Consider the following 68,695-nt stretch of genomic DNA (forward strand, 5'->3'; position numbering starts at 1 on the left):
TCCCTGACACCCAGCGCTTCCCCTCCGCGGCCAGAGCCCCCACCCCCACTGCGGCTCCAGCAGCCCCAGTCACGGAGAGCCGAAGGGACCCCCTGAGGTCAGGGAGCTGCGCTGGGAATAGAAGCCAGCTGTCCTGGCTTCCCCTTCCTGCCCTGCTCCCGCAACCACTAGACGACCCCCCTTCCCTGAGCTGGGGATAGAGCCCAGGAATCCTGGCTCCCTGCCCCCCCCCTCTAACCAGTAGAGCCCCCCCTCCCTTCTCAGCGCTGGAGATAGCATCCAGGAGTCCTGGCTCCCTGCCCCCCCCCCCCACTCTAACCACTAGACCCCACTCCCCCAGGGTCTCAGCTCCTCTGTGCCAGGGGATTGTGCAGGAAACGAGCACCCTCTGCTGGCAGGAGGCAGCTGGGCTCCCAGGGCTACCCTCCAACCACCTCGGGTTTGGGGCTGACCCCGATCCACTGGGGCAGGGAGGGGCAGTGCTGAGTTTACTCTGCTGGGGTTTGGGGTTTGCCCCCCGAGCCGCAGGATGTGGGTTTAGCTGCTCTCCTCCACTGCCCAGGCGCACACGGAGGAAAACAGAGACAGTTCAACCGGCAGAGCCTGTCAGTGGGGCTAGGAAAGGGCTGCGGGTCGGGAGTGAGGGACACTGGCAGAGCTGCGGGACTGAGAGCCCAGGGCTGGGGTAGCAGGAGGCTGCGGGTCGAGACCGAGGGACGTTGCCTCAGTTGATGCCAGGGTCTGCGTGGGTCCAAGCTCCGGCTGCCAAGTCCCACAGAGTGCAGGGGCTGGGGGGGAGGGAGAGTGGGATCGGCCCTCAGCTCCGTTGTGTGTGGGGGGGGAATTCTCCATGGCTCTATGAGGGGCAGCTGGGTCCATGATGCCTGCTCTGCTCCTGATTTCTGGTTTTGGGGTCATATGGGCACCAGGCTGAGCCTCATGCTGGCTCTGCCCCCCCATGCCAGCCCTGCCGCCCCCCCCCCCCCAAGCCAGCCCTGCTGCATCCCTGCTTTGGTTTGCTCGTGAGACCCCAGGAGTGTTTCCCAGAAGGGCCCTGACCCCGTGTCCGGCCTCTCCCAGGACTTTGGGCCCCGGTGCCAGGAAAGTGGGGGGAGGGGTATGAGACCCATGACCCCACCCCAAGTAGGGCACCCGGTGCTCCCAGCTGAACCCCCACAGATCTGGGGGGGAGGCAGAGCTGCCCACTGAGGGGACATGGGGCCCTGCCAGCCCAGTACCCCCCGCCCCACAGGGCCCCTCTGAGGCTGCTGGCTGGGGATGAGGGGCCTGATTAGCTCCAGTTGCAGGGTAGTTTGGGGGCTGTGGGCAGTGTCGCTGTGGATAAGCCAGGCCCCAAACCCCAGCAGCTCCAGCCCCCGAACTCAGGCCAGCCGGTGTCGGGCCACTAGCTCCTTGCTTCCTCCTCTGGGCCCCCCATCACCCTCACCACGGGCCCTCTGCACCCCTCTGGCAGCCCCCCAATTGACATTCAGATGAAGGGGAGAGGGAGGCGATGCTGGGAAAGGGGCTCCCCCAGCCACACTGCCCACAGTGATGCAGCCCCGAACCCTCCCCTCCAGCCCATGGACACACCAGGACCAGGGGCCAGCACCTGTCCTGCGGGGGGAGATCTGGGCTGTGGGGAGTGGGTGGGGGGACTTTGCTGTAGGGGTTAGGCAGGAAGCAACAATACTCCAGCTGCCTGGGCCAGAGGGTGGGGTGGGGAGACAACCCGGCCCCAGACATATCTCCCGGATGCCAGAGGAGCCCAGAGATGCACTCACAGCTGCGCCTGCTTCCTGCCAGGGCCCTGGAAGAAGGCAAGGCTGATGCCTCAGCCTGGGCAGGAGTTGGCTGGAGGGCGAGGGGGCTGGGCCAGCTTCACAGGAGGCACTAGACCGATGCCGGCCCCATGGATTGGACCTCCTCAGCCCAGAAGTGGTGGCAGCACTGGGGGGCAGTGGGGGACTGACGCCTGGAGTCTGTGAAAGATCCTCCCCCACCCCACAACCCGCCATCCCAGACTGTGGGCAGCGCGCTCCCCACACACACACTTGGCCCCACTGCTGGGAGCCCCATGCTGGCCTCAGAGTAAATCCTGATCGTCTTCAGAGGGCGGGCTGGCAAGGACCCCTGTGCCCAGCAGTGCCCACATCTCTGCTGTCAGGCCAGGGCATGGGGTCGGGGAGCATGCAGGGTCCAGGGGTGGGTGCAGGACAGCAGTGACCCTGGACGATAGCTTCTCAGCGACCTTCTCCCCCTCCCTGGTGCAGGGGGGGGAGCAGGCCAAGCCATTCTGGGCAGCAGGATCTGATGGCAGGTCTGTGTCAGGCCTTTGGCACTGGCCACCAGCTGAGCGGGAGAGGACAGGGCGGGTGACCCCGCACGACCCTGATGATCTCCCTGTGGTGCTGGGGCCAGAGATCAGAGCAGAGACCAGGGTGGCAGCCCCAAGCTCTAGTCCAGGCAGTGCCAGGTGTGCCCAGGCTCCTCCACATGCCCACACCTGTGGAAGCAAGATGCCCCCTTGATCTGTGACCCTCTGTGACACTCTGTACCTCAAAGTAGCACCCTGGAACCCCCATATTCCCCACTGTGATATGATGATGGTCTGTTCTGTACGAAGTCTGCCTTGTGAGGTATCACTGAAAAAGTCTTGATCAGATGAATGTTAATATCCTGTTGAATTGTGTGTGCTGTCATGGTGTGTGCTGTCACTGTGCATGCTGCCATGGTGTGTGCTGCCATGGTGTGTGCTATCACTGTGTGCGAAGTTATGAAGTGTTGCTATGTAGCCCTTCTGCCAGGTGGAGTCGGCAGCAACAAGGACTGGATTGAATATCTAGAGGTTCCTTTTTAACAATACAACACAGAACCAGCGTGAGCCCCCGCTCCGTAACCTGGGACACTCACACACCACCCCTTGGGCACCCCTAGAGGCAACACTTCTCCTTGCGCAAGAACCAAATCTGAGTGTAGAAAAGAAGCTTTTAATAAAAGGGGGAAAGTAACCCAGCATTAACTTGGGAAAACACCCCAAGCAGGATTCACAAGCATAAACCCATGAGCAAAAAACCCACCCCAGCATACATTGGGCAGTGTCCTTTTGCCTCAGACTCTTACGTCCAGCAACCAAACGTTCCTTTAATGTGCCCCTCCTTTATCCCTTAACACAGCTCTCAGTAATTCCAGCTGTTAAAGGGGCAGCCTCTTGCACCAGAGACAATCCCAAAGCAGGTCTTAGGCCTGGTTGTCAGAGATTTCACCTTTGTTGGTCCATAACAAGACTCTCAATTGAGTCTTAACCAGCTCTGTTTTTACACAGTGGAACGAGAGCAGATCAAATGGCATTTAGGACCCTTACATCAAGCCTACACCCTCTGATACAAGCACCTATCACACCCTCTCTCAGCTCCCCTGGCCTGTGGAAACCCAACCCCTGCCTAGTGAGTACAGTTTGGGTGAGGCTTCAGTCAAGGTATGCCAAGCACAGTTCTGCTGCCCTTGATTCACACAACAAGGACAACAGCCCTTTAGTACCACTGCCCCCCAGTAACAAAGTGATCTGCGATCCAACCCCAGCCCAAACTGATCATTTGGGCACAGCAGCCCCATCATGCTGTGCACCTAGGCAGGGCGGGTGTGCCCATGCAGACAAGGTCAGCTCCTGATGTCCTTTTCCCCAGCTCATCACTAGATGTCAGGGGAGAGCTCACTCAGACCCTGCTTACATCTCTCTGTTTGGTACTGAACTATGTGGTAAGTGGGGAACGCCCACAGCTGTCACTGGCCAGACAGGTGCTGATGGCCCGTCTAGAAGAATCCACTCTCCCAGAGACTCCTCAGAGAGGGCATCTCCTCAGAGAGGTACGCAGTGGGGCTGCCTGACCCCCACCTCACAGCAAGGATCTTTCTAGCAGTGGGGGCTGCCTGACCCCCACCTCACAGCAAGGATCTTTCTAGCGCCTGGAGAGAAAGGATAAGTGAGGGTCGATGACATCACCGCTGGGCCTCTCTCCTTCCCCCTCTCAACACTGGGAAGATCATTTGGAAGACAAAGACTTTGAACTGGGGAGGCTGGTCCCAGGCTGAGAGGGAAGTTAGCCTGTGGATTCAGAACTATAAACTGCCTGGAACATCTATTAGGGTGAGAAACTGCTTGATTGAAATCTTGCTTTGTCTGTAGAATTTACACTGTGATTTTATTTTCATTTCTTACGTAACCGACTTTGATCTCTATGCCTCCTACTTATAATCACTCAAAATCTGTAGTTACCAAATATGTTCTATATTTTACCTACAACAGTGTGGTTTGGTTGAAGTGCTTAGAGAATCTCAGCTCAGGTTGGCAAGGGCTGTTGCACGTCCACAGCCCTTTGCTGGAGTGGCGAACTAATTAATCAGCTTGCAGTGTCCCAGGGAGACTTGAGCAATGTAAGATGGTGTATTTCTGGGGTGCAAGGCAGGGGACTGGGGTGATTGGCCGGTGCCAATTTGTGGATTCATGAGTGGCTTGAAGAGCCTCCATGCAATGTAGCTGAGCGTGGGTCTCCACATGCTGAGGGCTGAGTGATCACAGCGCCTGGAGGGGTTTGTCACTGGCGTAGCTTTGTGAGAGGCAGCCCAGGCTGGAGAGTTAAGAGGGCATCACGGACCCACAGTTCCACATTATACCCTGGGGATCCTGGCACACCCCCAATGCTCCATCCTTCATAAGTCCATGGTCACAGGCTCTGAGAGCAACTTGTAGCGGATCAGGAAGTAGGGGTAGCATTGGCAGTTGTCAAAGAGAACGAAGATCTTTGGGTTCTTAGCACAGTCCGTGCAGGAGTCATAGAGGCGGCCGTCACGTGCCAGGGGGGGTTGCCGGAACTTGGACTTTCCCTGCACCGAGCGTCCCACCAGCACCTTGACCAGGAACATGTGGCGCAGGCCGGCCTCACCTGGCTTGGCGTAATGGTGGGAGTAGGAGGCGTCGGAGGCGAAGTAGCTGCCCTGCCCATAAGCCATGCCGTTCACCCCTGCCAGCCGGGGGTCAAAGTTCATCTCGCAGATGGGCTGCACGTTGCTGGCCAAGGTGCCATGGAAGAGGTGTTTCTCCAGGCCGTACCGTGCTCTGGGGCGGCGGCACTGAGCCATGAACTTCTTCTGGCTGGCGGGGACAGAGGGGTGTGTGGGTCACTGACAAGCTGGAGCCCCCCACCCACTTCCTTGGTGTGCTGCCCCAGGCTCGGGTATGATGGGTCAGGCACCAAATGCAGCCAGGAGTCACCCCAGCAAGAAGCCAGGATCACCAGCCAGCTAGGGACAGTCAAGCTGCTCCAGGAAGGTTCATGGCTCCAGCCCAAAAGCAGCAGCCATGGCTCAGAGTATGGGGCCAAGACCACAAAACACCAGCCTCTGGGCCACAGGGCCTGAGCCCCACAATTCCCATTCCCAGCCCGGGGGGAACCATGCCCCAGGGTCAGTGCACCAGAGCTACAATTCCAGCTCCCATCCCAGCCCTGTGGCATCAGCCAGATGCAAGGGCACCAGGGGACCCCCTAGCAGCCCCCCATGCCCCCAACGCCCGCCCCATGCCTGTCCTCCTTACCCCCGGTATTTCTGCCATAGGTAGTCATTCCGGACCCGGTAGATGCCCAGCACCAACGCCTTGTCCTCTGCCAGGGTTTTGTGGAACAGCTCACACGTGGTCTGATAGGCCATTTCTGCTGGTGCCACCGCTGCCAGAGTGTACATGGTGCCCTGAGAGGCGTTGGGGACCCAGGATGCAGGGTATGGGCCACAGTAGTTGTTCTGGGGAGCCTCCCCAGGTATGTTACTGGAGGAATTGATGGTGGTGCCCAGGACCCTCCTGCCAAGAGAAGACATGCAAGGGTGTGGCTTGTGGTGGGAGCCTCTTTGGTACCCAGGGGCAGGGATGTCACCAGGCCAAGGCACTCACTGCAGTTTGGGCACCAGGCGCCAGGGTGGGCGCCACTTCGGGCGGCACCGGATGCGCCGGGTGAAGCCTGTACGCACATTGCGCTGGGTCAGTTGCTTCAGGTTCACGTTGTAGAGCTGGTCACCCAGCTTGAAGGCATGGTTCCACATGCCCTTCTCAAAGGCCGCCAGCAGCTCCGACTGCAATGGCTGGGCACAGAGAGACACCATCACGGGCTGCCCCTCACCCACAGTCCACCAGCCATGTGCCCCACCCCCTCAGCCGTGCCACTGCCCTAGACACGCTCCTCCCCAGCCATGAAGCCACACCTGCAGCCACGCCCCTCCCCAGCCGTGCGGACATATCCCAGCCATGCTCTACCCCCAGCCATGCACTCACACCCCAGCCATGCCCCTCCCTAATCATGAAGCCAGACCCCCCAGCTACGCTCCCCTCTCAGCCATGCAGCCAGACCCCCAGCCACGCTTCCCCCCCAGCCATGCAGCCACACCCCCAGCCAAACCACTCCTCCTGGCCACACTGCTCTCCACCCCAGACCACCAACGCCTGGCCTTCCCATTTCTCTCCCCCTTGTGCCCCATGCTCCCAGGGATCCCTCACATTCCCATCTCTCCTGGGATCACCCTCCACTCCCTCACCTCCTTGTACTTGAGCCACTCGCCATACTCCTCCCAGTACATCTGCCACTCCACAAAGAAGTAGAGGTTGCAGCTGGGGTCGCTGCTGTTGGACAGACGCCGGACATGGTCATAGACCTGGAAGGACTTCAGCTGTATGGAACTCAGGTTGAGGGTCCAAGATGAGCCAGCCCTGGAAAAGGGGGCAGGAGAGACGTCACCGAGGGACAGGGGCCACAGGCCTTGGCCCCCCACTATGGCGGTAAGCAGCTGGGCAATGCACCTGGAATCAGGCTTGCATCCATCTCTCCCTCCATCCCCAGTCAATGCTCTCCTGATGAGAGGGACTGGGACGGAAGCAGCTGGGAGCTCCCTATCCAGCCAGCACTCCCGCCCCGCTCCCCACAGTGCCCCCCACTGGGCCATGTCCAGTCAGCCACGTACTTGTCCACGAGCTGCACGTCATCGTGGCTGGTGCTGCAGTACAGTTTCTCCAGGTGCTGTTGGGCTGACATGCCAACGCTCAGCCACACGCCATCCTTCCTGCGCCGCATCTGCCAATGGAAGGGCTTGGGGGTGTGGTGGCGTGGGCAGCGCTCCCCTTCTGGGCACTGCCCCAGCAGGAAGTCATCACAGATCAGGATGCCATCTTTCTGGTGGACATGGACCTCATCTGGGCCAGCCAGCTCCAGGACCTGCCCGCCCAGGCCCAGCCCCTCAGGCTCCAGCGTGAGCAGCAGAGGGTACTGGGCCAATCCCAGATGCGGGTGCTTGGGTTTCTCTGCCATCAGGATCAGGCCCTAAGGGGAAGGGGGGAGTCAGGGCAGACATGGGACCTGATGGGAAGCCAGGCCAGGGCTGGGGCCAGACTGGGCCAGGGTTTCTTGATATTGGGGGGCAACTGGGTGCCATTGGATGGAGGAGTCACTGGAGCTGGAAGAAAGAGCATGGATCTTAAAAGGGATGATGTCCACAGGGTCCAGGAATCGCCCCGGGGGTCGGTGTTGGCAGTAGCCAGCCCCGGCTATGAGCAGCCCAGGTCTGATCATGGGAGACCTCCCGCAGGATCCTAGCATTGGGGGACAGGTCTACATATGGGGAAACTGAGGCTCACGGCCGATGCAAAGACTCACCCCAGCAGGTCAGTGGCAGAGTGGGGAGAGGGACCGAAGTGTCCTGAGTTCCAGGCCTCTGAACTGGCCTCAATACCTTGGCCAGCTGCAGTCCCACCAGTTTGCAGTGGGAACTGTCAAGCTCCCCCCCACCCCCCGCTGCTCCCCTTATTTTATTGGGGGACTACCCCGAGTCTCCAATCAGCAGCCCCTCCCCCCAAGCCGAGTCCCCCTGAGACCTAGGGAGCCCCTGCAGATCCTGATTGGGACCACAGAGGCGAGGTCACGGGCACACAGCCAAAGAGGTGGCATTGCCCAGGCTCCTGAGGGGGACAGAGCATCCCATCCCTCTCAGCAGCCTCATGGCATTGACCCCCAGAGGGGACATGGGTCTGGGTCCCCGAGGCAGATAGAACATCTCCTCCTCCCCCCCTCAGGTGCTCTGATCCCCCAGCCCCACTTCTCACCTCCGCTGGAGCTCTGGCGAATGCAATTTTGCTTTTGCTTTTGCTTTGCTTTGCTGGCCCCGGCTGAGTCATAGGGCTCTCCCCTTCCTCGCCAGAGCCTGGCACCTGCACAGAAAAGAGGGGGCTCGGGATTTCCCAGGCTGGGGATTCCCCCTGCTCCTGTCCCTGCCTGCCTCCTACCCTGGTTCCTGTTCTAAGCTCTCCCTGTCTCTAGTAGCCTAGGATCTGCCCCAAAGCTCCACAACAGGTTGGGGGCAGCACTCGGAATGGAACCATGGCATCCTGGCTCCCCCTCCAGTGCCATAGCCACTAGGCTACGCTGCCCATGCCACTGGGAAGCTGGATTACACCAGTACGACTAAGGCACAGCTGCGGCAGTGACGTGAGGTCCCCCAGTGAATCAGTGGTAAAGCTGGTAACTGAACCCAGGAGTCCTGATTCTCAGCCCCCACTGCCCCACTCTAATCCACTAGGCTCCATGCCCCTCCCAGAGCCAGGGATAGAACTCAGGAGTCCTGATTCCCCTCCCCCCCACGCACTCTCACATTCCCTTACAGAAGTAAACATTTGCATCACCAGAATGTAAATCTGCAGGACAATACAAAAACAGCTTGGCTCACCACCGGCCTTGCCCTGCCTTGCTTTCTCTTTCAGTTCACGCAGGGCTGTGCTGCATTTTGCACAGGGGGCCCAAGGGTGGGCAGCACAAGCTCTTGACTGCTACAAATGATGGCAATCCCCTGTGGGGAACGTTGGGCGGGCTGGGCAGAGGTTTGTTCCTCCCAGTCCTAGGTCTTGTGTCAGCTTGTGGCTTGATCTCTAGCCCGTTGTGATCAGAGCGTGTAGGCACTAGGCAGGCATCCCTAAACCTGGCCTAAGCCAGCTGCGAGTTGGGTTTCCAGCAAGGGGTGTCAGATCTCCCAGTACGGAAGTGCATCTCAATTTCATACCTCCCCTCTGGATGAGGCCTGGGATTTCTTCTTTATGGAGCATGCGCAGGGCAGGCCGGGGATCCCCCCACCAATGGGTCACCAGCCTTATCCCAGGGTTCGTAGCTGGGGGCAGTGCGGTTCTCCCAACTGCATAACTGGACCCGCTACACTTCCCTTGCCATTTTGCAATTGACAGTCCCTGTTGGAAATCAGCCAGGCCCTGCCTCTGCTCCCACGCCCAACACAGCAGCATCCCATTTCAAGGAAGAGAGGGCCACCTGCCTTTCTACGGATCCAAGAGGTGATAGCAGAAGTGTCCATTCTTTCTAGCTGCCGGTGCCTCTGTCAACCAGTCTCTCTGTCCTTGGCAGCTGTTACACAAGTCTGTCCTGTGGTGGGGAGGGTCACCTTGAAAAAGGTGAAGGGTGAAGTGGGTAGTGGGGCAAGACCTGGGTGCTCTTCGGTACATTTGCAGTAAGGCCAACCCCAAAAGTTAAAAAAGCATGAGCCAGACCTCCCAGAATCATGAGATTGGCCCAAAACACATAATTTTCTTTAAAGGTTATTTTCTGTTTTGACCTGCCTTTTGTTTTGGGAATCCTGCCCCCCCATGGGTTTGCTGACAAAGCTCCAAGATCCTACCCTTCTTTTTCGGGTCGGGTGACAGACACTCCATGTGATGGCAACACTACAGAGACTGGGAAATCATATCTGAGAGTAGATCTGAGGAGACTGTGTTTCTAGGTGGGTGTTCGAGTACAGAGGTGTGGCTGTTCTGTTGTAACCTTGCATTTACACACATGTAACTGCATCGAAGGGGGGAGGTTTGTACGAGGACCCGGTAAGAGAGGGAAGCTGGGGCGTGGGAGGAAGAGGTGTGTAACACATCACCCAGCTCCCCTCTCCTTCTCCCACTGCCCTGCTCATCAGGTCACAACAGGGGTTCCCAGGGGCTCAGTCCCATCACCCCCGTTGGGCAGACAGGGAAACTGAGGCACAGGGCTGAGCCATGACAAGATCGCAGCAGGGGGCTGGCCTGGGGCATGTGTCCACCCATGCCTAGGAGCTTGTGGGGCTGGTGGCAGCTCTGGGGGAGAAGATGGGGGGAGTAGGGAGAGGGGTTGCAAGCCCCGCCCATCAGGGTCAATCCCGCCCCACAGGAGCCAGCAGGGCCCCACCCCTTGCCCGCGGGGTCATGACCCCAGAGAGGTCAGGATGCCCAGGGCAGGGGCCATGATCCCAAGGGGGCCGGACCCGCACATAGCCGGTAACGACTCCTTCCGGTCATGTGACATATGATCACGCCAACCACCGCACAGGACCGGAGGGAAGGATTACGTCACCGCTTCACTGGTTGCCATGGGAACTGTCCTGCCCGCCCATGCTGACTCCTCCCCCGGAAGGCGGAGGGGGCTCAGAGAGGGACCGACAGGGGCGCCTTCGAATCACCGACCGCTAACTGCGAAGGCTGAGGGGCGGGCCCTCCGGGCCACGCCCATTCATTGGAGTCGAGTTTCTGGTTGGCTGGACGGGATTAGGCGGGTTAGCCAATGAACGGTCAGGATGGGGCGGGGGCGCGGCCTGGAGCTGCGATTGGCAGTCCGGCAACCAATGTCGTGCGGCCTCCGCCGCTCCTGCTCCACGTCGGCATCGTTGAGGGCAAGATGGAGGCGCTGATCCTGGTAGGAGCGGGCTCCGGGCGGGGGGGAGCGGGCTGAGCCGTGGGGGCGGGGGTCGGACAGTGGGGGATGGGCGCTGCCAGTGGGGGGGATGGGTTCCAGTTTTGGGTGAGAGGGAGGTTGGGTGCTGCCAGAAGGGGGATGGGCAGCGCTGTGGGGGAGGATGGGCGCTGCCGTTGAGGGGGATGGGGAGAGGATGTGCACCACCAGTGGGGGGTTGGGCACTGTGGTTGAGGTACCATCATGGAGGATGGGCTCTGCCATCGGGGGAAGGGGGGAGGATGGGCACCGCCATGGGGGGATGGGCACCACCATGGGGGATGGGGAGAAAGGTAATTGTGCTGATGTATTTAGGGGTCTGTACAGACAGAACACGCCTGTAGACGTTTGACTTGATACCGTGTGACATTTTGATTAAAAAAAAGTAGAACTCTATCAAATGAACATGGCGCACGTTACATTGATTAAAAACTGGCTAACTGATCGATCTCAACCTGTAACTATAAATGGGGAATCGTCATCAAGCGGGTCTGTTTCCGGGGGGCCCGGTGTCGGTTCTTGGCCCTACACTATTTAACATCTGTGTCAGTGTCCTGAAAGAAAACATAAAATTGTCATGTATGAAGTTTGCTGAGGACACACAGACTGGTGGGTGGTAACTGAAGAGGACACATCATTAATACAAAGTGATCTGCATCGCTTGGGGAACTGTGTGCATGCAAGCAGTATGCCTTTTAATATGGCTAAATGTAAACATGTACATCTGGGAACAAAGACTGCAGGCCATACTTACAGGATGTGGGACTCTATCTTGAGAAGCAGTGATTGACAAAGATTTTTGGGTGATGGTGGATAATCAGCTGAATGTGAGCTCCCAGGGTGATGCTGTGGCCACGACGGCTAATGCGATCCTGGGATACATGAATAGGGAAATTTTGAGTATTTTACCTCTGTATTTGGCACTGATGTGACCGCTGCTGGAATCCTGTGTCCAGTTCTGGTGCCCACAATTCAAGAAGGATGTTGATAAATGGGGAGAAAGTTCAGAGAAGAGCCATGAGAATGATTAAAGGATTAGAAAACCTGCCTTGTAGTGCTAGACCTAGAGAGCTCTATCGATTTAGCTTAAGAAAGAGACGGTTCAGTGGGAGTTGATTGCAGTTTACAAGTACTTACATGGGGAACAAATATTTAATAATGGGCTCTTCAGTCTAGCAGAGAAAGGTCTCACACGATCCAAGGGCTGGAAGTTGCAGCTAGACAAATTCAGACTGGAAGTAAGGTGTACATTTTTATCAGTGAGAGTAATTAATCATTGGCAAAACTTAGCAAGGGTCATGGTGGATTCTCCATCACTGATCATTTTTAAATCAAGACTGGATGTTTTCTAGAAGATCTGCCCTAGGAATGATTTGGGGAAGTTCTATGGCCCATCTTGCACAGGAGGTCAGACTAGATGATCACAATGATCCCTTCCAGCCTTGGACTCTATGAATGGGCACTGCTGTTGGAGCGGGGGGAAGAATGGGCACTGCCATTGGGTACTCCCCTGCGATGCACCTGGTGGCGGTGGCAGGTCCCTTTCAGCCTGAGATTGGGCTGTGTAAAGCTCTGGCAGGGGAGAGGTTGCCTCAGACCTGGTGCCCAGGCATGGGGGCTGCCCTGTGTCACCCTTGGTGTGAGGATAGCAGGGCGTGTGCTAGGTAACGCTGAGGGGGGGGGGGGGAGCTGGGGCTGGGGCTGATTACCCCCTGCTATGAGTGGGAGTTCCCCTTCTGTCTGTGGGGGAGATTCCAGCCTTCGGGGGGTAACCCATATGGTCTGGACTGGCCATTAACCCTGGGGGCTGGATCTTGAGATAGCAACTATGACTGTCATGTGGGGCACAGGGGCTACTCTATAACACAAGACAGCCTGGGGGGGGCAGGGTGGGACCTCTCCTCAAAAACCTGCTGCACCATCACAGCCCGCCCTTAGACAAGTATCTCAAAACCTTGCATTTAGGGGAGAAACTGGAAAAAATGTGACCAAAGCTGCATAACTAAGGCCTGAGTCTGCAGAGGCTCTAGGATGCTAGCTCAGAGAGGGGCAAACCAGCCCCTATTTGGTGCACTGTGTTGACTCTGGCACCGAATGATGATGGTTTAAACGGTGCTGCTATTAGTATTTCCACTGCTGATCACTTCAGCAGAAACATCCAACTAATATGTTTATCTCGTACTCCTCCCACACCTCCCTGGGGGCAAAAGTCCTTCCTTCCCATCCAAACTTCAAGTACGGATTACTTCTGTGACACTCCTCGGTCATGGCTGTCCAATATCTTGGCAGATGAAAGGAGATGTGACAAAGTCGGTCCGTCAGTGGTGCTTAACAGTGGTATGGGAAAAGAGCCCGATGTGCGAGCGGCAAACCTTCCCACTGTGGCTACAGGTGCACTCGCCAAATGGAAGTTGAAGCACGATCTGCTTCCTGGCTCGCTTGTGGGCCTCAGCCTGGGCTCTGTGGTGGCTCTCTGTGGTGACTGCAGCAGTCTTAACCCAGCTTCTCCAGACTCAGTGATTGTGGGCAGGAGTTTCCCAGTTGTCAGTGGGAATGCTGAATTTCTTGAGGCCTTGCATGACCTTGTTGCTGTATCGGAGCTTTGGCCTTCCTCTGCGTCGCGGGCGGTTCTTAAATTGCCCATAGAGCCCAGCCTGTGGCATATGATCTTGAGGCATGCGCTGCATGTGTCCCAGCCAGCGAAGCTTGCGAACGTCCAGTGTAGTCTGCATAGACTGTAGTCTGGTTCTCTCCAGGATCTCGTTATTGATCCGTTGATCCCAAGTGACTCCAAGGATTTTTCTAAGACAACAGATGTGCCACCCTTCTGTGCCATTTGTGAAAACCCCCGCAGCACGCTGGAAATGCAGCAGTGTGGGGTCATGTGAAATGACTCCAGAGTAGTAAATAACCCAGGGGTTGCTGTGCTGAATGGGGTGGTTGGCTTTGTTTCTGATTTAATGAAAGCCACCTACACACACTTTCCTGAAAGCACATGGAGCTGCAGTGTAGCTTCCCCTTTGCCTCTTCAGAAATCTGGGCTCTTTGCTACAGGTCTTCGGCTCCCCTCCACACCCCAATACTTAGGGCCTTGACTGTAGGGAAGGATCCTGCATTGGTCCCGGGAGATGGGCTGCTAGGTCTCTTCCGTCTGTGAATGTGGTGTTGGAAGGAGGGGATCAGAGCAAAACACTTTGCAATTCTTGGGGTGGAGGATCTCTTGCACCCACAAACCCCTTTGACCCTGCACAGGGGAGGGACTGCCCGCTTAGCTCCGGTTACAGGCTGAGGATGATTTCAGTGTCTGTCATCTTCCCACCTGCCGGGGCTAGAAACGCTTTGGAGAGCTGAGGCAGTCCGAGCACGGGCAGGAGCAGCCCTTGCAGAGGGTGTTCCAGCGTGCGGATCGCCTGGTCTCGGGGGGAAGGAGGCTGATTGGTTTTAATCAAGTGAACAAGCAGGAAGGGCCTCTGGCATGGCTGGGGGATGCAAGCAGCTGTCCCGAAAGAGCAGAGGGCCCCTTGGGCCAGCGGCCTGCCCCCGGTGTTCTCTCCAAGCCTTGGCTGTGGAGGCTGCTGTGTTGGCTCCTTGACCCCCCTGATTTCCCTGACGCCTGCGTGGTGGTGCCAGCGGCATTCGCCTCAGTGGCTACGCTGGGCAATAGACGTGGTTTAAGACCAGCCAGTCCTTGCTAGCTACGCTGCCTGGCTCTGAGACCTGGGGTGGGTTTGCTTCCCGCACGCTAGCCCTGTTTGGCTGCAGTGCACTCTGGGTACCAGGCACACTGCCCAGAAGCGGTGGATTCTGGGAGGTTTCAGAGGGTCCAGCGGGGCTGGTCAAACTGTTGCATCCAACCTGGTGCCAAACAGGTTTGGACTGGCCTGGCCTGGTTCTTGCCCCTCTGAAAGCCTGGCCAGCTCCAGCTAGTTCTCATGGCACTTGGCAACTAGCCAAGGCATCTATGTGTGGCCACCACGGGCCCGAGTCTTGGCTGCATGTTTCAGGCGTCAGAACCCAGCTGTGGGCAGGGAACGGCAGCCTGAAGTCACCGTTGTCTCCCTCATTCTGGTTGGCTCCCGCCTGGCCCCCTGCACAAAGGAGAGCAGCCCGCAGGCTGTTCTAACTCACCAGAGCCTGGCATGCCTGCCTGGGAGCCACCCTGCTTCTCCCCCTAGAGTTTGGTGGTGGGGCTACCCCTTCACCCCACTGCGCCCGAGCCAGGGGTAGAATCTATGCCAAAGCGTTGTCCATCCATCCTAGGGGGTTGGGAGAAGGCTCTAGAGGAGGCCAGGCTGTTGTTACAGCCGGCTCTGAAGCACAGGATGGGCATGCTAATAGCTAGGGCTCTGGACATGGACTTCAGAGACCAATTGTTTATTCTGCCCCCTGCCTCCGTTTCCCATGTGTGCAATGGCGATACCCCTTCTCAGCCTCCCTGGGCATCAGTCGCGAGCCGGAGCACTCAGATCCTGCCGTGCAGGGGCCGGAGGAGTCCTGGGCTAGGTCAGAGCCTGTTCAGAGGACACTACACCCTTCGGGACCGCTCTGGCCTGGGGTGCCCAGGGTGAAAGGGGCTGGACTCTCTCATCTGCTGTGTGCTGGGGAATGATAGCTGAGTGGGGGGAATCAATCTAGGGGAATAAAATCCTCCGGTGGCTTCGTCTGTCTGGGCCAGCTGCTGTTCTGACAGCCATGGGTAGAAGCCTATCTTTTCTTGGTGATAGAAAAATCCCGGCCGTTAGGCTCTTGTTGTATTCTGCAGCCGAGCCGAGCTGAGCCATACGGCGGCGATTGTTTCTGAAAAGGTTGAAGTCGTTTTGTTTTGTGTGTACGATTTCTTCCAGTCCGAATAGCCAGCGGGGTGAGCCGGGAAGCCCTGCCACTGGTGGCATGTTTCCCTCCATTCCTGTGCGGGGATACAGCACTGAGCTCCTGGGTTCCATTCCTGGCTCTGCCGCTGGCCTGCTGCTGGGTTATCTCGGGCAATTCACATCCCCACCCGGGGCCTCTGTTTCCCCGTCTCTAAAATGGGAATAATGATGCCGTCCTCCTTTGTAAAGTGCTTGGAGATCTACTGATGCCTGACAACAGCTGGTCTAAAAGGCCCTTCTGTACTACTGCCAGCAGCTCCCTGCCCCCTTCTCTGTCTGCAGTCACGTTCTCCAATCGCCTCTGCAAAGAATAATAACAATAAAGCCCCAGCCATATTTCTTGGCTTCTGGCATCTCTTTCCCAGCGCTATCCTCTAGTTAGGGTCCTGGCAGCCATAAAAGGTTTACGGTGCGGCTGCTGATACTGCGCTGGGCTGCTGAGCACCTCCTCGAATTGATTGAGTCTAATTTATTGAAACTTCCGAATTAAATGATCAGAGTAAACTGTGCCGTAACTCTTAACGTCTCCTTTTAATGGTTGATGGCTTGAGGCGGACCTTGGCTCAAACGAAAAACCTCCAGAGAGAAATTGATGCAGCTTCTCACTCTCCAGGCCCTCTGCCCTCCCGGAAGCGCTCGTTATAGATTTAAAATGTGTATTTATTTGCTTTGCTCTGCGGTGCAAGCGTGGCTCCAGAGAAGTGTAAATCCTCCATGGCTCCCACGCAGGGCAGCAGCTATTGCAAGTTACCAGCTGGATGCAAAATAGGCTTGTAGTTTCTCAAGCTGGTTCCTTTGTATCATGTACCACCCACCCCCGCAGTTGGTCAAGGAGCAAACGGAGACTGGTCTCCTTTGTCATCTCCAGAGAGGGTTTGTCCAGGTGAGGGTGAGGCATATGTGGGAGGCAGTTTATTGAGGGGCACATAGATCTCTAGGGCTGTCCCTCCAGCCACCCCCGGAGGAACACGACTGAGCTGCCAACTTGGAGGGGGCTCGCTGGGCAGTCGCACCAATGCGGGATGCAGTTCGAGGCTGGGGTACACGTCAGAGTTAATCCAGACTAAAGCAGGATGTGAATGTAAAGTAGATGATCTAGTCTAGATTAACTCCATGTTTCAGTTAATGGTTTCATATTACTTTAACCTTTAATTCACTTTGGAAGTGGATTAAGATAATTCAGACTAAGGCTCTTATAGCGGAGTGAGAGCATCCACACACGGAGTTAATCTAGATTAATTCCCCATGTTGAAAAGCCCTAAAGAGCTTGTTTGGCCTGATTCCAGACCCTCTGGCCACTTGCGGTGACGCTCAAGGGGCAGCAGCAGGTGCCTAATCGGGCGCTTAGGTTGAGCACCCACCACTCAGACCCCGTCGGGTGTCCCCGTTGCCCTGCTCACTCCTGGCAGCTTCAGCCCCAGTTTCTCGATCTCCTGAGGGCCCAGCCGGCTGCAGCCCTTCTGTCGGTGGGGTTGTGGCTGGGACACGGGAAACTGTTTAGGCTTTTGGGGGTGGGATTGGGAAGAGCGTCCAGGGGCTCTGTTCCTGGCTGTCAGCTGGGACCAGCTCTATGCCGGGGCTGGGCAGCTTGTGGGCTCCCCCCACCCCCCCGGAACTTGGTTACAACGGTGCGGTGGGAGCAGCTCGGCTCTCTGGGAGGCTGCAGGGCAGGTGGGTGCTGGGAGCTATTGGCACCTCGCTCCTGCCAGCGCCAGTTCTTTCCCTTCACTGGCCTCAGGCTGCTCCCTGGCCCCTGCTCCCCCTGTCCACCTGCTGTCGGGGATCCCCGGTTCCCCAGTGATTGTTACAAATCAGGAACGTACCAACGCAGCCCAGTGGTCCTTCCAGCCCACTCTCCTGTCCCTGATAGTGGCCACTGCCAGGTGCTTCAGAGGGAGTGAACAGAATAGGGCAATTATCCGTGATCCAGCCCCTGTCACCCACTCCCAGCTGCTGGCAGTCAGAAGTTTAGGGACGCCCAGAGCAAGGGGTTGCGGCCTTGTCCATTGATGGACATAGTCATTGATGGGCCTGCCCTCCATGGCTTTCTCTCATTCTCTTTTAGACCCAGCTATAGGTTGGCCTTCACAACGTCCCCTGGCAGCGAGTCCCACAGCCCGACTGTGCGGTGGGTGAAGAAGTTCTTATGTTAGTCGTAAACCAGCTGCCTGTGAATTTCACTGGTGAGCCCGGTTTGTGTGTTATGGGAAGGGGTAACTAACACTCCCCTAGTCACTGTCTGCACCCCATTCTTGACTGTACACACCTCTGGCACGTCTTCCCCCCCGCCCCTCCCGGTCGTCTCTTTTCTAGGCTGAACAGTCCCAGTCTTTTGAATCTCTCCTCGCAGGGAAGCTGTTGGGATGAAGGGGTTAACTTAGGGCTCGACAAACCCCGGGCGCCAGGTCGCCATGGTGCCTAGAAATTTAAGTCTGGCGCCTAGTGTTTCTCCTCCCGCACTCCGGCCAGGGCGCCACTGTACCCAGGTGGCAGGGCTGGGAGGGGGGAGCGCTGCGTCTGCCACGCTCCAACCAGGGCGCCCCGCCACTTGAGCCCACATTGTGGGAGAGTGGTGGGGGGAAGGGGCAGGGCCGGGAGGGGAGAGCGGCCGCTGCGCTTCGGCCGGGGCGCCCCGCCACTGAGCCCACGTGGTCTGGCTCCTTAATTTTTGGGCTGGCTCCTAGCTCCAAAACAAATTTGTCGAGCCCTGGGTTAACTGCAGCTGGGTGGCCCCCCCTGTTAGTCGTGGGGGGGAGGGAGTATCAAAGGCCTCCCTGGCAGGGAAAGTCAGGACCCTTCCTGTGATATCCCAGAATGCATCATTTTGCATTCCCATATCTGCATCCCACTGGGAACTAGCCGAGTTTCTCAGAGAGCGGGGTGGGAGCAGAGGGTGACAGGCAGGACATCGGTGGGTGTGTGTGTGGGAGGGTTTGCGCCGACCGCCCCGGCTGGGGATCAGCCCAGCTTTCTGACAGGGCCCCCTCTGGAGTCAAAAGGCTGCAGGCCCCATTCCCCATGCGTGAGGCTGTGCGTGGCTTCTGGGGGAAGTCATGTCCTGTGAAGCCAGGCTCCCCACATCTCAGCCTGGGGATGCCCCCTCCCTGGAGCAGGGGAGTCAGCTGGGGAACTTGGCCACCTGGCAGTTCCTGTCCTTTCCCCCTCCTCCCAGGGGAAGACAAAGACAACCAGCTATGGGAAGGGGTCCCTTGGGCTGGTGCCAGGCTGCCAGCGGGGCCCTTGGGGCTCAGAATTGGGGGAGTCCCATGCTGTGCCCGGTGGAGGCCAGTCCATGCATTGCAACAGCCAAGGGCCCAATCCTGGAATGTGCTGGGCACCAGCAGCCTCCATGGAGGGCAGAGGGCGTCGCAGGCAATTGGCACCACGTGGACTCCAGGGCAGGGTGGGTTCTAGCAGCCTCCCCCCAGGGGCTGGTTCCCCTTGGCAGTGTTGGCCGCAGGAGAGGCACCTGTGCCCGTCAGGGAACCTCTCTGCGCTCCCCAGACCCACAGGCTGGTGGATTTCAGCCCACAGACGGGCACAGGCAGCAGAGGCGGGGTGAGGGCGCTGGATGCCGACCCGGAGCGTTTGAGGTGAAGTTCTGTCATACACTCCGACTGTGGCTACGTGGAGGTCAGTGCATCACAGAACTTTGTCTCGAGAGCTTTTTAGCATCTGTCTCACTTGGGGTCCCCCAGGATCCTGCTGCCACCCGAGGGCCCCTACCCATCTTCCGCCACCTGCAGCCCCGATCGGTGGGTCTGGGCCTATGTGGGGGTGGTCTAACCTGATACAGCAACAGCAGGCTGCCGCCGACTCCCAGCCCTTCACCGCTGGCGACGCGGGAGCCTTCCAGGGGGCCCGGTGGTGCCCTCGTGTCCAGCGGCGGGGTGCAGGGAGCCATCTCCATGTGAGCCGTGCCTCGATCTGTGAAAAGCCCCATTCTTTTCCTCCAGGGGCTAAGGGTCACCCGAACTGTGGGGCTGGAAGCACAGATGCTGCCGGGCCCCTAATGGGGTGACGCCCTTAGATCCCACCCCCGGGGGTTGAGGGACGTCAGGATGGCAGTCTCTGAGGATGGCAGTAGCGGCTCGTGGCCCCTGATCCTTCCCACCGCTGTAAGCCCTGCTGGTGCCCGTCATGAGCCGCTGTGAGCACACGAGCCCCATTCCAGGCGCTGAGCCACTCCCTCTCGCATCCCATCTCGCACGCCCCTCGCACGGTGTGTAAATCCGCCTGGGAATCAGAGTGATCCCCCCAGTCTGTCCATACGCCAGGGCCGCCGTGCTGTACCGGCAGGGACCCGTCCGTGTCCAGGCTCCACAGGCCGGCTGCTGTGGTGATGGTGGCTGGCGCCAGCCTTGCGATGAGCCCAGTCTGCACGGGGCGAAGGCCATGTGGGGTGGAGGGGGACTGGGGAGGAGCCACTGTGGATCGCCAGGGCAGGGTCGTGCCTCGCTAGGGTAGATGGGAGCCCGGTGATGGGGGGCCCTGGCACGTATTGGACTGTGGCCCGGTAACTTGTGGGCTGGGAGGAGGCGAGTTGAAGGGCTGTGCCCCCTCCAAAGCCAGGGGTGGGCACCAGTCGCCCCCTCCTGGCAGCCGTCTGGGGAGTGAGCCGGGGCTGGGCAAGTGTCAGCAGAGAGTCCCTGAAGAGCCGAGCCATGGGGTGGTGTTGGCCAGACAGAAGGGCAGCTCCCCCCATGGCCTGTCACTCTGGGGTCCCAGTGGGGACAAACCTGAGACTGGACGGGACCCGTTGATCCTGAAAGCCGCTAGCCTGGGGCAGGACCTTGTTTCAGCAGGACCAGTGCAGGCTCCCAGGGGTTTTGGGGGAGCCAGGCTGAGCCCTGCTGGGGCCCTCTCCTTGCCTGTGCCTGGCGGTTGCTGCTGCTGCCCTGCCGATGGCTGGGACCGGGGCGGATCCCGCCGGAGACGGGGTCTCTCACCAGTCTGGGTGAGAACCAGCTTGTCCCTGAGGAGCCCAGAGCCCCCATTGCCCCCCCAGCCCTGTACCGCCAACTGCTCCCTCCTTTGTGCCTTCCGCATTCATGGCCTCTTAGTGCAGGGGACCCTCGTTTGCCCCCTTTCCTTGTGCAGAGGGGATGCCGGCCCCCAGTCTTCCCTGCACGGAGTGAATCAACTTACTCTGTTCCCAGTGCAGGCAGCACCTGTAATCTGCATCTCTGACACTGAGCCAGACACCCCACTGCGCAGCAAGGCAGGGGCACAGCCAGGAACAGAACTCAGGAGTCCTGACCCCCCGACCCCCCAATCCCTTGCTCTAACCACTAGACCCTGCTGCCCTCCCAGAGCCAGGAATAGAACCCAGGAGTCCTGGCTCCCAGCCCCCTGCTCTAACCACTAGACCCCACTTCCTTCCTTCTCTTTGAAGCTGTCAGAGCGGCTATTGCCTCTGCTCCATGCTGCAGGGACCCAGGGGGAAGCAGCTGGCTGGGGTGCGGAGCGATAAACGCGGTTGCTAGAGCCGTCCCGTACAGCGTGGAGGGTGGTGGCAGGAAACCGGCACACCCGATAGCAACCAGTTATTTATACCCCCGCCTAAGCGCCCGCCGGGCATCCCTGGTGAGCAGTGTCCACTGCTGCATTGAGCCCGGGGCGCCCCCTGCTGGCCGAGGGCAGGGAGCAAGCAGGGCTGGGGGGCTGCTCAGGCCTGTGTGTTACCAGGCATGGGGCCTGTCTGCAGCTCTGGTGTGGGGGTCTGGGGAGGCCTCACTGGCACCTGGGCAGTGGAAGAGCTGCCCCAGCACATGGAGGGGTCCTGCCCTGGAGGATGCTGGGAAAGGGGCAGCAGAGAGGGGGTCAGGCCTGGAGTGGGGACAGATGGATACCCCGTCCTATTAGCCTAGGCTGTGCCGTGGGCCATTGGGATTTGTATTAACGTGAGACCTAATTACAGCTAGAGCTGCGGGGTGGGGGTCTAGCTGCACCCCGATTCCATACCCATTCTGCTGCCTCTCTGAGGGGCCCTTTGGTGGCCTTGTCCCTGCCTGCCATGGGGCAAGCGGGCACATGTGCTGGGTGCGGAGAAAGCATGGGAGGTAGGGGCAGCCGGGCCAGAGCGACAGTGACGGAGCTGGGCTGGTTAGAGAGGGACCCCGACACCAGCTGGGGCCAACCCCTCTGGTCCGCAAACCCCTGGGTAGGGGTGAGAGGTGCCAGGGTGGCAGCGTCTCTGTCTGCCAGGTGGGGGCTTCTTCCCCCCCCGGCAGGGTCCATGGCTGGCGCCAGCTGTGGAGTTAACCCCAGCTCTGTGTCGAGATCCCACCTGCTAGGCGCCGGCTAGAGAACTGCCCCTTCTTTCCCCTTCTGTTCTGCTGCGGACGCCTGCAGCTGTCACGGTGGGGTTGATTTTCAAGCCCTGCTGACCTGGGGCGGGATTGGAGCTGGCCCTCCAAGATGTGCCAAGGTCCATGCCACGGGGCAGTGCCTCGAGCCAGTTTTCCCCCACCCCACACACATAGGGCGCGGGGCTTCCGGCTTGTGGGTGGCAACCTCTGCCTTGCGCCAGCCTCCCCTGGTGGATGCGGCCAGTGGTAATCTGGGCCTAATCCTGATGCCCTGTCATGTTCTCTGGGCTCCCAGGGCAGACAGTTCTGGGCTGTGGCTGCCCCGGTTGATCCGCCAGGCGCCCTGCAGCCACGTTGCTGCCCCGGCCGGCTGAGCTCCCTGCGGTGGGGAGGGTGGCCTGGAGCAGCACAGGGCCGTGGCAGGCTCCGCGCAGTGACTGAGCCTGTGTCTCTGCAGGAGCCGTCCCTGTACACGGTGAAAGCTGTCCTCATCCTGGATAACGATGGTGACCGTCTCTTTGCCAAGGTGAGTGCCCGCGTGTGACATGATGTGGGGCACCAGGGGAGGACAGGTTTGCAGGCCACTCTGTGTGCCCAAGGGTGCCCCAGAGGGGTGTGTAGTGGGGTGTCAGACACACCAGGCTCTGGGTCCAGGGGCACCATATGCCACACTGTGGGTCCTGGGGGCGCCGTGGGGTGGGTCAGTTGCTGCGCTCTGCGTCCCATGATCTTGGATTCCTGTTTGCGAGTGAGTTATGGGATTGGGAAATGAAGGGATTGAGGAGAGTGGCTCTGGAACCAGACACAGGGCAAAGCAAACTCCCCGTCCCGCCAGTGCCCCTCAGTCCCAACCTGCTGCCCCCAGCCCTGCATTTTCAAAGACGTGTGCATGGAAACAAGCCCTGCTTCTCCCCCTCCGGGTCCTGCGCTGCTTGCTGCTCTCTGGCCGCAGTGGGTGTTGTGGGCTCCCAGGATCCAGCCCCAAGGTGTTGGGAGGGCATGGCGTCCCCTTCCCTGTCCCAGGCTGTGCTCATCTGGACCGGACTGGTCTCCGGGCCCGCCTGGTGTCGCAAAACTGCCAGGTGAGCTGTGCCAGGGCCAGGAGTAACGCCCCTGCCCTCTTCCTGCAGTACTATGACGACACATATCCCACCGTCAAGGAGCAGAAAGCCTTTGAGAAGAACATCTTCAACAAGACCCACCGGACGGACAGTACGTGCCCTGGCCTGGGGGGTGGGGGACACCGTGGGGGGAGAAGGGATGTTGCCCACCTGGGACTCTGCCCACCAACGCTGCCTGGGGCCTGCAGCTCTGCTTGCTGCAGCACCTCCATTCGGGCAGGGCCCTGCTCACGATGCCCGTTGGTCGTTGCTAGGCTGGCACACTGCCAGGCTCCCAGAGGGTGTGGGGGGTAGGGATCGGGAGCTGCGGTTTGGGTACAGTTCAGTCAGCAGCCAGGTTGGGGGGAGTCGACAGGGAGGTGCCCCTGGGCCTTCCCTGCCGATGATGCCCTGGCACAGGGTGGTCGTGGGATGCCCGCCCATCATCCTGAAACCGAGGTTGGGGCCGTCCCATGACGCTGGCTGCCCTTCCCTGCCCTCGCCAGAAGGTGGGTGCTGGCGAGCCCACCCCTCTTTCCATGAGCCGGCTGGCCTGTCCTTCACATGTGGGCCTGTCCCCCCAGGCGAGATCGCCCTCCTGGAGGGGCTGACCGTGGTCTACAAGAGCAGCATTGATCTGTACTTCTACGTCATCGGCAGCTCCCACGAGAACGAGGTGCGTAGCCCTGCCAGGGCCCCTGGGCACGGGTGCTCCCAGCTGCAGCTGGACAGGGCCCGGGGGGGGGGGCAATTGGGGAGGGCCAGGGAGGAGTTAGTGTCTCCTGTGGGGGGACCCCAGCCAGTAGGGGTGCAGCGGCCCTGCCTGGCTGCTGGGAGCAGGATGCTCTGTGTCTGCAGAGGATTGGAGGTACAGAACTGGAGGCGGGCGCCTGCCTAGAGAAACCCAGCTCTTGCTTGGGGGTGGCTCTGGGCATCACCTGCACCCCCATTGCTCTCCAAGCTGGTGCGCCACTGCTGCTGTGTGCCAAGAGCTGGGGAGATGTGGGGGGGGGCAGCCTCCTGCCGCCTCTCAGGGAGCCTGCCTTGGGCACACTGTGTGATGGGCCTGCCCGGGGTGGGGCAGGGCAGCGCGTCCAGGGGTCAGAGCTGCACCGAATGCCAGGCCTACAAAAGGGCTCCATGCCCAGCAGCTTCATGGAGAGTGATGGAGACACCCCCATTGGGTGCTATGGGGAATCCTCCCGCCCCCCAACCCCCCTTTTGTTCCCAGTGGGAGCTGTAGGTGCTGGGCCCCTTTGGCAATCAGGCCCGTAAAGGCTGCCTCCTCCCCTGGCAGGACAGCTTGAGCTCTCTGCCCCCCATCAGAGCAGAGATGGTGCCAGTGCCAGGCCCCCACCTGCCCATTTCTCCTGCCAAGGGCAGCCCTTGCCAGCTGATGGCCCTACCCAGTGCCCACTGTGTGGGGAGCTGCTCGGCAGGGCGCTGTGCTGTGCCAGCTGGGGGTGCCGGGGGCAGGACCTGGTCTCCCTAACCCGCCTCTCCTCTTCCAGCTGATGCTCGTGGCCGTGTTGAACTGCCTCTTCGACTCGCTCACCCAGATGCTGAGGTGAGGCGCGGCAGGGCAGGACGGGGCGTGGGGAGAGCTCTCTTGCTGCTTGAGTTCAGCTGGCGGGGGGCTGGAGGGTCAGTCTGGGCAGCCTCAGACCGTCCGGTCACATGTGCCCCCCTCAGCCGGGGCTGTGGTGCGGGAAGCCAGGCGTTCAGCACGCTCCCAGGAGCCATCCCCGGAGCCATCACCAAGCCCAGCCCACCTGGAGCCATCGCCCAGCTGGTCCTTAGCCCGTATAGCTTGCCAGCTCTCTGGGTCCCAGCACGCACCCTGCACGCAGGAGTGACCAGGTCAGATCCGACCCTCCTCCTCCCTCCCCCCCATTCTGGGTACATCTGAGCCAGGCAACCCCTTGCCAGGAAGCTCTCCAGTTCCCCTGCCAGCTGGTGGGCCTGGCACCCCTGCCGATGGCTGTCTGAGCTCCCCTATGGCATGCAGTTTGGGCTCCCGCTGATGCCCAGGGCCTGGTGGGGCTGGCACAAAGGGCTCGGGCTCCCCCTGACTGGATGTGGGTCTCTCGGCAGGAAGAACGTGGAGAAGCGCGCCTTGCTGGAGAACATGGAGGGGCTCTTCCTGGCCGTGGATGAGATCGTGGATGGCGGGTGAGCATCAGCGACCCCTTCCCAGAAGATGAGGCTCCTGCCACCCCATGGGGCCCAAGGGCTGCACCTCCCTCCCCCCAGCCTGTCTTAGGCCTGAGTGCTGGGGTATCCTGCCCAGATGGGTGGGGGCAGCGGGCATCAGCAGTGGAGGCTAGGGTGGGGGTGGTGAACAGCGCTTCCCCATGCGTGAGTGGCTGGTGTGCTGGGATTTCGGCTGGCTGTCGTCACGTGTGTTTCCAGCTGGTTGGGGGGGTGCATGTGTTGTACACGTACATGCTGGTTGTGGCGTGTTCATTGCTCAGCCCTGGGAAGGAGCTGCCCGGCCAACCCCTCTCCCATTGGCTACCCTGCCCCTCTGCCTGCCCCCCTGCCCCCAGCTCCCCGCACAGCCCCTCGCCACTGCTCTGTCTCCCCCCTGCCCCAATCCCTCCTCTGGCCACCTGGCTCCTGGGCAGCCCCCACTTCATCCCAGGCTCCTCGGAGTGGCCCAGCCTCACAGTCCGGTCGCTGGGGATGAGGGTTTTCACAAGCCCTAAGGGTGGTTGTGGATTGCACTGGGGCCGCGGCTGGCTAAAAGACCCCACCCTGGGCTGGGTCATCAGTGTGGTGCCCCTTGTGCTGTGCAGGGCAGGATCTGCCCCGGCTGGCAGGTCTGGGTGCAGGGAGACCCGCGGGCAGGGGTGTCTCCCTTGGCACGGGCGCCTGGGTAGGCGCTGTGGGGTTAACGGCCCGACTGCTCTTCCCCCAGCGTGATCCTGGAGAGCGACCCCCAGCAGGTGGTGCACCGTGTGGCTGTGCGGGTAAGTGAGCGCCAGTGCCCCCCACCCAGCATTCCCCCCCCCCCCAAGAGCAGAGCCCCTCCCAACTCCAAGAGCTCCGCCCTCCCTGGCCCAGTAGGCCCCTCCCCCTCGGTAGCACAGCCTTTGCCTGTTGCCATGCCGACTCCCCATTCTGACCCCTGCTGGGTACCAGAGGGAGCGCTAGGGCAGGAGCCTGCTGCTCTTGGAATGGCCTTGCCCTATGGGTGAGGGGGGCACATGAGCCATCGGGGCACAATCTACTCCCTGCCCTCCTCCGGGCCAGCTCCTGCCTTTCAGCCCCTGGGGCAGGGGTGGCTGGTGGCTGCTAACCTGGCTGGGGGCTCAGCTGGGCTGGACTCCCTGAACGACCCAGCACCTCCCACTGAGAGCGACGGGGAAGGGCCTGGCCGCCTTGCCCAGCCCCTTGCATTGGGGGCGAGGAGGAGCCGCACCCCCTACAGCACTGGGGTGGGGGGCTGGGCAGTGTTCCCTGCTTTGAGGGTGGGAGCCGTGCCCCCTGTGGCATTGCAGGAGAGTCAGGGTGGCGCTCCCTACAGCAGTGGGAAGCTGGGTTCAGGGGGCACCCCTGCAGCATGGGGTGGGGGGTCAGGGCAGTGCCCCTTCCAGCACAGGGGGGAGGGGGGAGAGGCGGTGCCGCCTGTGGTGTCGGGCTGGTGGTGCTGCTCCACGGCATGTGTCTGTTGCAGGGTGAGGACGTCCCCCTGACAGAGCAGACAGTCTCTCAGGTACGTCCCTCTCCCCATCCTCCCTGCGCGCCGGCATCGCTGCCCCAGTCGGCTCCAGGGCTCTGACTTCCTACCCCAGCCACAGATCTCCTCCTAGAGCCTCTCGATCTCCAGCCCCAGCCCCTCCCTCCCCCAGTCAGGCCCAGCCCAGGCTGCACATGGGATCCCCCAGGGCAGACCAGCCAGGATCCTCCCCTCAGGGGCTGGGGCCTGATTTCTAAGCTTACTCCAGCACCCCCTAGTGGGCAGCATGGTCTGTGGGTGTTCCCTCCTGACCGCTTCCCAGCTAATGCCCTGAAGTATGGGGTTGGATTGCCACAGGCAGCAATTGTTAACCAGCCCCAGCGTGCTCTGTGCTGCACGGGACCCAGCAGCAGGCACAGCCTCTGCCCCAGGGAGCCCACAGCCAGCATCAAGTACCCAAAGACTGGTGCTAACTTCGCGTGAGGTTCTAACCAATACTGGGTGCCCTATAGTAACTGAGCTTCTGCTGGGCTGGGTGCTGTGACCATGCAGCCAGGCCCTCAGATACATCGTGCATGCAACCTGCTGCTCGGCGTTGGTGCCATTTTGAAAGCTGCCCTCCCCTAGAGCAGGGTGGGGCTGTCCCGGCGCTCTCCTGTTCTGGGTGCTCTGCCTCCAGACGGGCCAGCTGCTCACTGGCCGAAGCCCTAGCCTGGTTGGGCCCAGTGCCCGGTCAGGGGCTGATGGCAGCACAGGCTGGGCTGAGCCACCAGACGGATCTTAACCCTGAATCCAGCTCCCCCTACCCCATGGGGAGGAAGGGCCTGGCCCGGTCATGGGGAGCAGCCAATAACTGAAACTCATGGGGTCCCGATGCTTCCCAGGGTCGCATGGGCAGATCCTGCTCACCTGGTGACAGCTAGTGCCTGTGGACATGGGCCACGTTGGCAGAGAAGGGTGTGCCCAGAGCCGTCCCGACCCATCTGTTCTCCCGCCAGTCTCTCCTGCTGGATCCAGCCTAGCAAACCTTGTCCTGCCGGCCCATGTCCGCTGGCACCACAGGCCGTCTCCCCCTGCGGAGCGATGCCCAGACCAGGGAGCCTCTGGGCCCTGGCTCTTTTCATCAGCCCCTGCTCTTACCCAGAGGGCTGTGGGTGCTCTCATGCCCCCTGCGAAGCTGTGGAGGCTTGTGGTCACCATGGCGAAGCAGGTTGGCTTTAGCAGTGGGACTGGGGAGCTCTGCAGGGGAGGGGATGGTGCCAGGCTGGCGGGGAGGGGAAAGGACAGTCTGCCCCCAGCCCCTCCAGCTGAGCCGCCCCCCGTCTGCTTTCCAGGTGCTGCAGTCGGCCAAAGAACAGATCAAGTGGTCTCTGCTGCGATAGGGCAGGGATCCCACGGCTGCCCCCGTCTCTACTGTGACCCACCCCCGTCCTGTCTGATGCACTGCCTGGCGCACTAACACGCTGGAGGATTTTGCTGGAGCTGGTGTCTGGCTCTTTTCTGACTCGCTGGGCGGTTGCTTCTTCCACAGCCCTTGAGGAGGCCTCCTGGGGGGGGCATCAGCTTGTTCCTCCCTCCCTCCTCTGCCCTGTCCCTGGACTCGCAGGGGATCATTGCTCAGTGTTGCTGTGCTGGAGCCCAGGAGGAGGTGGGGTGACGCCCTTGGCCATGCCTCACTGCTGCCCCCTGTGGTGTCTGTGCGGCCTGGCCTAGCGCCCTCCGTGGGGTGAGGTGGGGGGGGGGGGGGAAACAACGAGTCCTGTAGCACTGCAAAGACACACACATTTCTGCAGGCTGCAACTCATTTCCTCAGGGGCATGGGCTGGGGGGAGGGCGGAGCTTCCCCACATGGCTATTGGCTGTTCCCCCCAGGGGGCAGTGGGGCAGGTGCTGCTCATGGGGGGTTGCCTGCCTCCCGCTGGGCTTGTGCCCTTCCAGGGACCGCTGCCTGGCTGCAGCCAGTGTGGGGTGAGCTCTGGAGCCCAGCAGCTTCCTGGGCCAGGGAAGAGTCGGGGGATCCCAGCATGGGGGCATCTCACCCCCATGCTGCCTGGTGCCTTTGCTGGCAGCTGCATTTCCTGGGAACCTGGCTTGGCAGCCCCATGGCTCTGGGTCCTCCCTGCCCTGCCCTGGAACGAGGGACCAGTGACGCTGGAACTCCTGGCCCAGCTCTGCCGTGGAGCCAGCGTGGTGCCATGGGCAAAGCCGCTTACAGCCAGAGTCCAGCGTGCTCAGTGCCCTGCCCTCTGTATCGTTGCGGTGGGGTTCCCCATTGTGCTCAGTGATGGGGGGTAGGGGGATCCCCCTTATACCCAATGGGAGCTGCAGGCTGCAGAGCCTCTCTGTCTGGTTGCCCAGGGCTCTCTGGGCGCTGAGGGGGGCTAAGTGCCCCCAGCTCTCTGCAGTTCAGTTGGAGCCAGAGGGCGATGGGTTATGCCTGGCCCAGAAGGACGGGGTGCGTTGGAACGTGTGTGCCAGGCCCCGGGCTGGAGATCCTGCCCCTGCTGTCGCTTACAGGCCCTGGGGGGGGGGCTTGCGGCTGGACACAGTTGACTGCACTGAGCCTGACCCCTGGAAACAGCCGGATCCTGCAGGACTGGGTCACAGCCCCTCCGACCCCCCATTGGCCCTGCTGGGCTGGACCCTTCCCATTAGCAGCGGAGCCGGCTCTGGGTTGAGGCACCGGCCCGGGGCTGTGCCCAATGCTCGGCGCACGCTGCCAGCCGGCCAGTGCTGGGGGCTCCCGGCTCAGGACCCAGCCGCCCACCGGGGGCTTGTACTGGGAGAGGGGCCCCGCCCCGCAGGAGTGTGTGGGCCCCGGCCGCGGCTGTGTGATTTCTGCGGCGAGGGACCGACGGAGCTGCGCGGTGACTCGGCTGAGCTGCTTCGCCCCCATCAGCTGCTGGGAATCTCCCTCGGGGAGCTCACGGGGTGAGCCCAGGTGGGGCTTCTGGTCTCAAAGGGGGTCGGTTCATCTCACCTCCTGCTCCCTGGAAGGAACTGCTCCGTGGGGAGCGAGCGAGCGAGCGCGGGAGATGCTGGAGTGCTGGAAGTGGGGGTGCAGGAGCTAAGGGAGCGGGGTGCAGGAGCACCCCCCACTTGAAGCAGTTCCCATCCTGTCCTGTTGGGGTCAGTGGCTCATTGTTCAATGTCCCTGGGGAGATGCCTCCTCCGAGCTGCGGGAGGGATCCCTTTCCCCAGATCTCAAGGGGGCTGGGCCGAGGGGTGCCCCCCCAGTGTGCAGTGGTCTGGTTCCCCAGAACTTTCTTCTCCAGGGAAGATCTAGCTAACGGCGGCACCAGGCCTGTCGCTGCAGCCAGAGGCGCTCCCAGGTAGCTGCCCAGCCTGGTCCCCCAGCCCCACCCCTGCCTTTGCACCAAAATGCTCCTGTGGTGGGAGCCGGGTGCCTGTCTGTCTGTTCCCCCGTCCCCTCTGTCCTCCCCAGGCATGGAGAGGGGGAGGGGGGGCATTCCCGTACCAGTGGAAATGCTCCTTGCCCTAGAGGCAGGTGTGGGTCGCTGCAGCCGAGGGTGCCAGGGGAGGGCGGGTGACTTTGCAGGTTGGCAGCTGTGTGCCAAGGTGTCGGGCAGATGCCCGTTTCCTCTGCTGCAGCTGGGGCGGGGTCGGGATGGCACGAGCTGCCTCGGGGCGCCACCTCCACTCGCCTTTGTGCCCCCGCAAGTCCCCCATTCCTTGTCTTGTGTTACCCCGGCGCCCGCCTCCCTTCCCAGCCCTGCTCTGGCATGCATGGCCCGGGGCCTGCCCCCTCCTGGAGTCCACTGCATACGAGCCCTGCCCTGCACGGACCCCCACGAGTCTGCACCCCAGCTGCTCTCTGCAGGTAGCATGGAGGCCCTGGCTGCTCAGGTGCCTGGTGAATGACGCTGCCCCGCCAGTGCTGGCTTTCGCCGGCCATCTCCGCTCCCACCCCGTGAGCAGGTGCAGGCAGTTGGATTAGCAGTGTGATGGGGGCCAGAGCACGGTGATGCCGCCCTGCATGTCCTTGGACACGCCGAGGGCTCTGTGCATGGGAACCGATCCCTCACCCCAGCCCAGGGCACCCAGCCCGCAGCCCTTGGCTCAGTTTCTCCCCTCCCCGCCCAATCTCTGCTGTGCAGTCCTAGTCCCTGGATCTCCACTGAGCCAGAGGCAGTGGGTACCCAGAGCCAGAGAAGGGAGATGCCCCGGTGCCTGCTCTGAGCAGCGGCGGGGTAGGGCGGAAATAAATGTATTCCCCTTGGACAGCCATATAGGCTGCTGGGGGGGGCTCTGTGGGGCACGAGGGGCAAGGGAGCATGGGTCAGGGGCATTGTCCTGGAAGGGGTCTGTGGCACCAGGTCTGTGGGGAGGAGGGTGAGGTTGGACCGATGCTCTGGGAGTGGGGCAGGGACAGGCTCCGTGGACAGGGATCTGGGGGAGAAGCTGTGGCCCCGGATCTGGGGATGGACGGCCACGAACCCCTGAGCAGGGGTGGCCCCAGGATAAGTTTCTCACTTCTCTCCCTGCCAGGCCCAGGCCCCAGCCAGTCCTGGCCTGGCCCACTGTGCTCAGCTTGGCTCTGCTTTTGCTGTGGGGGGGGCCTTGTGGGGCATCCCTTGGGAATTGCCCAGTGCCCCCCATTGCCCACGGGCCGGGAGCAGCCATGGCACAGGGCCTCCAGGGGTTCTGCCCTCCCTGGCCCTACTGGGGGGCACAACAGCTGTGACCTCTCCCTGTGCCCAGAGCTGCCCGCAGGCGAGATCCATGCTGACAACGATGGCGGGGGGCACTGGGCCCTTTAAAGCCGAGGGGGGAGCCTTGGGGGGCCCTGCCATGGCCCCAGGGCATTCCCCGGGGGATGCGGATGATGTCACCATGTGTTGGCCAACAGCGCCACCTGCACCCAGCGCAGTGCCACTGCAGGCCTGGCCCGAGGAGGGGGACGGCGAAACCCGCTCACCTTTGCCAGGGACCCTTGCGGCCCCAGCCCCATGGCACCCCCCGCTGCATGGCCCTGCCAGTGGGATCAGCGGCCTGGGGCGGCCAGGAGCCAGGGGGATGGGCTCCAGGCCAAGGAGAAGCCATTAAAGACAGCACCAGAGCCCAAGCTCAGCTCCAGCCACGTGGGGCAGGTGGTGCCAGGGCTTGGGTGGGTGCCCCCAGCACAGGGGCGGGGGTGATCTCCAGCTCCACGGAGTGAGGGGCGCTCGGTGCCAGCCCCAGTGCCCGGCCCCATGGAGCTGGGGGCTCCGAAGGGCTTGGCAGATCAGCAGAGGCTGCGCCAGTGCTTGGACGAGCCTGCCAAGGAGAAGTGAGGGGGGCTGCAGGGCGTGGGGGGCTCAGTAGGGGGCGCTCTCCCCTCGCAGTCAGTGCTGGCCCCAGGGTGGCGCTAGGGGGCCTGGGCTGCAGGCCGGGGCTTTATTTTGGCTGAGTTTTACCCCCCTGAGCCTGCCCTGGCTGTGATTAAAGGCTGTGCAGCACATGGGGGGCCAGCCCTGGTGCCTGGCACTATCCCAGCAGCGCCATCTGCAGTCTGTCCCCCTCCTAGTGCCCCCCGCTGGGCCCCACACCACTCCCTGAGCTCCAGGTCTTCCCCTGCCCTCTGACTGAGGAGGGCGGGACCCACAGCCCGGCCTGCCCTGCCCCTCACCCCCTGTGGCTGTCCCCCAGATCAGGCTGGGATGTCCAGGCTGGCATTGGTGCTGCCCCCACACCTCCCTCCCCACACCCCACTGCCCCTGGAAGAGGTGGGGGGATGGGGGAGCAGGGAGGGAGGAAGAGGACATCTCCCCATCACTTCAGGCCCCCCCCCTCTCCCCCCGTGCTCGTCCCATGGCAGCACCAGCCCAGGCTAGCAAAGCATCGACCTGGATTGTGCCAACTCCCTCCTCCAGCACACAGGGGTGCTGTCGCTCAGGCCCGACCCCCTCATTTACACCCCGCTTGAGTGTGAAGCGGTGTGAATCGCACATGGGGATGGGGGAGGGCAAGCCAGTGGGGGGCCAGAATTATGGGAGCATCAGGGGCTGGAAGATAGAAGTGGGGCAGAGTGCCTGGGGGGCAGGAGGCCAGTGCCAACGGGGGACGAGGGATCTTTTCCTGTACCCCAAAACATGGCTGAAGATCATATCCAGGCCCCAATCCTCCTCCTCCCCCCACCCCAGCTCTCCTTGCCAGGACCCGCCTGGGTGCCATCCGTGCAGCCTTCAGATCCCATTGGTCACTCCCAGGAAGCCACTGGGGGCTGCCCTCTTCCTCAGTGCAGGCCAGTCCCAATCTAACAGAGCCTGAGGGGGTGGGGGGGCAAAGCGCAGTGTTACCCACAGGACCCTACTCCGAGCCCCTATGCAGCTGCCTCTGGGATGGGGCACTGTGGCTGTTTCCACAGGGGGTCCTGACCTGGTGCTGGGATGCATCCATCTCTGGGGTGGAGCCCAGGAGCTATTTGTACAAGGAGCCCTCACCCAGCGCTGAGCTGTAGCTGACTCTGGGGTGGCGCAGGGCAATCTGCCTCCTGTGGCCCCAGAAACAGGAGAGGAGCCAGTTGCCCACTGGGTGTGGCAATGGCTGAGACCGGAGGGGGCAGGCTGTGGGCATTGGCTGGAGGCAGGAGCCCGAGGAAAAGCCTCTGAGACTCCCTGGCTGTCCCCCCCTGGACTGGGGGACCCTGCTCCCCCCAGGAATGGGCTCTGGGGCCCCATGGCTCAACCCCAAACACGCCCCCATGAAGACTTGGCTGTTTGGGGAGGGGGGCAGCTCCCCAGCCTGCGGGGAGGGGGGCTCTGAGTCCAGATCCTAAAGGGGGCGCCAACCCTCTCCCCAGGTCTCCATCCAGACACCCCAACAACCAGCACCCGCCCCCTTTGATCTCCACGTTACAGAGCCGTGCGGGCCCCGAATGCCCCAGGGGGTGGGGTCTGCCCCCCTCTGCACCCAGCTTTATAACAGGCTTGAGTCCCCGTCCCCCCCAAACTCTCCAGCCTGGCCCCCACTCAGAGCATCAGGGCTTGGGGGGCAGCACCGTCCCCTGGTGAATCTCCCCTGGGCACGGGCTCTGCGCTGCCAGCCCCACAGCAGGGAGCTGGTGAATGGGCCGTGTCCTACGCCCCCCTCCGCAGCCCCATCCCACACACAGCGGGGGTGGGCGCCCCTCTGCTGCCCCCCCCCCCCCCAGTACACCGGCCCCCAGAGCCAGGGGAATGGTGGGACATTCTCACCTATTGCTGGAGTGTCAGGACCGGCCACTGCATGGCCTGGGCCCGGGGGTGGGGGGGGGGGGGCGGTGGGAAACGGGCCCATGGCTCCATGTGGGGACCCGGGACCCGGGTGTGGGCGGAGTAGGGACGGGGGGGGGGGAGATAAGGACTGGGGGGGCCTGGAAGCCCCCCGCTCCCGCAACATCACTTACAGCAGGGGGCAGTGGTGAGTTTCACTGAGCCCCCAGCTCCCCCCCCCCCCCCCCCCCGCTCCTCCAGGAGTCCCAGGTCTGCTCCATTCCCTCCCCCAGCCCCCCCACCCCAGTTCTGGCTCCCCAGGCCCAGGTCCCAGCCTGTAGGTCCCTCCAGGGTCTGCCCCAGCTCTGCGGGTGCCCCTCAGTCCCGACCCGCAGCCCCCCCCCCTCCTCCCCCCCGTGTCCCAGCCCGGAGCTGACCGTGGGATCGGGGGCCGGAATTTGAATTCGAATCCAATCCTCCAAAGCACTTACAGCCCGGCCCGGCCGGGTGTCGCAGGCACCTGCTCCGTCACTCTCTATGCACCCCCCCTCCCACTGCCCTCCCGCCCCTGCTGCCCCCCCATCGCACCCCCCAGCTCCTTGCATTGCCCCAGCCTGGTGCGGAGCAGCCCGTCCCCATACAGCGCCCAGCCCCGCACTCCCCGGCCATTCTGCCCCCATGGGCGGGGTGTTGGGGCAGAGCCAGGGCATTGGGGGGCAGGCCCGGGGGGGGCTCAAGGCGGGGGAAATCGGGGCGGGGGGGCTGGTGATGGGGGTATCAGCAGCCCCATAATTCCAGGGCTCACGGGGCCACTAGTGAGCGGGGGAGACGCAGCCCCCTGGAGGTCTCAGCTCACCCGCCCCACCGGGTACGGAGCGGGGCCTGGCGCAGTCTATGGGGCTCCCTCCCCAGGCAGGGCTCGGCTTTGGGGGACTGCAGCGCGGCCTCTTGCCGGCAGGTGGCGCCCGGCACTGCCTAAACGAGGCGCCCCGTCTAGTCCCCCCTCCCGCTCCCCGAAATCATGGGTCGGATCCAAAGTGCGGCGCTGCGGAGGGGCATGGACTGGGAGGTATGTTGGGGGGGAAGGGGAGGAGGTCTGGGGGGAGGGGCATGAGGAGAGGGTGGGGGCAGGGCAGAGGGGGGGAGGTGAGGGCAGCTCCAACCGGGCCAAACAGGGCCAGCCGTGATGACACAGGAACGAAGCTGGGTTTTGGGGTCCCCCTCGTGCCTCCTTCCACCCCCAGCTCCCCTGGGCAAGTGGCTGAGCTCCCAGGCGGCCGGCTGGTTCCCAGCCCCTGGCCCTGGGCAGACCCAGCTCTCAGGCAGGGAGCGCTGGTCTTTCTTGCTCTTGGGTGCCTCCACCCCTGGGCACCCCATCCTGTCCCCCCAGCAGCTCCCCCAGAACCGAGGGACCATCCCCGCCCCGCCCAGCACAGCCTCGCTCTCCCACAGACCCAGGTTCCCAGCCTGGGGCCACTTGCCTGCCCCACCCCCGGATCCTGGCACTGGGGATGGAGGGGACCCCAGCTGGGATGGGCCTCTGCTCTGGGGCCCCGACCTGCCCCCTTCCCCAGCGACCAGCACACAGCCCCTCCCCCCACAGTGCCCCCTACTCACCAGATCTCAAGTTGCCCAAGGAGCTGGGCTGAGCCTGGCAGCTGCCCCCACCCATGACCCAGGATGACACTGGGCTCCGTGATGGGGCCCCTCACCAACCCCCTCTGCATCAGGAGGATCCTCACTCTGGACCTGCTCTCCATACTGCTTCCCCCTTGGAGCCCAAGATCTGAGACCCCCAATAGCTCCCAGGTGCAGCTGTGCCCTGTGGAACTCCCTGCCACAAGAGATTGCCAGCTGCTGGCACCAGCCGGTGTCAGCCCCCTCCCAGCCCTTCCTGTCCTCCCTGGAATAAAGGGGGCAGCAGATGGGCCCGGGGCTGCCCTGGAGCAAAGATGAGACATCCATCCCCCAACATAAACCCTGGGGCAAAGGAGAGCGTGGCAGCGCAGCTTGATCCCCGCACAGGTACCCGGCAACGTGCCGGGAGGGAATAAATCGAACTCAGGGACCAGCGGCCCCGTGAGGCCACGTGCTGGCCCCAGCAGGACCTGAGTCTGGGACTGCCCAGTAGACAGGGAAGAGGCAAGGAATTAGGATTCCCCCGCACAGCTCTGCCGGTGCCCCTCAATCCTGACCCGCAGCCCCCTGCCAGCCCAACCCTGGCCCCCCCACAGCTCTGCTGGTGCCCCTCAATCCCGACCCACAGTCTCCTTTCCAGGAGGCGCTGACACCTGACTGTTTCCTTGGCTTCCCCCGGTCAGAGTCGGGCACTTAGATTGTAAAATGATTTGAAGTCGAATAAAAAAGAGCAGGGCCGTGTTCATGCTCCCTGCGAGCGGGTACTCGCCATGGGGCCTGGGCCGAGGCAGCAGTGGCTGCGGGTAGGGATTGAGGGGCACCCATACGCAGTCCCCAGCTACGTCAGCCCGCGCTCACCGGTGGCAGCCACCCCAAGCGTTGTCATCCTGGCCCTGCTACCCCCGCCCGAGTCGGCTGCACGAGCTGCCTCTGCCAATGAACCAGCCTTTGCCAGTCACCGGCTCCCCCTGCCCCCCCCCAGCTCTGCGCCTGCGACTGCTGGGTGGCCCCGACAGCCCCCCAGGGTGCCCTCCATCCCTGCCAGCCAACGTGTCCGACTCGCCTCCCTCCTGCTCTGCCCCCCACCCCCAGCAGCGGAAATTGTGGCTGCTCTGCAGAGGAACCTTCTCCTTCCCCTACATCCTCTCTGCCCCTCAGGCCCCTGGGGGGGGGGGGGGGATCAGAGTGGCAGACCCCAGGAGTGGGGCGGGGTGGGCGGGAAGTTTGGAGCTGAGATCCAGGCTGGGGAGAACGCAGGGATTTCTGTAAGGTTTTTCTGAACGATGTGCCTGACTCAGTTTCCCCCGGCCCCACGGGCAGGGTGTCACAGGGCCGATCACTCCTGGAGGCAGGGGCTGGGGGAGGGTGTCACTGTGCTGGCTGGGCCCAGCTGATGTTAACCCAAAGATGGGGGGGGACGCAGGCCAGCACTGGGACAGACCCAGGAGACGCCAGGGCGGCTGCTTGTGTCTCTGCCTCCAGCTTGGCTGCGCCGGGCTGGCCTGAGGCCTCGCCCGCGCTGGGATCCAGCGTGCCTGGGTTGGAAAGGGCCACGCGTGTCCCGGCAGGTCCTCGCTGGCCCCACGTCGCTGCAGGGGGAAATCCCCCGGCAACATCTCGGCCTGGCCCGGTGCTGCTGTGGCACTGAGAGGATCCAGGTCCGGATGACCCGTCTGGGAGTCGGGGGACGGCTGAGTTCAGCGAGGGGAAGAGAAATAGGGGAGCCCCCGGGCGACGGGAGAAAGGTCACGGAAATAAATCCCTGGAGACTCAGGGCCGTGTCCCCCCATACACCCAGACACCCACCATAGACACCCACTGAGCACACACAGTGCCCCATACACAGCCCCGAGCGTGCACACACACCCCTATTCACACCTACCGAGCACACACACACACACACACAGCCAAAACACAGCCACTGAGCACACCCAAACCCACTGCTGCGCACACACAGATCCCCTGCACACCCACTCAGCCCAGTGCCCCCCCCCATACACACCCACAGGCCTCCCTCATACACACCTAGTGAGCACACACCGCCCCCCCCCCCCGCACAGCCGCTGAGCACACACACTGCGCACACAGACACACCCAGTGAGCCCCCCATACCCCCCCCGACACGCACACAGACACGCCCACTGAGCTCCCAGAGACACAGCCATCCTGGCGTGCATACACACCTCACACCCACACGCCGGGCATATGGCAGGTACACAAACACGCTCCTGTACCTACGGGGACACACATCCGCACACAGCCACCTAGTACACCTGTTTGCGCGCACGCACACGCAGCCACCCCAGTACGTGTCCACACCACACCCCCGCACACTGCATGTCAGATACACAGACATACTCCTGTACACCACACACAGCTACACACACACACACACAGCTACACACAGCCACTGAGCACGCCTGCACCCCCCTAGACAGGTGCCCGCTAGCAGAGCGATGGCACCGTTTCGACACGTCACGGGGGCTCCAGACGGCACCTGCACCCCTCTCTTCACTCCTTTTTCATTCCCCGTCCCCTCCCCCTCCCGCTCTCCCCCTTTTCCCCCTCCCCAAAAGAAAAACGGCTTTAATCTCCAGGCCTGGCTGGGCACTCAGTCCACCCCCTCCCCCTCACACCCACTGCCGCCGGGTCATTATCAGTTATTCATAAGCCCTTGTGTGGGGAGGGGCCGCTGCGTCCCTGGCACACTCCTTGGTGCCCCCCCCCCCCCAGCTGCAGGGCTGCGTTTAATGGCTCGCAGCTGCCTCTGCCACCTGCCCGTGCCAGGTGGGGACACTTGGGGCAGCAGGCCCAGCCATGGCCAAACCATATTTGTCGCTGCCTCTGGGAAGTTGCTTGGAACCTGGGGCACCCTAGGCCCTGCCTGGCTTCCTGCCAGCACCAGCTGTGCCCCTGTGGCCAGGCAGCGGCTGGGTTTGCTGGGCCTTTACAGACATCAGTTGATCTTAGCCAGGAACCAGGGACAAAGGAGAAACCCCCCTGGCCCCCTGACTGGCTATTCAGAGCCCTCCATCGCCCAGCGCGTTACACAGTGTCAGAGTCCCTCTGCACAGAGGGGAAACTGAGGCACAGAGAAGGGAGGGGGCTGCCCCAAGGCAAGGGCCAGTGTCTTGAGGCTCTAGCTGGGGCTTTGTCACTGCTGAAGCTGAACAGGATTGAGACCCATCCAGGTCCTGGATGTGCACCAGAGGGACTATACAAGCCTGCAAACTCCACAATTCTTCTAGAAACCTGCTGTATATGGACTTTCAAATCACTTGTATGTATCTGATTGCTTTAATCCTTTAACATTTCTCTTATTGTTTGTTCCTTTCTTTTTATAATGAACCTTTAGTTTTAGTTACTAAAGGATTGGCTGGCAGCGTGGTATTTTGGGTAAGATCCAAACTTATATTGATCTGGTACTGTGGCTGACCCTTTGGGGTTAGGAGAAACCTTTTTGGTAAAGAGCATAGAGTTTAAATAACTGGTCTCTTTACTGGACCTAGTGGCTGACTGGGGGCCGGAGACTGGAATGCAGTAAAGGGGGCTGTGTGTATTTGTGTACTGGCTTCTTGATAACCGGTTTGGGGGAATCAGAAGCGCAGTTTGTAGCTGGTTGGAAAGTCTGACTTCAGTGTCACCCACCAGTATTGGGAGAATCTGCTCTCCTCTTGAAGTCTGCCCTGACCTTGGCATTTTCAGGTGGCTACCCGGAGCATGGACGGGTCACCCAGATTGGGTCAACCCAATGGCCTGGCGAGCCCAGTGTTCTGGCTCTGAGGGTGGCCGGTGCCTCCGAGGGAATGAACAGAACAGGGAAATTATTGACTGACCCATCCCCTGTCGTCCAGTCCCAGCTTCCAGCACCCAGAGGTGAGGGACACCCCGAGTAGGGGGTTGCATCCCTGTCCATCTTGGCTAACAGCCACCAATGGACACAGCCTCCAGGAATTCAGCTCATTCTTGTCTGAACCCTGCTATAGTTTTGGCCTCCACAACATCCCCTGGTAGCGCATTCCACGGGCCAGCAGCGCGTTGGGTGAAGAAATATTTCCATGTGTTCATTTTAAACCTGCTGCCTGTTAATTTCACTGGGTGACCCCTGGCTTTTGTGTGCTGTGAAAGAGTAAATAACGCTTCCCTAACCACTTTCTCCCCCCAGCCATGATTTTACAGACCTCTGTCATAGCCCCCCTCAGTCGTCTCTTTTCCAAACTAGACAGTCCCTGTTTTTTTAATATCTTTCCTTCAGAAGCTGTTCCACCCCCCCCCAATCATTTCTGTTGCCCTTCTCTGTATCTTTTCCAATTCTAATCTATGTGTTTTGAGATGGGGTGACCAGAACTGCACGCAGTATTCAAGGTATGGGCAACCCAGGGATTCATATCACGCCATTAGGATAGTTACTGTTTTATTATCTATCCCTTTTCTAATGGTTGCTGACATGCTGTTGGCTTTTTTAACTGCTGCTGCACATTGAGCAGATGTTTTCAGAGAACTATCCATGACGAATCCAAGATCTTTCTTGAGTGGCAACTGCTAATTTAGACCCCATGGTTCTGTATGTATAGTTGGGATTATGTTAGCCAATGTGCATTACTTTGCATTTGTCAGCATTGAAATTCATCTGCCATTTTGTTGCCCAGTCACACGGTTTAGTGAGATGCCTTTGTAACTCCTTGCAGTCTGCTTTGGTCTTAACTATCTTGAGTAATTTTTATTGTCTGCAATGTTTTGCCACCTCGCTGTTTATCCCCTTTTCCCAGATCATTCATGCTGAACAGCACTGGTCCTAGTACAGATCCTTGGGGCTATTTACCTCTCTCCACTGTGGAAACTGACCATTTATTTCTATCCTTTGTTTCCTCTCTTTTAACCAGTTACTGATCCACAAGAGGAACTTCCCTCTTCTCCCATGACAGCTTACTTTGCTTAAGAGCCTTTGGCGAGGGACCTTGCCAAAGACTTTCCAGAGGTCCAGGTACACCAGATCCACTGAATCACCCTTGTCCACATGTTTGTCGACCCCCTCAAAGAATTCTAGTAGATTGGTGAGGCGTGATTTCCCTTGACAAAAGCTGGATTGACTCGTCCCCAACAAATCGTGTTCATCTCTGGGTATGTCTACACTGCCAGGCTGCATGGACCGATGCAGCAGGATCGATTGAGTGGGCAGTGGACACCCACTCAATCGATACCGGAAGTGCTCTCCAGCCAATGCAATAAATCCACCCCCCCTGAAAAAGTAAGGCTGTGTCAACCGGAGGGGGGTCTCCCGTCAATGCAGCGCAGTGGAGATGCTGCGGTAAGGGAACGTAAGTAAGTCACTGGGAGATACGCAAGCTACAGTACGTAGCTTGCGTATCAACCTTCGATGGCCGCTGGCCATGCAGACCAGGCCTATGTGTCTGCTAATTCTGTTCATTACTATAGTTTCAACCAGTTTGCCTGGTACTGAAGCTAGCCTTACTGCCTGTAATTGCCAGGAGCGCCTCTGGAGCCCTTTTAAAAAAATTGGTGTCACATTAGCCATCCTCCAGTCATCTGGTACAGAAGCCGAGTGAAGTGATAGGTTACATATCACCATAAGTAGTTCTGCAATATCATGCAATATCAGCACTCTCTTGGGTGAAGCCCATCTGGTCCTGGTGACTCATTGCTGTTTAATTCATCAGTTTGTTCCCAAACCTCCTCTCCTGACACCTCAGTCTGGGACAGTTGTTCAGATCTGTCACTAAAAAATGGCTCAGGTCTGGGAATCTGCCTCACACCCTCTGCAGTGAAGACCGATGCAAAGAATTCATTTCTCTTCTCCGCAATGGCCTGGTCTTCCCTGAGTTCTCCTTTAGCACCTCGGTCGTCCAGTGACCCCACTGCCTGTTTGACAGGTTTCCTGCTTCTCATGTGTTTATTCAAAATTGCTGTTAGTTTTTTAATCTTTTGCTAGTTGCTCTTCAGATTCTTTTTGGCCTGCCTAGCTGTACGTTTACACGTGACTTGCCCGAGTTTATGCTTCTTTCTATTGTCCTCAGCAGGATTTGACTTCCAGTTTTTAAAGGATGCCTTTTAGCTTCTAGCCACTTCTTGTACTTTGCTGTTTAGCCACGGTGGCACCTTTTTTTGGCCCTCTTACTCTGGGTTTGAATTTGAGGTAGACATTGAGTCTGAGCCTATATCAGGGTGTTTTTTAAAAGTTTCTGTGCAGCTTGCAGACATTTCACTTTTGTAACTGGACCTTTTAATTTCCATGTCACTAGCTGCTTTGTTTTGGAAGTTGAAGTTTCTGAAGTTGAAGGCTCCTGTGGTAACACTCACCATCACCCCCCACCAACAAAATTGTTAAATCTAATTACATTCTGGTCTCTATTACCAAGCAGTTCAGCTACATTCACCTCTTGGACCAGATCCTGTGCTCCACGTAGGCCTAAATGAAGAATCACCTCGCCCCTTGTGGGTTCCAGGACTAGCTGCTCCAAGAACAGTAATTAACAATGTCTAGAAATTTTCTCTCTGCATCCGGAGGTGACGTGTACCCAGGCAGGATGGGAATAGCTGAAATCCCCCATTATTATTGAGTTTTCTAGTTTTATAGCCTCTCTAATCTCCTGAAGCATTTCACGATCGCCATCCTGTCAGGTGCTCGGTTGTATATTCCTGCTGCTCTAATCTTATTATTCAAGCATGGAATTTCTATCCCCAGAGATGCTGTGGTACAGTTTGGTTCATTTAAGATTTTGACTGTATTTGACTCTATGCTTTCTTTCACACATAATGCCACTCCCCCAGCAGCGCGACCTCCTCTGTCATTCCTAGATATTTTGTACCTGGTATCACCATGTCCCAGTGATTATCACCATTCCACCAAGTTTCTGTGATGCCTGTTATGTCAATGTCCTCAATTAGTGCCAGGCCATCAAGTTCACCCATCTTAATATTTAGACTTCTAGCATTTGTACGCAATACTTACAACATTTGTCACTGTTTAGCTGTCTGCCATTATACGAGGAAATGAATGGGACTCTTTCGTTTGACTGTTTCAACCTGTACTTTATCAGCCTCTATCTTCTCCTCTTTACTAAGATCTAGAGGATCCCCATGATTAGATCTTCCCCCAAGGGATGCCTCTGTCCGAGCCATGTGCCCCTCCACACCTGTCGGCTTTCCCGCAGTCCTTAGTTTAAAAACTCCTCTGTGACCTTTTGAACTTTCCAGGCCAGCACTCTGGCTCTGGTTTGGTTTCGATGGAGCCCATCTTTCCTGTGTAGGCTCCTCCTTTCCCCAAAGGTTTCCCAGCTTCTAATAAACCTAAATCCCTCCTCCAGGCTCCATTGTCTCATCCACGCAGAGCAACCCTGCAGTTCTGCCTGCCTAACTAGTCCTGCGCGTGGCCCTGGAAGCATTTCACAGACTGCTGCCATGGAGCATGGAGGGACGCTGCAGACCCCTGGACTTGCCAAGAGGGGGACTCAGCCCAGAGGAGGGGGAGTCGCAGCCCTCGTGCTCTTTGCAGCAATCAGTAGCTCTTGGGGGTATGGAGAAAAGTTGCTGTGGTGAGGAATGCCCTGTTCCCGGCTTCCCGCACGCTGCCCATGGGGGCCACACAGGGTGCAGTAGAACTCCCGGGCGTGATGGGAGGGGCTTAGCAGAGGAGCTGGGTGACAGATGGAGTGGGGGGGGGGTCCCGCTGGCAGCCCCAAAACATCAGGAATGTTTTTTTCCAGTTGAACTGAATCCAGAAACTGCAAAAAGATCTCAGGGAACTGGAACAAACCCCCTTCGGGTCAAACACGCCATGGTCCCTAGCACAGGGTTCCCGCGCTCACCTGGGCCATGGGAGGGCCAGGGTCACTCTCCCCGCCCCCCCAGACTGATGGGGCAATGGGGTGTTGCTCTGGGGCACCCCTTCCCCCGGCGAGTGCCCTACCTGATGGGCTGTGGGCGAGCCTGATGTGGGGGACTCACTTTCCCCTGGGGAAGCCCATCCCTGCAGATAACCAGCCAGTGGAGCAGGGACTGGAGCGTGTCGGTGCCGTCATGGCACTAGGAGGCACTGGGCTGGGGGACAGGAGAGCGAATGAGTCAGGCTTGCCCCTTGGGCTGGTCCGTGTCTAAGACTGGATTGCCCCTTTCTTTTCTTGCCTAACACGATTGCCCCTTTCTTTTAAAAAGTGATCAAGTCCCTGACCCCAACAGCTGACGGGCAACGCGGGTCCCTGCAGGCAGCCTGACCGGGCAGCGCACATGGTGGCCCAATCCTGTTTTCATGAAAGAACAGAGCCACAAACAACCCCCCCCCCCCCAACCTTTGTCTACCAAGAGGCACTTCAGCCTGACACGTTGTAACTTTAATCAAAAGCTAAAACCTCAACTGACTCCTATTGTTCTACCCTTTGAAATGTTCACCTCAGTCTTTTTAAAATATCCATTTACTGCATAATAATTCAAGTCTGTCTGTACTTTGTATCATTCTATTTGGTTTAAGATTGTTTGTAAAACCACTCCACTGACCATTTGATCTGTTAATTTTACCCACTTTCAATATATTTGTAAAAACCCTATTTTATATGTGCTTAAGTCAAAAATGAAATAATGTTTGCTTTAAAAATATGTGAATTCTTCAGCTAGGAGTTGGCCCTGAGTGCTTGAAGTGTGAATGGCTGAACAGTTGAGGTGGGTGTAGACAGGGAGAGTTATTGAACAGTTGGTCTCAGTAAGGGATGTCAAAACATGATGAAGAAAACACCAGCCTCACCTCAAACATTTGAGGGAGGAAGAAAGGAGCGAAGATGATAACTTTTACCACTGGAATAGCCGAAGAGGAGCCCACCCTGATAACTTTGGAGTCAGTCCACTTCAAAGGACAAAATCTGATCAGGCTTGCAACAACGGGGGTGATTAAGGATGACACCAAATGCAGATGCAGCATGACAGAGTAAAAACCCATAGACTTACATGGGATCTTTTTCCTATAAAATGGGACAGAAAGATGAAGGCTGGAGGTTCGGGTCCACCTCACCAACCAGCCAGGAGTCCCGCTGCGCATCAGCAGAACCTTGCTCCTCACCCTCGTGCTACAGTCACCTGGCCAGTGACTACCACGAGCACCAAGAGGCTGGTAACTAGAACATCTGTGAGACCCCTCTGTATGTTTGTCTGTCTCCCTGTCTGTGTATGCCTGTCAGTGTGTGTGAGTGAGAATGAAAAGACCAATTGAAACATGTGTCAATGAAGTACACTTTATTAGCAAGAGTCTCTGTGTTTGTAAAGCACAATATTGATATTGTTACAGTGTTGATCCTGTTTCCCTGGTATTTGCATTATTGATACTCTTTACCAAATTTCTGTATTCACAATAAACATGGCTTGTTGCCTTACCCTCTAGAAAAGATCCTGTGATATTTGTTATTTGGATAACACACAGAGCACAGACAGTTCGGCATGGCTGGCGTTAACTCTAGGGCCTAATGGTGATGCGCCCGCAGTCTGCTTTGCCGCTGACCAAAGCATACAAAAAGGGCCAGACCTGATCACCCAGTGCAGGGCTGCAGGGGGAGCAACCTCTAGGGCTGTCATGAATGGGAGGAGCCTGGATTGTGGGTGGGGCTTGGTTTGTGGGTGGGGCCTGGCTTGCAGGTGGAGTTTGGTTTGTGGACATAGTTTGGTGAAACATTCCTCCTTGCCCACCCTGTCCAGTGGCCCCCCATCCTCTGCCATCTCCCATGGGGCTTATGGACGGGTTATACTGCCAGCACTAGCAGCGGGTACGTGGCCTGGAGGTCCGGTCTCAGGGCTCTGCCCCCTGGCTGGGGTTGCCACATGGGCTCTGCAGAGCTGACGGGAACATGGATCGGGGGGAGCAGCCGTTCCCCTGTGGCAGTGCCAGGCTGTGCCGGCAGTGCGCAGTGTTCCTCTTGCACCGGTGACTGATGCAGGCGGGCGCCACATGGCCTGCGGGGAGCACGGCCTGGGCATGAGCCCATCACGCTCTGGGGGCTGCACTGAGCCCCAGACACTTGGTGGTAGTTGCAGGCGCCCCCGGTGGGCTGATCACAGACAGGGCTGGGTGCTGCAGCAATGGCAGCCGTGCCCATGCGCTCCCCCTCCACGGGTCTGCGGCAGCCACGGGCTCTGAGCCGCACCGCCGGAGACACAAAATACTCTGGTCTAGAGAGCGACCCACGTGTGCCACCCCGAGGTCTGAGCTTCCAGCCCCCACTGAGATGTGCCCAGCTGTGCCCGGGAGGGGGGGGAGGGGGGACCAAGCACCAGCCTCTAGCACTTTGTGCGGAAGGAGCTGGCAGAGGCAGTAGGCCCTTATCCTCCCATGGAGCAGGCACTAGAGGGGGAACCTGAGCCAGCGGAGCTGGAACCAGGCCCCTCGGGGGCTCAGCACAGGAGAATTCACTGCTTGAGCTAAAAGCCACGAGCCTGCTGGGCCTCTCTCCCGCAGCGCCCTGCTGTCCTCCCCTGCTCTGTGCATTGCTCCTTGCCCAGGACTCGCCACATCTCCCCACGGCTCTCATGTGTCCCCAGCTCACCTCCCAGCACCTCCAAGTGATGCCTCCCAGCTTCACGGGCCCTTCCCCAGCCCTGTGGGGTCGGCATAAACCTTGCGGCTCCTGGGGCTGCTGCTCGGTGCCAGGGATGGTCCAGTCAGCATTTTATAACCCGTGTGATAAAGTCAGGCCAGGGGGCCTCCAAAGGGTACACCAGGGCCAGTATATGAGCCCAAGCACGCCAAAAGCCCTTTTTCCTGCGGGCAGAGGAGAAATGATTGCAGGGCAATTAGAGACACCTGGACCCAATGATGGGCTAGTCCAGGTGTACTTAAACCCCACCCGCCCTAAATGGAAGTGGGGGAGGGAGTATGGGAGAAGGTAGCTGCCAGAAGGTGGGTGGCAGCTGGAGGAGAACCTTCCCCTGGCTAGGAGATGGTGCTTCTCTGCAGCCCGAGGGGCAGAGAAGGAGACAACCCTTGGCCCCAGCCAGCAGGAGGAAGCCACAGCAAGGTACCTCCCCTGGCCCTGGGGGGAGGCTGAGGGGAAGGGATAGAAGACTTGTTCAGCCTGGGGAGATGGGGTAACCGGTGACTCCCTGGCCCACTACAAGGGGCAGAAGTGTGAGACCCACTAGGGTGAAGCCGGTTGTTTGCCACGGAGCCCCAGCAAAGATCTGGGTCCTGTCACTGCACAGATGCAGCATGAGAGATGGCCTCTGTCCCAGAGTTTGAGTGGACAGGGGGCAGGAAGGGAAACTGAGGCACAGAGAGAGGCTGGGGTTTGGCTCAGGTTACACAAAGGGCAGAGCCAGGAATAGATCCCAGGAGTCCAACCACCTCCCAGAGCTAGAACCAAGGGGTCCTATTCCTAGGCCAGGGCTCTGCCCACTGGGTCGCCAGGCCTCCCTGGGTTTGCAGATGGTGGGGCCGGATGGCTTTCAACTTGGCTCATGCTGGGGGGGGGATGTCAGATGGGGCAGGGACAGTGGGAGACACCCCCTGATCAGTACAGGTTGGTCTGGGCCCCAGAGACTACCTACAATGGGTCCAGCTGTTGACTCCTGGGAGCCCCCCACCCCCTAGAAGCAGTCCTGTGATTGCCCCCCACCCCCCAGGAGTGCCCCTGGGATTGCCCCCCATCTGCTGAGGTGCCCCAGGAAAGCCCTATTCACCCACAGTACCCCCAACCTTTCCCGGGCCTGGAAATGGCCTGACCCCTGATTCCAGCCCGGACACCAGCCCCCTCCGCACTCATGGGGAGAAAAGAACCAAACCCAGACGCGCCCTCCTCTCCACCTGGGCCCAGCGACGGGAGGGACAGATGCACCAGCCTGGGATACTGCACAGCTCTGCCGGTGCCCCTCCATCCCGACTCACAGCCCCTGCTAGCCCAGCCCTGGGCTCCCCCCAAGCTCTGCCGATGCCCCTCCCTCCCGACTCACAGCCCCTGCTAGCCCAGCCCTGGGCTCCCCCCACAGCTCTGCTGGTGCCCCTCCATCCCGACTCGCAGCCCCTGCTAGCCCAGGCCTGGGCCCAGTAATGGAGGAGGAGCTTTCGTACTCTCATAACTGATCTGGCAAGCCCAGAGGTGCCAGGGCTCAGCCTGGCACAAATTAAGGGCCAACCCCCTGGAAAAACCAGCCAGGGCAGATTGACCTCTGGCCTTTTCCTGGCCCAGCCCCCAATTGGGGAAGTCCCCGGCTCATCCAGCGGCTCGGCTCTGGCCCAGGTTTGGCTAATCCCCGCTGGAAGCTGGTTCGGTAGCCGGCTCCCTGGCCGGGGCAGCCTCCCCACCCGAGCTGTGCCCAACACATGCCCTCGGCCCCCAGCTTATGACAACACCCTGCCCCTCTGCTTCACCCCTCGGCCTGAGGGGGCCTAAACCGGGGACCCCCAGCTGCCCCCCAGCCAGAGGGAAAAGGGAGAGTTTAACAGCCAACAAATGACGCATGAGTGGTGATGGCTGCCGGCCGGGGCCCCTGTCCACACGGGCTCATGGCACCAAGCCAAGAATGTCCTCCCAGCAGAGCTCCCGGGGGGGCTTCTCATGCCCTGGCTTCTCTTCCAGCCAGCCCCAGAGGGACGCCTGAGGCAAACCTTGCCCGTTTGGGGCTACTGGGGACGTCTCCTCCGCAGCAACTTTTCCAGCCTCCGTGTCCACAGCTATGTTCTCCGTGTCTAGGGCAGCCGGGCTGAAATTACAGCCCCTGGTATCAACTCAGAGGGGCCACTTGGGGTTTGGTCCTGGCGCCGCCCTGGGTCTTGGACCCCACTTTGCGCATTTGGGTCAGTCCTGGCAGGGCCCGTCCCAGGACGGATCCGGGTCCAGGCTCCATCCTGGCAGGGCCCGTCCCAGGGCTGATCTAGGTCCGGGCTCCGTCCTGTGACTGTCACCGCACAGCTCCAGGTTTGGGGCGTGCCAGCCCTGGGGCCTGGCCGACAGAAACGGGGGGCTGAGTTGTGGGCACAGGGAGCAGGTCCGGCTCTGGGTGCTGGGAGGAGGGAAACCGAGTGTCAGGGTTGAACCCCCACTTTCTCTTCCCCCAAACCTGCTGCGTGTCTCCCCAGCGTATCCTGCCAGCAGCCCCAGGCCAGGCGGGAGGTGCCAGGCCCCGAGACGCATGAAGAGGCTGGAAGGCTGGACCCCATGGCCAGAGGCCCCCAGTGCTGCTGGCTCAGCCCCTCACGGGGAGGGCAGCTGGAGCAGCCTGTATGCTGTGACCTAGGGACGCTGCATTGAGCTTAATGGAGCCCAAAGCAACCCCCCTTCAGCGTCACGTTCTCCCTCCCTGTCTCCCCACACAGATCCCAGCGGGAGCAGGGGCTCAGCCCCCCATGAGAGCCTGGCTCCGTTCAATGGGGCGCAGGACCCGGCCATTCAGTGCAAAGTGTGTGTGGAACGCTCCTGGCCCCAGATCAGCCGGGGGGGGGAGGGGGTCATTCCCCACACTCAGGAGGGACTGACACACGAGGGGCTGGGTGGGGGTCAGGCCCGCTGGGGGTGCCCCTCAGAGGGGAGAGAGGCATTGAGGGGTGAATTCTGTCAGGCCCTGGGGGGGAGAAGGGAGGTGTCGGGTGTTACCAGGAACGCTGGTCTTCCAGGGATGGGTTCTGGGTGTGATTTGTGGGGGAGGGGGAAGCTGCCCTCTTCCCCCACGCCTGCCCTGACCCCCAACCAGCCCTGAGTGTCAGCGAAACAGCGAGCAGCAGTTTAGAAAAGAGGAGGCACGAATGGGCAAATCCCCTCTCCATCTGCCCCCCAGCCCCTGCTCTGCCCCCATCTCTTCTCCAGCCCTGGTGCCCCAGCCCTTTGTCTGCCCTACAGCCCCATCTTCCCCTCTTGGAGGGGGACTGGCCTGGGGAGATAGGGGCAGGAGGGGGTGGGGGGCAGGGAAGCAATTTGGGGGGAGATGGGGCCAGTCTCCTGCCTTGGGGGCACCTCAGCGTCCCCCCAAATGCAGCTCCCTCAGTGTGTGCGTGCAGGAGGGGGAGGGAATTAGGTCGTCAGCCCCCCCCCTTGTCCTCCCTTCTCCTTGCCCCCATCCCCCCTTTGCCCCAGTCCCCCCTTTCATCCCCCCTCCTTCTAGCCCCCCCCCAGGCTGCATCAGCTCCTGCACTGGGGGCCTCAGCACAAATCGATTCCCCCAGCAGATTTACAGCCACCCGCTCGCCATTGGCTGGCGGGGCCGTCAGCCCTGATTTAGGGGCGCGCCCCATTGGCTGGGCCCCGACAGGCTGATTTACGGGCACCCCGCCATTGGCCGGGCGGCGTGGCTGGGGGGTAATTTATGACCCTGTTCCTGATAGGCTGCTGCAGCTGGAAAGCTGGAATTTCTCCCTGGAGTCCCAAGGCCCCAGCCCCCCCCTCAGCACCCCCCAGCTCCCCCTCTCATTCTCCCTCCCGCCCGGGGCCGGACGTGACTCTCGTACCAATCGCGCCGCTTTCCTCCTCCAAGGCGCGACGCCCCAACCCCGGAACAGCCGCCTCCCCCCCCACATCTGTGCCACAAGATCCACCCCTGCCCCCCACGGCAGCCCCCCCTGAATCCAGGCCCCCGGCCTTGCCCAAGCTGGGCGACGCTAAGGGGCACAAGGAAAGCCCTAAACGGGGCCGAGCTGGATCCCCCCCTCCAGCTGCAATAGAGCCGGGGGGCCTGGACACTAGCCGTGGCCGTGGGGTCGGAGGGGTTAACGAGTCCGGCCACCCCAGCATCAGTTGCTGCAGGGGCTTATCCCACCAGATGAGGTCATCGCCCTGGGTGTGACATCATCGCCACTGTCTCCACAGCAACCCGCTGTGATGTCACAGACAAGGGAGGCCAAGGGGGGGCAGCTTGGGAAGGTCAGAAATCCTGGCAGAACCGGCTGTGGGTCCACAAAGCCCCAACTCCCCTAAAGCGACACCAAAATTTATCTTTCCCTCTCCCCACCCCCGACTCTCCCAAAATCCAGCCAGGGCCCCCCCTCCTGGTCTCCGAGTGGGTCGGACAGTTGCTAAGTGTCTCCACGGGCGACGTGGCCTCTTGATCAAGAATCCGCCTCCCGCGCAGCTCTGTGGTTCTGCGCTGCGCCCCTCACCCCAGTATCTGGGCATGAGCTACCCTGGCCACCCCGCCACCCTTTGCCTTGGCCACCAAGGCCTTTCCAGTGGGGTGGGACACCTGGGGCACAGCAACTCCTACAAGGGCTCCTGGCTGTATCAGCCAGGTACGAACCCAGGAGTCCCGGCTCCCAGCCCCAGCTCCTGCTCTAACCACTAGGCCACACCATGTCCTGAAAGGAGCCCTCATTGACAGGAACAGACAAAGCCCCTGCCCAATGCCCCTCGCTGGTGGCAGAGTCCCCTGCCAGGCCAGCCACCAGCCTGGCCTCTGCTGAGCCGGCTGCCCTGGGACCTGCCCTAGATGCCAGGGCCTGAGACCACAGACCCACGGCTGTTCAATGGGGCTGAGCCCCAGCGAGTGCTAGGAGTAGGGTGACCCCAAGGCCCCGGAGCCCCCAGTTCCCTGCACCCCGACTGCTGGGCCTAAAGCCAGGGAAGGGGGTGAGGGCAGAGCTCTCGAATCTCCCCCAGCGCAAGGGCGGAGACCCCGTCTGTCCCCCCGCGCCAGCGCCGGCTCTCTCCAGCCCCGGAGATGGATTTACCAGGTTAGAACGAATGGAAACAGATTGCGCCCGGCTGCAAACAAAGAGGGGACGATTTATGGCGATCCCTGGGTGCCAGCACAAGTGGAAAACCAGCTCCTCTCCCGCCGGGCGGCTCCGGCGACTGCGCGGAGCCGGGAGGGGGGGGTCGCTCTGCCAGGAATGTACTTTGTGCTGTTAATTTATGGGTGGGGGGCTGGGTTGGGGGCAGGAGGTGGGGTGGGGGGAGGGAGGGAGCGTGTGCATGTGTTCGTGTGTGAAAGGGAGTCGGTTCCACCCCACAACTCAGGGTTCCATAGGGTTTGGGGGCTCTAGGATCACTTCCCCAGTGGGGTGGAGGGGTCAGCCTGGGATCCCCTCTGCCAAGAGGGCCTGAACTGGTGTTTATGGGTGTAAAACTGGCATTTACACATCTGCTGGGACCCAGGGGCACTCCTGCGCCTGGCGATCCCGACTCCCATTATTGGGGGGGATGGGGAGGGGAAACGTGTTTGTGATGTCACTACAATGAGGGGGTTCCCCACAATTAACAATAATTTCCTCCCTGCCAAATAAATCACCCTCAGCCCCAGGGAACTCTGCTTCCAAATGCAGACAAGAATCACATTGCCTTCCTCACCTCATCCGCACATTTGCTTGTTATTGTAGGGTCTCATTCTTGCTGGTGTGTTATTGTAGGGTCTCTCGTTAGGGCTGGTGTGTTATTGTAGGGTCTCTCATTAGGGCTGGTGTGTTGCCAGTGATGCTGGGCAGGCCGTGCCGGAGCCGGCCCCTCAGGCGACACTGGAGAAATTGACTCCTCTGCGAAGAGCTGAGGATGGGACGTTGCTCCCATCTCGCATCGGCCCCGCGACGGGCGGCGCTCAGGTCACGGGACTCGATGTGCCTCCAACACGTGCTCAGCGGCACATATGCACTCACGCGACACGCCTGCATGTACACAGACATGCACACACGGACGCACACGCCTGCCATCCCTCCACACCCACGATACAGTCACCCCGGATGTTCAAGGGCCAGGATTTTGCTCCCCTCAATGACCCGCAAATCTGCCATGGGTGGGGGAGGAGCTGTTTCCCACCTCTCCTGATAATGATGTAACAAAGTAGGAAACTGTCGATTGGCTTGGTGCTCTGATGTCACTGTTGGAGGCAGGATGACATCACAAGGCTAGACCTCCCCTCTCCCATATTGCAGGAACCCCAGTTACCCCTGCCCCTGCCCCTCTCCCTCACCTCTGCTCTGGACCAAACTGCTGGATGGAGCCCTGCGCGCTCTGCAGCCACGCTCTGCGGCTATAAAGCGGGTACCTGCGGATTTGGGGGCTCTGCTCATGGAGTGAGAGGGAAACATTTTCCGTGGGGTTCACAGGGCTCGACCAGCATATGGGGGCTCCAGCCCTTGAACCCCATAGAGCAGCAGGCTGGGTTCAGGGCCCCAGGAAGGTGTGTCCCTGCTCTAGTGGCTAGACCATACACAGGATAACAACCTGCTGCCAGTCAGCGGAGTCACTCAACAGAGCCCGTCACAGCTAGGCCTGGTGAGGGGCTGGCTGGGAGGAGCAGGAAGGGGCCTGCTGGCCGGGAGCAGCCTCATCCCAGCTGGAGCTGGGGCTGGGCATCCCATGAGACCCCACAGGTGGCTGGGCCAGCAGCTACTCACCCTGCCCGGGGCGCAGACCTCTGCCCCTCACCAGCAGCTTCAAGCCAGCCTGAACACTCACAAATCCACCCTTGTCTTCCCCAGGGATGGGCCTGAGGCTGAGCCACGGTTTGACGAGGGGGAAACTGAGGCACAGAGAGGCGATGGGACTTGCCCAAGGTCACCCAGCCAGGAAGAACTGCGTAGAGAACCCAGAAGTCCTGGCTCCCAATCCCATCATTAGATCCCACTCCCCTCTCACATCTGGGAAGAGGACACAGCCTCCCTCGTCCCCCGTGCTCCCCTCTAAACACTAGATCCCTGCCTTGCCCAGAGCTGGGGATTGAACCCAAGAGTCCTGGCTCCCTGCCCCCCTCACGCTAACCACTAGACCCCACTACCTGAACACCTGGCCCCCCTCTCTCTCCCAACACCTCTGCTCTAACCCACGTCCCTAGTATTGTCCAAGCAGGGCAGACCCACGGCAGCTGCTGAAAACAAACCAGGAGAAAGAAAGCAAGCAAGCAAGCAAGCAAGCAAGCACTTGAACCACCAGCTCTAATCAATCTACAATGGCCCAGAAAGTCCAATCAATTTTGCTGGAGTAAATTGACCCCCTAGGAGCAGGCGCGAAGTGGCCTGTACATTTTGTTAGTGTTTCGCTCCCCAATGAAAAGCAGCTGCTCTGTAAGAGCCCCTCATAAAAGCTGGATTACCGGGATGGGGTATTGATTTTTCCTTGGCTCGGCCATAAAATCACAGCTCACGGGGGGTCAGTGAGCAGGAGAAATGGCTGCAGCTCTGGCTCAGGCTAGCAGGGAAAGCACAGGCCAGGCCGCTGTCACGGGGATGGAGCCACCGGCTCCCAGCCCCCACCCCCAGTTTGACTGGGGGGATTCTAATGGCAATGAAGTGGGGAGGGGGGGTTGTTCAGGCCAAGGGCGGGGAGAGAATCTCAGTTTCCACCTGGCCTGAGCCGGATGGGGCTGGGATTTTATTCCCTACATGGATGGGTTCCAGGAGGAGTTTTGCTGAGCTGTGGGTCCCAGCTGGGTCATGGCACTAGAGTAAATCTGGAGTCACTGCAGATTCACCCCCAATGGCAGGAATGTCTGAACCAGGCCCAAAGGAAATGGGGCCTTCATACCTGCTCCCATTCTGGGTCCTGGACTCCCAGTGGAAGAGATCTGGGTGCAGTGACTCTGGATAGACCCCCAGGGCATCACGCTGAGTTTACAGGGCTGTCCCAGGATATATGTGCCAGGTTAGGGCTTGGGGGCGGAGCTTAAAAACATGGTTCTGCCCAGACCCCACCTGAGCCCCGCCCACTCCTGGGAGAAGGCATCAGGGATGGCATGTCTGTCCCGGCCCCTTCCCCAGCCAGAACCTGCTCTTAGTGCCGTCACATGGAATCCAGAGTCACTCTAGATTTAAACACATCCCCCTCCCCCCCTACTGCATCTCTGGGGTCGTGTCCTAGTCGGGGTGTGGCTCAGTGAATGGGGCTCTATCTTGCCTTAGTGGGGGCCCCAGTGGGACATGAGCCTGCCTGAGGTGGGAGGGCAGCAGGGGCTCTGGACCCCCTGCTGGGGACAGTGTCTGGGCTGCACGGGGTCATCAGGTCTGTCGTGGAGGGGCTGAGGGCAGGGTCTGGCTGGACTGGGGGCAGGGAGGAGCTGCCTACAGGGAATCTGTGTGCAATAGGGGCGGCAGAACCCAAGGGGGAGGGCGCTGGGTTGGCCATCAGAACTCCTGGGTTCCATTCCCGGCTTTGCCTGCACGGCGACATTAGGCAAGTCCCTTTCTCACTCCGTGCCTCAGTTTCCCCTCCCGCCGTGCGTCTATTCAGACCTTGAGCTCTGTGTCTGTGCGGCACCTGGCCCCACAGGATCTCTCGGCGTTACCGTAATGCTGCTAATAATGCGCATCTCCTTGGGATAAGGAAGTGCCACGTTGCTGAATATGCCCTGTGGCGGCTGGCTCTGTGGACCCAACCCTGCTGGGAACCCCTCACTGCTCAGGGACTGACCATCCGGGCAGCGCGCTGGCACCAGCAGCAGCGGGGAATGGGCGGCCAGAGAATGAGGTGCGATGCCCGCCCACCCACCCACCGAGTGCCAGCCAGGCACCTCCCAGCCCCTCCACGTGGGGCAGAGATGGACCCTGACTGCAGTTCCAAGACAGAACCCCTCCGCCCCCCATGGTGCCCGGGCTCCCGGGGTCCAGGATCCGCTCCAGGGCCCAGCAGCCACCATCGATCCAGGCCAGCATGAGGAGCTCTGACTCGCAGCTGAGCTTGTGAGGGGAGGGCGCGTGTTGGGTCTGGGGCAGCCCAGTGGATCTGTTTCCCCAGCACCTCCCCCTCTCCTCCCCTCCCCCAGTGGCTGTGATGAATCCTGGCCCAGTCAGCTGCCAACCCAGCCCCAGCGCAGTGCCGCGGGATCCCGGGTCCGGGAAGGGCCGGGCCAACAGCCCTAAGGGGGGGCATGTTGCCCAGAGCCCCACGGGCTCAGCTGGAGTCGGGGGTCACACATCTCTGCAAGATCAGCGAGGGGGAGGGAGTGCCCAGGGAGAGGGGTCTGGACCCCTCCCCCCGCCCCCAGCCTCAGTCAGCCCCACACTGCCCTGGGGTGAATCCCACAGGTAGGCTGGGGCAGAGAGGGAAATCAGGCCCCGTGAGAGCCCCCCCCTGCAGTTCTGTGCTAGGGCAGGGTCCCAGCCCCAGGCGGATGGGGTGGAAGGAGCCGGCCACTAGAGACCCCCCAGCGTCAGGGGCTGAATTAAACTCCAGGCTCCCTGACTTGCTTCCCTGTCCTGAGCATCTCCTCAGCAGCATTGTGCCCTGGGGCAGGTGCCGGGGGGTGAGGATCAGGGCAGGGACCGGGACATGGGGACCAGGAGAGTGATTGGAACCGTCCTGGCGGCAGGGAGAGTCCCCATCATCCCCAGCAGGGTGCCAGATGCTTTGCTGTCTTTTGCAGCCTCATCTGTGTGTCCCACCCCCCCACCCTGCACCTGCACTCAGGGATTCTCCATGGGAAAGTGGGGTCACTGGAATCAGATGGGACCTCCCCCACCCCCGCTTCCCCCAGGCTAAAAAGCCCAAACAAATTCAGGGCACCAGAAATTTCAAAGGTGGCAAATTAACCCTGCCAGCACCCCTCAACCGCGACCCACAGCCCCCTGCTCCCCCAGTCCTCGGCTCCCCCCCAGCTCTGCCGGTGCCCCTCAATCCCCACCGGCAGCCCCCTGCTCCCCCAGTCCTGGGCTCCCCCCCCGCTCTGCCGGTGCCCCTCAATCCCACCTGCAGCCCTTGCTATCCCAGCCCGTTCATATTTTAACTGGTTTGTTTATGTATGGGGAGGTGTTTCCCTCTTGTAGTCTGGGGGGAGGCACTGGCGAGTGAAGGAAATATCTGTGGGTCTGGGGAGCAGATTAACCCTCTGAGGCTGAGCTGGCAGCTCCGGGGATCCCTTCTCCTGTCCCCCCCTTCCCCTGCGCACTGCCCCTTCCTCCCGCAGCTCATGGCCCCTTGCCCGGGCTCAGCTGCCCTCCCCATGCCCATATCCCCCCTCCCCTCTGGCCCCACTGTCACACCAGTTCCCTCATGCAGGGAGCATACCTCCCCAATGTCCACCCGATGCTCTCCCACCGCGCCTCCTGGGGGTATATCCAGGGCTGGGAGCAGGGACTGGAGGGGACGAGACCCAGAGGGGAGGACAGGAGTGGGGGAGGAGGGATGTATTGGGAATGACCCCCCCACACCACTGGGGGACGATTCCCTCCCCTCCTTAGCACCTGATGAAAATTACCCCGATGAATTCACCTCTCTCCCTGGAGCCAACTCTGGATTTATTGGCCCCGTGGCTGGTCCCCACCTCCCCCCGCCACTGTCTTCCCCTCATGCCCCATTGCTGCCCCCCCCCCCCCCCCCCCCCCCGCATCCCCCAAAGTTCATGTTTTCATAAACTCTTCTCTGGCCCAGTAAGTTTCACTCCCTGGTAACCTCTCAGTGAAATTTACGAGCCGTCCCTGCCATAATTAAGGCGCCATCGGGCGGCGCCGGCAACACCGGTTCCCAACGTGTAATAAGGGACATAAATAAAAGGGTCCCGACACTCTCCCCTGGCCAGGCCCCCCAGCCCCCCCTGGGCATACTTCTGCGGGCAACTCGTTCCCCCCAAACATGGCTGGTTCCCAGGCCGGCACCGCGCTCCCCTCGCCTCAGACCTGGGCCTGGCTCAGCCCCAAGCTCCAGAGCAGGGAACAGGCCTAGACGGGTGGAATTCGTGTGGCTGGCAAAGCTGGGGGGGGGGGGGCGGGGGGGGGCAGGTACCTCGTACTCCCCCCACTCCGTTGCCATCCTCAGGATCCCACACCCCCACCCAGGCCCTGCTATCAGCCGGTGCTGAGGACACACGGCCGTGCCCCACTAACCCCCCACAAGCCAAGGCTGAGGGGACCTGAGTCTGGACAGCAGCCCAGGGAGCTTTGCGGGTGACTGCAGGGGAGGGAGCAGAGGAAATGGGGGAATGTCCAGGGATGCGCAGCAGCAGCTCCCAGGGATGAGAGCAACTCAGAACAACAGGCTGCTCCGTGCGGGGTGGGGGGGGGAGGTGTCCAGGAGTGGACGGGGCAGCAGACACAGGTGGGGGGAACTGGGGGAGGAGGGGACAGCAGACTGGGATGGAGGGAGGTCTGGGGGCTGGAAGGGGGAGCTGGAAGGCAGAGGGGGCAGCAGATGACCAAGGGGCAGCTCTGCACTCAGCCTCCGCTAGGGGTGGGGTGGGGATTAGCCAAGGCTACTGGCCCAAGCCTCTAACTTGCCACAAGCAGGCCCAGCCTCCTGCCATGCCGCGGGCCTCCTGCTGCAGGCTGGGGCTGATTGCGGTGCCAGAGAACCGGAGGGGCGCCAGGAGCCCCGGGAGCTGGGCCCTGCTGGGATGAGCTCGTGGTTCCACATGGGCCAGCCATGGCTCTCATTGGGCCATAGGAACAGCATGGCTAGCACAGAGCCCTGGGCCATGCTGGGAATTTGACCAGAGACAGGTTCCCCTGCTCCCCCAGGAGCTGCCTCTGGGGCTGGGGCCTCCACCCTCGCTCCACATTGCACCCCCCCCCCCGATACCCCTGCCCATCGGCAGGGCCTGGGGGCTTTGTGATGGCTGGAGGCGGGGGGGCGCCGAGGGAGCTCTCTGCTTCCCACCCTCATAGGTGCTTAGTGGCGGTACAGGGGGGCCTCGCCTGGATCCTGGCTCCCAGGCCCCTTCTTTCCAAGGCCAGTGGGGGCAGGGCTCCGTTAATCCCTGGAGGCGGGGGGAGGGGTGATGACTAGGCCATGTTGGTGAAGGCTGGGCGCGTGATGGGGGGGGCTGTCGCTTTACGAGCGGGTTGGGGTGACCCCCTGAGAAGGTTCTGATGTAAGAAGATTAACGAGCTGCCCTGATGGGCAGTGATGCTAATGGGAGCAGCTCGGCTAAGTGCCTGTCTTGGGGAAAGGGAGGTAGCTCGGCTCAGAGGGCAGCTCCGCGGGGAATCCGTCATTGTTACGGCCCTGCCAGCCCTCACCGGGAAATCACACGCACTCCGCCCACCTCCTGGACCAGGCCGGGCCAGGAGCTGCCTCTGCCAGGGATCAGCAGAACCCCTCACCTGGATCGGGGCCTCCGGCACCACGTCCCCCATCGCTGCCCCACCCCAATGTGGAGCAGGAGTTAAATGAATCCTGGGGCTAGAGGGGAGTCGATGCGCAGCCCCTCTTGGGGGAGGCCTGATCTGAGCAGAGAGTGAGTCAGAGCCAGGAGAGAACCCAGGAGTCCTGACTCCCAGCCCCCCCTGCTCTCACCACTAGTCCCCGCTCCCCTGCCAGAGCCGGGATAGAACCCAGGAGTCCTGACTCCAAACCCCCCAGGAGTCCCCTGATATGTGAGTCTTGCCCCCCCTTCCCCTGACCTGTCTCATCCCCAGCCCAGGGTAAAAGCCTCCTATTGCTGCCTGCCAAGGGAGCGCCTCCTCTAGCTCCAGCTGCTGTTTTAGCCCAACCTGGCCCAAGGGAGTCAAACTCCGGATCTGACCTGGACTGGCCTCTGTCACTTGGGCTCAAACAGAGCTGGTGAGAGGCTCTGTGGGGCAGGGGGGAAGGAAGGGGTCTCCTGCAACACTGAAGTCTCCTGCTAGTTCCCCCTTTCCAGGGACACCAGGGGCTGACCATGCTCATGCCCAGGGGCTCCCACCTGTTTTCATCAAGCGCTAGAGTCTCCAAGGCTGACCTGCTTGTGGCCTGGGCAGGGAGGGCTCTGAAATGCAGCCACCTCTGGGGTGGGGCAGGTGATAGCTCGCTGCACCCAGACCCTGTGGGGGAGGGGTTTAGCCCCGGGAGCTGTCAGGGATGATCTGAGGGCTGGGACATCTGCCAGCGCCCTGGGACGGCCCCTCTGGGCAGTAGGGAAAGAGGGGACGTGATCCCGGTCCCCAGGCAGGAAGGGTTCTGAGCACGCCAGACTCTTCAGTCCAGGCAAAACTGGGTCCGAGGGCTGGGCCGAGCCAGACAGGAGATCAGAGCGTGCGGGGCAGGGTGAATGGAGCCCTGGAGCAACCAGCACCTGGGGCCTTTTGGTCCAGGTCCGAGGGCTTTTTTGAAGAATTCTGCCCCAGGGCATCCCGGGGTGACCCCATGGCAGCCGGGACGGGCACCAGGCCAGGCCCAGTCACCCCAAAGGGAAGGACCCCAAGCCACTCAGACAGGGCCCCTCCTCCTGAGCCAGCCGCTCCCCCCCCCAGCGCTGCCCCCACGCTTGGCTGCAGAGCGAACTCCGACCCCTGACCAAGCCGATAAACGAGGACAGATTTATGGCGGGGGGTGGGGAGGGGGAGGCACTCGGTACCTCTTGGGGTCACAGCCCCGGCCACGGACCAGCTCACGGGAGAGACCCTCAGCTAAATGAGTTGGCTGCGGGTGGCGTGCCTGGGTCAGTGCCGCCCTCCCCCCCTCACGCTGGGAGCAGGTCTGGTGTTCTGGCCATGCTCCCTGGGTGAAGCCTGCCTCCCTACCCTACCGCACCCACTGCAGCTCCCCGGGCCGGGGGGCCAGACTGTCCCATTCACACCCACCAAGGTGCTCCATACACTCCCTGGGTTAGTGGCATGAGCTGTACAGCCCCAGCCAAGGACAAGTGGCACCCTTAGCTCTGCTGTACAGAGGGGAAACTGAGGCACAAAACCGGGAGGGGCTCACCCCCGGTTACAGCAAGTCAGTGACACAGCCAGGAACTTCTTTCTCTCTGGCATCCTGGCTCTGAGCGCCTCCCCCCTCTCCCCCTGCTGTCACGGGGCACGCTGCCCTTCTGATTCTCTATTTGTGCAGCCCCAGCCCCCGGGGCCATATCTGGGGAACCTAGTTGCTACCATCATGCAAAGAAATAAAATAATAATAATCCCTGAAATGGGACTAGAACCCAGGAGTGCGGATGCCCAGCCCCTGCTCTAGCCACTAGACACCACTCCCCTCCCAGAGTTGGGGACAGATTCCAGGCATCCTAGACCATGTTCTCCCTCAGGCATGCATCCCAGGATCCAAAATAGCCCCGTCGTGCTGATGGATGCCGGTCCGTTGGGTGACCTGATGGGATGCGGGGAGGCAAACCTGAGAGGCACAATCCAGGGAGAGAGAAGGGCTGGGCCAAGAAGGACCAAGACCCCCTCCCCGAACCATGGGGAGAGGCGGGGGTCTGAGGACTCCCCTTCCCCCATGGCTGCCCCATCACTAGCACATGGCTGAGAGGCATAAGATGAGTCAGAGCTGGGCTTAGGCCAAATCCTGGGGTGCCAGCACCCAAGGCCTCAGGGCGGGGGTACCGAGGGCCTGGGCCAGGGAGGGCTCTGCCCTGCCGTTTTCCAGAGGATGTCAGCCGGACACCGACCACTGGGTGGGGGAGCAGCAACTCACCCCATCCCCTGTGGCCCCCAGGGAGTATCTCCCGGGCAGTGTCCCTGCCAGCCTCGGCCCTGCTGATGGGAGAGGCTGCCCAGGTCCCACCCGCTGGGGGGCTGAGAAGATGGGGGCCCAGGACCCGAACCCAGCCCGGCCACCCATCACCACATCACAGGGCAGGGGGAGACCAGGCTCGGACGCCTGCCCCACAGAACAATCAGCATCTCTGGGGGCACCTAGCTCTGCCCTGGAACACGGGCCCAGCCACTCTCTGCCTCAGGGACCACATCTCCCCCTGTCCTGTCCCTTGCTGGTAGGGTCCCCCTCTCCGTCCACCAGGCCCCGGGAGATGAAGAGCCAGCTGGGCCACTGGAAACATGTGGAGCTGGGAAAGAGGCCTGACGACCCCCCAGACAAAGCCAGCCTGCCCCCCCACAGCCAGCCTGCCCCCCAACATGACCAGCCTGCCCCCAGTAGCACCCACTCTCCCAAACTTTCTGTCCCTCCCCTTTGTGCCCCCTCTCGCTAGCACCCATGTGCTCTGGGGGTGAGCCTGCGCCCTGGACCCTTTGACTCTGCCTCGTCTCCTTCCAGAGTATTGGACACCCCCCCCAATCCAGCTCGAACCCCATCCCTGCTCCCCACCCCCACACCATGGATGAGGCTCCCGATGCCTCGATTCCTCCTCCGGCAGTATCTGGGCTTTGGGATCCCCTTTGGGGTGGGAGCCCACTTGGCGTCTGACTGGTGTCCAGTCTGCCCCCTCCCCATCCCTAAAGGGCAGTGACACTGGTCTGACTGCACCTGGGAGGAGATAGGGGGCTCAGACACGCATCATGCACGTCTCTGCACCATCCTTCCTCTGTGCCTCTGAGCTGATGGGAAAGGGGGTGATGCCAACCCGCCTGCCTGCTGTAGAGATGATCTGGGTCACCAGCCAGGCCGTTACCTAATGGTTATGTTTATTGCCCGTGAATTACCGCTCCAGTTGTCCTGTAAATCAGCCACCCTCGCCATGCCAGCCGGGCTCAGCCCCAGGGGAGGGGGCCCCAGGCCAGTCCTGGTGCAACCGCTGACCTCCCCATGGCGCTTGGGAGAACTGTGGCCCTGCAGATGCATCCCTCTATGTCACGTGGTCACCGCATCATCACACGACCTTGCTCCGTGGCATAGGGTGGGAGAGGAAACAGGCACAGAGAGGCCACGGGACTTGCCCAAGGTCACACAGTGGGTCAGTGGCAGAGACAGGAATGGAACCCAGGTATCCTGAGGGCCAGCCCTGTGCCCTACCTGCTAGGCCATGCTGCCTTGGAACATGCATGTACTCAGCATGGAAATGTTTAGTCTAAAGACTGGGGCAATTTCTGGCCCCATGACACAGCCCCCACAGTGAATTAAGCAAGCCCCCACAGCTCCCCTGCTTGCTTCCCTACAAGTACCTATTGAAATGCAGCCACATCTGGGGTGGAGCACGACTGCTGTTTAACAGCACACAGCAAAGCTATACAGCAAGTGAAGGAGAACCCTGTCTCCATCAATCTCTGCTTGGCCACGGAGGGAAGCAGGAGAGAATTAGCAGATTCCTTCCCCTTGTGTTCCCTCTCTTGTCTGTGTCTTGTCAGGACAGGAACTGTGCGTGTTTCACTATGCAGCTGCGTGGTACCCAGACAACCGTGGCCCCGATCCCAGTCTGTCTGCACCGCACCTGGCCCGACAGAGCCCTGTTCTCAGTGTGTGCAGCGCCCTGATCTCAGGCAGCTCTGTGCAGCGCCCAGCACAGCAGGGCCCTGATTTTGGTTGGGGACTTGCATAGTGGGGGGGTGGCCCAGTCTTGGGAAAATTATACCGACGGGGTCTGTGCGTTGCCCGGCACACAGGGGCTCCAGTCTCAGGTGTGGCCTCTAACAAAGCTGCCAGCTTTCATGTGGTTTCCCATGTAACCTTTTATGCAAATTTTTAATGAGCCAATTTGCATCCCTGTGAACAGTTTGCATGAAACCACGAACTTTCACTTACAAGAAAATGGTGCAGATTTAGCGCTAGTGAGAGGCACTGACCTGACAGCCTTGGAGACCTGGGCCAGCTTCCACCCACCACTGCCCTGCTGGCACCTGCCCCAGGGGCATCGCCCTTAAGGGTCCAGGGGCTGGCTCAGGCTCCAGGGCCTCACAGCTCTTGGTCTTTTTGAGCCGGCCCCTTAGCATGGGGTGAGTTTGTGTGGGGAAAGCTGGAGCTGAGACCCCTCCAGACTCATCTCACGTCAGAACCGCTGAGCACCCATTAGAGGGCAGCCATTTCAAGTTCCTGATGAGCTGGGCAGGATGCAAAGTGGTGAAAGGCTCGTTGGCGATGCCCGGGGCCAGCCCAGAGACAGATCTTACCCACTAACCAGCACAAAGGTTCCGATGCCAAGCACAGAAACCAGGAAAGGACAGAATCACCTCCCCCCTCCCCAGCCGCCTTGGACAGGCTGTGATGACACACTCACACCCTAGTTCTCCCGCATGTCACTCATCAGCCCCCCCTGCCCTCACTGCCGGAGCCTCAGGCCTTGGAGCACACGGAACAAGCCAGTTTCACCGTGATGTGGCTGTTCTTTGCACCCCAGGGCCTATAGGGGGTGGATCAGGGGCGTGGGTGGGGTACATTGCACGGTGGCTATTCTCTGCCCCCCTGGGGGGTGGATCGGGGGCATGGCCAACGCACACTGAGCTATGTGTATCCTCTGTCCTCCCGGGTCCATAGGGCTGGTCCAGGGAGGATGCAAGGGGCTGAAAGTTTTCTTTCCCTTACCCATCCCTGCCTCATGTGCCGGGCAGGTGCTGAGAATCAGGGCTGGATCCAGCCCTTGCCCCAAACGGTGCCATTAGTTCCCGCTCCCAAGGTCCAATGGGGTCGGCAGCGCTTCCCGGCCGCAGAGAGCAGAGCCTGGCGGGGTGACCTGGCACCACAGCAGGGCAGGGAAAGGCCCTGAGACTGGGGGACCCTACGGCCGTGGTGATCACAGACCTCCCAGCAGCCTGGTCTCCGCACCACTCTCCCACTCAGCCCCCGGCTCCTCTCCCAGCTGGTGTCTGTCTGGGCCCCAGACCTGCGATGGAGCCAGCTTCCGGTGAGCTAACGAGCAGAGCTGGCCTGGCGGCCGCCTGGCTGGTGGGAAGCCAGCAGGTGGCTCGTAAGCCCAGCAGCAGCAGCCACAGTTTGTCTGGTAGCTGCTCAGAAAGCATTTGCCCATGGCTGCAATAGCTCCCGTCCTGCCTTGGACTCAGGCCTGCGCTTCCTTCCAGGAGACCTGGCTCGGCCCCTGGGCTCCGATTCCTGGCTACTGACTCCTGCTCCAGTCCTGCATGAGCAGTGGGCTAAAACCAGCTTCTATTGGAGCGTCTCTGGACTGAGCCCCAGAAGAAGCTCCAACTCCTGTCCAGGCCCCATGGCTCTGAGGTGCTGCCATTCACCGAGGGATGGGATTGGACTGGGGGGTGGGCTGCGGATCAGGATTGAAGAGCAGAGCCGAAGGAGGGGGACAGCCGGGGCTGCGGTCCCCCTGCGTCCTGAGATCTCACAGTGTCTGCTCACACTCACCCTTGCGCAGGGCGCCTTCGACACCCCTGCCCACTTGTGCACGTGCCCCTTGCCCCCACTTTCCCCACACCTCTCTCCGCTGTGGGGATCTGTTCTCTGGTGTGGAGCAGCAGTGGGACTGCCTGTGGGGCAGTGTGGGGTGAGTACAAGGCCAGCAGCTCCTGGAGGCCAAATCCCTGCATGGCCCCTGACCGGCTCCTTGCATACCCGCCACTGTGCTAGGGGATTCCTTCCTCCAAGGGGCGGGGAAATCAGCAGGGGTTTGGGCTGCGCCACCCACCGTCTCCCCAGCAGAGATCAGAGCCAGCAGGCTCTGCCAGGACAGGGATTCTCCAGTGTCAGGGGCAGGCATCTATCAGACCTCAGGGCAGCACCCTGTGAGTCTGGCCCTGGTGTGCTCGGCCCGTGAGCGCCAACAGGAAACAAGGCTGTAGCCCAGAGACCACCAGTGATGGTCACCCACTGGGCACCGTCTGAATCCTGAGGTTGGCTACCAAAGACACACAGCATTGACCTTCTCCCCTGACTGGATGGGCTATGTCGGGCTCACCCTCCTGCCCCAGACAGCGCTGAGATGCAGCTGGCTCTAGGGTGGGGCGTGGAGGCTGTTTGTACAGGGATCCTTTGATGGGGTTGCACCACACAGGGTTTGACAAAGCTTCTCTCTGGCCTGGAATCTCTGCAGCCCATGAATGTTTCCCCATTTACCACCACCTGCCGCTGCCACCTAGGATCAGAAAAACCTGAGCCCATGTGAGTGCAACAGAAGCAGAGCCTGGGACAGGAGCCCCTCCCCTGCCCCGCCCCCCCCCCCCCAGTGCCCTCGAGGAGCATGGGCCAATGCCCTTTGGGGTCCAGCCCTGGTTGGTCCTACTGTCCCCCATCGGCCTGCATGGCGTGGCTGCTTAGACATTCAAGCCGCTAAGCACATTTTCGGCTCAGGGGGACGCAGTTGGTAGAATGGCTGGAACTCGATCAGCGCATACAAAGATGCCAGCGTAGTGATGCCGGCCTCTTTGCCCCACTCGCGGGGGGCTCGGTTCTCCAGGTGCCAGCCCCGACATATGTCACCCCTTGTCTTTTGCAAACCCCGAAACCTTTTCCTGTAGGCTGCAGGCGTCGGCCCAGACGTGAGCAATGAGGCTCTTTTGAACTGTTCCCAGGTCCCAGTCTCAGCCCCATCCCGCTGGCTATAGGCCTCGAGGCCCTGGGACCCAGCAGGGGGGCAAGACGCGTCACAGCCAGTCCGCAGGGGGAATTTGGTTCAGAGGTGATGAGGGAGGCAGCTAGATCTGCCCCTCCTGGGAGGGGACCAACAATTTAGTGTCTCTGCCCTCTGCGTGTGGGCACCCTGCAGTCTCTCTCTGCTGACCGCTTCCTCCTGTCGCTCGCTTATCCGTGTCCAGCTCCTGCGGTGGCCGCTTTCCACCCTCCACTAGTAACTCACTCCCAGCCTCTGCTCGTCCACAGAGAGCCTCTCTACCCCCAGCCCTCGCTCCAGAGATGGGGAGGTGGGTCATGGGGTTGCCCGGTCGCTCTTGGGGGCTGCCGCTGAGAAAGTGGGGGATGCTGCTTCTGCTACCTTCAGACTCTCCCCCGTCCTCGGGTGGATCTGGATCCCCCCTCGGCTGGCGCTGATAAGCTGGGCCGTGAAGCCAGACCCCCACCTGGGGCTGGACTCTGGTTCACATAGTGCCACCGGGGCAGGCCTGTGGCCTCCAAGAGTGGGTCTTCGAGCGCCAGCGTGCGGCGTGCCCTGTGTCTCTCCATGGCTCCCTGCAGCGATTCTAACCCAGACAGGGCCCAGCAGGAGACTTGCCACCAGCCCCTCGCGGGCGCGATGCTCTCAGCGAGGATTTGCAGTGACGCCGGCAGCCCATTCAGACGAGGTAACCGTTTCCTGCGGCTGGTCTGCACTAGAAGCGCTACAGCGGCTCTGCTTCATGGTGTCTGGTGAAGATGCTCTGTGGGTGAGCGCTTCCCTCCATGCCAGCCATCTGACTCCCCCGTTCCCCAGCTCTGAGCACGTGTCCGCCTCCTGGGGTTTCCTGCTGTCAGCTGTCCATGGCCCTCCTCGTGTCTTTCTGGACCCACTGCTGATGTGGGTCCGTTTCAACCAACGACCCTGGTCATTCCACCCAGACTGCCCAGTGGCACCTCCCACCCCTCTCCTGCCGTGTTCCAGGAGCAGCATTAACCCTTTGGTTCCACCCAGGTTTCAATGCAAAATGCTGAGGGAAACTGAGGCATGCATCGACGTCATAAAAATACTACAAAAATTTCCCACTTTGTCACACTTCCCCAACAATGAGATGTGGCTACCTCTGGGCAGGGGCATGTGGACTATTTATATAGGGATCCCTGACCAGACGTTGAGATGCAGCCACCTCTGGGGTGGGGCGCAGGGACTGTTTATACAGGGCTCCCTCATCTGGCGCTGAGACGCAGCCACCTCTGGGGTGAGATAGTTCCTAAGTGGGAATGGCCCCATTCTCTGTCTGCGAATTACCTGGCACCAATCTGCCAGGGGCGCGAGCTTTCAGAGACAGCCACTTCAGGTGTGAATGTTTGGTGGTGGTGGCCCGATTCCGTGCTCCTGAAACGTCTGTGCACTCGGCGGGGGGCTAAGCCCAGCAGACCTGGGCTCCTCGGCACCAAGACTTACAGGTTCTTTCTGGCTTTGCCCACCCGTCTAGGCCCCCGTCGGCAGTGACCAGACATCCCTGCTGGTGGCACGAGACGAGTTCAGTGAGTCTCAGCTGCTCTGTTCTTAGTGGGACAAAACTGCTCCCCACAACATCCAAAGCACAGGGCCGCAGCGGCAGAGACGACCCACCGGGCCACAGAGACCTAGGTGCCCAGTCCTTCTAGGGCAGGTGAGGCTGGCTAGCGGGTGCTGTGTGTCCATGGGGGGGTGGTTCTTGCCCCAACTGTACCTCCTTTGGGAAGACAAGCGCCACCATCCTGATACCTACCCCCCGACTCAGAGCCAATCAAAATCAGAATTGCAGCAGTGGGCAGGGTGGAGCGTGATGGGGTGAGGGCACGAGGGGGTCGTGTTGGGGGAGGGTATTGGGCTCTGGCCCCCACTCCATCCCTACAGAGCCGGAAAAAGAATGTGCCTGAATGAAGCTGATCTAAGGTGAAAGAGTGGGAGCTGTGTGTGTGTGTGTGTGTGTTAATTAACACCCCCCAGGGATTGTTCTGCTTCCCAAGGGAAGTAAATCCCCCTCCCCCCATTTTTCTTTTTCTCGCTCCTTTTCTTTATATAGAAAAAAATACAATAAAAAAATCCCAGGATCCAGAACGACAAAGAGAGAAGGAGAGAGAGAGAGAGACCCCCCGGCTGGGACTCGACCTTTTCCACAGAGAAAGAAATCCCACCCCCCCCCAAAAAAACGCTTTTCAGGGAAAAGGTCTCATCAAAAATGAATCAAGCCTTTAATTAAAGCGGGGGCGCGGGGTGGGGACCCTGGGTTTTGGCTGCAGAGACGGGGGCGCTGGCTGGCTGTGCTCGTTCTGAGTGGTGCAGGGGTGTAGGGGGCGGGGAGGATTTATGGAGCAGCCTTTAATTAAGTAATAAAACTGGCGAAGGGGCTGCCTGGCAGTGGGAAATGGCCCAATTGAGAGCCTGTCCTAGGGGCACCGCGCTCTCCTGCAGCTCCATAAACTGCCTTATTTATAAGACTCTCACCAACCACCGGAGTAAACAAGCCCCAGCGCTGGCACTAAACCATCCCGTCGTGCAGGTTGGCAGATGCAGGCTTCATGCCCTGCTCCGACAGGCAGCACGGACGGGGGGGTGCCCACCTGAACCACTGGAGAAGGAATCCTTCCCTGCCTGGGGGTGCATAGAATTAACTCTTTGTGGGGAGCAAAGGGGGGCGGGGGGAACGGCCCAGTGGAGAACTGGCAACCGTGCTGAGGCTTGTGCGGAGTTTGTGCCAGCAGAACAACGAGGGTCTAGAGCGGTGGTTGGGAGCTGGGAATCAGGACGCCCGGGTTCTTTTCTCAGCCCTGAGAGGGGAGTGGAGTCTGGTGGTTAGAGGGGGGGGGGGGGAGCTGGGTGTTAGGACACCTGTGTTCTTTTCCAAATGCTGGGAGGGGGGTTCGGTCTAGTGGATGGGGGGAGGGTTGGAACTCAGGACGCCTGGGTTCTTTTCCCAGCCCTGGCAGGGCAGTGGCTCTGATATTCCTTGCTGTTTCCCTGCCATAGCCTGTTTCAATGCAGACCCAGCCCCGGCCACTCCTGCAGCCCTGGCCATGACTTGAGTGACGCAGGCCGGGCTCCCAGACCCCGTGCCCAATATC

The 68,695-nt window shown here is 60.7% G+C and overlaps 2 protein-coding genes across 2 annotated transcripts; one reads left to right on the forward strand and one right to left on the reverse strand.

Moving 5' to 3' along the window:
* Window positions 1–4,710: 4,710 nt before the first annotated feature.
* Window positions 4,711–8,181, reverse strand: LOC137144632 (protein mono-ADP-ribosyltransferase TIPARP-like). The gene is made up of 6 exons (XM_067535052.1): window positions 8,173–8,181; window positions 7,006–7,361; window positions 6,583–6,754; window positions 5,945–6,132; window positions 5,594–5,854; window positions 4,711–5,152 (listed from the first exon to the last, which is right to left on the reverse strand). The coding sequence occupies exons 2-6, from the start codon at window positions 7,347–7,349 to the stop codon at window positions 4,711–4,713; spliced, it is 1,407 nt and encodes a 468-aa protein (XP_067391153.1). The 5' UTR covers window positions 7,350–7,361; window positions 8,173–8,181.
* Window positions 8,182–10,607: 2,426 nt separating this feature from the next.
* On the forward strand, window positions 10,608–28,235 carry COPZ1 (COPI coat complex subunit zeta 1). The gene is made up of 9 exons (XM_067535039.1): window positions 10,608–10,754; window positions 22,430–22,498; window positions 23,103–23,184; window positions 23,657–23,748; window positions 24,584–24,639; window positions 25,167–25,244; window positions 25,993–26,044; window positions 26,752–26,790; window positions 28,089–28,235. The coding sequence occupies exons 1-9, from the start codon at window positions 10,623–10,625 to the stop codon at window positions 28,134–28,136; spliced, it is 648 nt and encodes a 215-aa protein (XP_067391140.1). The 5' UTR covers window positions 10,608–10,622; the 3' UTR covers window positions 28,137–28,235.
* The last annotated feature ends 40,460 nt before the right edge of the window (window positions 28,236–68,695 follow it).

The sequence above is a fragment of the Emydura macquarii genome, unplaced genomic scaffold, assembly GCF_026122565.2.
Source record: "Emydura macquarii macquarii isolate MOO-44397 ecotype Brisbane River unplaced genomic scaffold, CSIRO-AGI_Emac_v2 contig_3472, whole genome shotgun sequence".
NCBI lineage: Eukaryota > Metazoa > Chordata > Testudines > Chelidae > Emydura > Emydura macquarii.

Bases quoted from the DNA above. Each gene is read 5' to 3' on its own strand.
- LOC137144632 (XM_067535052.1), bottom strand. From the start codon at position 7,349: ATGGCAGAGAAACCCAAGCACCCGCATCTGGGATTGGCCCAGTACCCT. The intron at 6,755-7,005 runs GTACGTGGCTGA...CCCCTTTTCCAG, and splicing joins GACGTGCAGCTCGTGGACAA to GGCTGGCTCATCTTGGACCC. The intron at 6,133-6,582 runs GTGAGGGAGTGG...CTCTGTGCCCAG, and splicing joins AGTGGCTCAAGTACAAGGAG to CCATTGCAGTCGGAGCTGCT.
- COPZ1 (XM_067535039.1), top strand. From the start codon at position 10,623: ATGAACGGTCAGGATGGGGCGGGGGCGCGGCCTGGAGCTGCGATTGGC. The intron at 23,185-23,656 runs GTACGTGCCCTG...CTGTCCCCCCAG, and splicing joins CAAGACCCACCGGACGGACA to GCGAGATCGCCCTCCTGGAG. The intron at 24,640-25,166 runs GTGAGGCGCGGC...GTCTCTCGGCAG, and splicing joins TCGCTCACCCAGATGCTGAG to GAAGAACGTGGAGAAGCGCG.